Below are 72,089 nucleotides of genomic sequence, written 5' to 3'. Positions count from 1 at the left end.
GTTCTGATAGTGGTTGATAGTGAGGAATAAGGCTGTCAACTGCAAGAAGATATCAATAGACTAGTTAGGTGGACAGAAAAGTGGCAAATAGAATTCAGTCTGGAGATATTTGAGGTAATGCATTTGGGGAGGGAAAACAAGGTAAGGGATTACACATTACATGGTAGGTTTCTGAGAAGTGTAGAGAAACAGAGGGACCGTGGAGTGTATGCCCCCCGATCCTTGAAGGTAAACGGATAGGTAGATAAGGTGGTTAAGAAAGCATATGAGATACTTTCCTTTATTAGCCGAGGCATAGAATATAAGAGCAGGAAGGTTATGCTAGAAATGATAAAACACTAGTTAGGCCACAGCTAGAATATTGCATACTTTTTTTTATTTGTTCATGGAATGTGAGCGTCGCTGGCCAGGCCAACGTTTATTGCCCATCCTTAATTGCCCTTGAGAAAGTGGTGGTGAGCTGCCTTCTTGAACTGCTGCAGTCTTTGGGGTGTAGGTACACCTACAGTGCTGTTAGGAAGGGAGTTTCAGGATTTCAATCCAGCAACAGTGAAGGAGCGGCAATATAGTTTCAACTCAGGATGGTGTGAGGCTTGGTGGGAACTTGCAGGTGGTGGTGTTCCCCTGCATCTGCAGACCTTGTCCTTCTAAGTGGTAGAGGTCGCGGATTTGGAAGGTGCTGTCGATGGAAGTCTGGTGAGTTGCTGCAGTGCATCTTGTAGATGGTACACACTGCTGCCACTGTGGGTCAGTGCTGAAAGGACTGAATGGTGAAGGTGGTGGATGGGGTGCCAATCAAGTGGGCTGCTTTGTCCTGGATGGTGTCGAGCTTTTTGAGTGTTGTTGGAGATGCACCCATCCAGGCAAGTGGAGAGTATTCCATCACACTCCTGACTTGTGCCTTGTAGGCGGTGGACAGGCTTTGGGGAGACGGGAGGTGAGTTACTCGCCACAGAATTCCAAGCCTCTGACCTGCTCTTGTAGTCACAGCATTTATGTGGCTGGTGCTGTACAGTTTCTGGCCAATGGTAAACCCCAGGATGTTGATAGTGGGGGATTCAGCGATGGTGTTGCCAATGTACATCAAGGGGAAATGGTTAGATTCTCTCCTGTTTGAGATGGCCATTGCCTGGCATTTGTGTGACGCTACATTACAGGAAGGATATGATCACACTGGAGAGGGTACAGAGGAGATTTACAAGGATGTTGCTAGTAATGGAGAATTTTAATTGAGGAAAAGTTGCATGAGCTGGGTTGTTTTCTTTGGAACAGAGAAGGCTGAGGGGAGATTTAATTATGATGTATAAAATTATGCAGGTCCTACATAGAGTGGAAAGGAGGGACCTATTTCCCTTGATAGAGAGGTCAATAACCAGGGAGCATAGATTTAAAAGAATTGATAGAAGGATTAAAGAGGAGTTAAGGAGCAATGTTTGTCGGGGGTTTGGAACTCATTGTTTGAAAAGGTGTTAGAGGCAGAAATCCTCATCGTATTTAAAAAATACTAAGGTATGGACTTGAGGTGCCTTACTCTACAAGGCTATGGACTAAGGGCTAGGAAGTAGGATTAGGCTGGTTAGCTCTTTCTCGGCTGATACAACAAAATGAGCCAAATGACCGTCTTCTGTAAATTTCTGTGATTTTAAGGACCATTTCTGCTGTACAGTAATGGGTGAACACAGTGAAGTAGCCTTGTGTTGTGCCTGCCCAGGGGTCACATAATTGGTGCTTTAGCTGAAAGCACAAGAGTTCTTGATTCACAAGGGTTGAGGGTTATTGCTAGCTAGACAGTGGTCATAGTGGCAGAGGCCATAGACTCCAGAGTCTGGACAAAGCTTTCAAACACTGTTACCAGGCAAACTTGACACCGGCCAAAACAATGCTCATATCACATGCTGTATAGAACATGAGACAAGAAGAAGAATAAAGTGCAGGAGAAAAATATCTGTCTTGAAGGTTTCTGTGTGTCCTATGGATTGCTTCATCTGAAAAAAATTGTCAACATTGGTCCAGAGGATGAGCAAGAAGCTAGACAGGATCTTGCTGTTTCTAGGGTTGAGCAGTTCAAGTTTTAAAGAGAACCTTGAGGTTGTGTCTTTTGCACGAGAACTATCTGATGGGATTAAAGGGTGACCAGATAAAGATGTTCAAAATTATGAAGGGTCATGATTAATAGTGATAGGTTGTTTCCATGAGATGATAATGAGAGGATTCAAATTGAAGATAATCACAGCAAATGTTAAAGGTGAGGTAAGATAAAATCTCTCTTTGTAGAGGTTGGTTAGAATGTGGAATTTTCTGCTATAAACCATTACTAAAATAGAGTCTATATTTTTTAAAAAAGGCAATTAGTTGATTCAAAAAGAGAAAAAGGTGATGGGGAATGAATAAGTGAGTGGAAATTAAATGGTGAATTGTGGGGGAAAAAAGCATTGGCACAGACTTGATTCTCACTTTGTTGATCGCCATTGTCCCAAATGAACTATTGGGAAATTGTGCAAGGTTATTTCCAACCTAACATCCATTAGAAAATTAATTGGAAGCTACTGAAAAGAAGAAATACTTTGTATTGTCCCTTTGCCTGCTTTGAAACAGTTTACAAGCTGGGGATAATTAATTGAGTACATGCAGATGATGGGGAATCTTTTTCACTCTTTGGAATATGAACTTGATTGTGTATCTCGAGTTCAATATTACACTTTCAGTATCTTGCTGTATTTACTAAGTCATGTGCTATTCTACTTGTCAATAAATCTAAGTTTTTGTGTGATATTTATCACTTTTCAGACTGGACAGGAGAACATGGTGGGCATTTCATGTGATCTCTGGTGCAATATATCATGATTAGAGGGTAATTGTTGGTCCTACATCGTACTGTTAAAGCATGCAAATTGTCACAGATTTTCTCACAACAGACTTGGTCTACTGGTGGAAACAGTTAAAAATGGTGGGGGAAACATAAGTGTAATGCTACTATAAGGTTTTTATTTGGCAGTGTTGCAGAGTTATGATTTTTAAAAAACTGGACTGATTTCAATTTGGATTATCTTTGGTATGTATTAATGCAAGGAATCCTTGATCTTAGCATAAAATAGCTGACAGCTCTTGATTTTAAAAATGCTGCCATCAATGTTCCTGCATGGAAGCTTTCCATTAATGCTGTTTATCGTAGTAAATGGACTGTTTTGTCAATTGATGTTTCCCGTAGATTGCTGTATTATTCTGTTTAGCCCCTCTATCTCCATTTGATGTAGAAGGAGAAGTAACTCCACTCTTGTGGATATTGGAAAGAGCACTGAATTATCGTTTGTACAGTGCTCCAGACTCTGACCTTGGATTTAGTCATTTGTTTCTTTTTAGAGTAATCCTGTGGGTAAACATTACTAACTGTGGCTGTGATGTTGATAGGTGGCTTGCATTGATTTTGGTATGCGTTACCAGGGCTGACTTTGTAAAATCCATTGAGGGGACATTTATTGAGGGGGCGAATTCTTTTATGGGAATGTAAAATCTAGTTCAATTTCAGATATTTATCAAGCAACTGCATGAAATAATGCCTACATTAACATGATCTAATATTTCTCTTCTGTTCACTTCAGCCTTCCCATCAAGGCTTATAACCACCAGTCAGGCTCAATAACCATGCTTTGTTGTTGTTGTTGTATTTACCTCATAATTATGTACCAAACCATAGTTAGACTGAATATTTGGTGAAAGGTTTGAATCAGGAAAGAAAGCTTAGTAACTTTAAATTAGTTTTTCTAAGTAATGTTGTGAAATGACTTGCGTGAATTACAGTACATTCAAAACAGGATTACATATAGGCCGGAATTTTACGCCCCCCACAGGAGCAGGCTGGAGGTGTGCCTAAAATTGAGTGGGAGGCGGGCGGTGCCGTTCCTGTCGCCTTCCCGCCCCTGCAGCAATTTCACGGGCCCGCCCGCCCCAGGCCAATTAAGGCCCTGAAGTGGGCAATTCATTGCCACTTAAGGGCCTCCTCCCGCCGCCACTGCGGGCAGCTCAGGACCCCCTGGAGGCCACCCAGTAAAACCTGGCATCCTCCTTGTGAGCTGGGGAGGGGGCCCTTCTGATTGGGCACCCTGCGCCCCACTGAAAACTCCCCACAGCACAAGCTGCCCCTCTGCACTACATTTCCCCCAACCAACCCCCCTCGCTTTGCCAGAGCCCGGCTGATTGTCCCCGGTGAGGCCCCAGACACTTCGCTTCATTCTGGGGCTGGCATCCCTCTTGCTCTTCCAGCTGGGTGCAGTCCCAGTAGAGGCCACCGCTCTGGGTGGCACTGCTGGCACTGAGAGCTGCTGGCCTGTTGATTGGCTAGCAGCTCTTGGAGGTGGAAATTCCTGCCTCAGACCGGCGCAAGTCCTGCCCAAGGTCAATTAAGGGCCTGGGCCACGTAAAATCATAGTGTGGCTTCCAGGCCCAGCAGAGGCAGGCTTCCCCAAGACTGTTTGGCCAGTGGGCGGGGTCTCCAGCCCAATGTAAAATTCCGGACATAATCTTTAACTACTTTTAACTAAGATGCCAGTACCTTATGGCTGTTAGCATTAGAAGAACTTTGAATGGAAATTATTTTTTTCTCCTCCCTACCTTAAAGTGTGCAATGGAGGCAGTGTTCTGGTTAATGGGGTACAAGTAAAATATAAAAGTGTAAGTAACTAAAACACGAATCGCCATTTGATCTAAACCTGTGTGGCAAGACCTCTTTGGCATATGATTTAACACGGATCCCCTAAGCTATGTCCCATTTCTTCAAAGATGGATGGTTGCTATCAAACAAAGCAAATTCACTATTATGGTTGACACTACTCCAGACTGTAAATGGCCTTCCCTGACTGTACTGATAATAAATGATGATGCACTATTTTAAATATAATATATTTTTAAAAGTCTCTTAAAAATTAAATTAAAGAATACTCTTGCGAGTAAGTAAACTTAAAACTCCCACTTTAATATGTTGCACTATTATGCTGCAGATCTTGAGTCAGCCAGTGGGGGGCACTCATGGCTTTCTGATAACTCTAAATGAGAGGCCTGCCTGAATTTTTTTAAACTTCATCGTAGTTGACTGTGATCATGATTCAGTTTTAGTATAGTGTGGACAATAATATGTATGCATTATACTGAGAATAAAGGTTTACATTGTGAAAGTATTTCTTTTTCTAGTATTTGAAAATAGGTCTGTAAAATTAACTGTACAGCTGAATTTTAAGTCATGTTTTGTAGGCAGTAACATTTGATTTATAGCCCAGATGAACTTCGTAAATACTCCACGTTTCCTGTGGAGCTTTTTTTTTTAACATCTACCATCAGTCGTTCAAATTCAAGCCCTTTTCTAGCATGGGTAATTCTTCACTTTTCTTGTTTCTGCCACCCTTTTTGCCTGTATTGTATTTGCTTATGGGGTGTTTGTTTTAAATTTGGCCAAATGTTTGTCTTTTGGCTTGGTGCAGGACTGAACCCATACAGACTGAAGATGCCAAGTTCAATTCTGAGTTTTTTTTAAGGTAGCTGATCTCAGCTGAGGCAGCAGTTGCACTGCAATTGTCCTCAGGGCCCAGTTTATGGAGGAGGTGACTGAGCCTGAATTCGTCTTTCGAGTTGCTATGAAATGATTACTGATTGAAATTGCACTGGTGTAAATTCTGGATGATGACAGACGAAGGCTCATCTATGTTCCCCGCCATAATCAAATAGTCTGCTGACCATCACACCCCGTCTCGCATTTATGTACCACTTTTCATGACCACCGGACATCTCAAATGCTTTACGGCCAATGAAGTACTTTATAAGTATTGTCGCTGTTGTAGCGTAGGAAATGCAGCAGTTAATTTGCACACCCCAAACAACAATGTGATAATGACCAGATAATCTGTTTTTTTGTGATGTTGATTGAGGGATAAATATTGGCCAGGGCTCCAGGGATAACTCCCCTGCTCTTTTTCCAAATAGTGCCATGGGATCCTTCATATCCAGTGAAGCAGGCAGATGGGACTTTGGTTTATTTGAAAGATAGTGTACTATTCCCTCAGTACTGCATTGGAGCATCAACCTTGATTTTTGTGCTCAAGCCTTGGTGGGACTTGACCCCTGAACCTGGTAATTTAGAGACCGAAGTGCTACCAACTGAGCCACAACCGGCATAGCCAATGACACTTTGGATGAGGTATGGGAGAACTGCCAATTCCAATGGAACTCCAGGAAGAGTTAAGTGGGAGAAAATCTAACAAAAATAATGTGGAACTGATCTGAATTCAAATCAGATTTGAAGTGCATCCTGCCCTTCCAGATAACTTTTGCTATATTTTATTTATAATAGATTGACCATGCTGCAGAATATAATGCTGTCACTCATTTACTGACCGTTTGTGTTGACAATGTGAAGGATTAATCAAGTTTTGAAATGGAATAGAGAACCATGAAAATAGATTAAATAGTGAGCATTTCTATAATTTTCTTGGGTACAATCAGAATAAAGTATATAGTACTTGGAGATTAATTGTTGCCTTGTTAAATGCAGGTATTGCATTAGAGTGGCCTTTTTGTCATATAACTGCAAACTAGCAACAAAACAGTGCATCAAAGACTATTTGTCAAAGATGGTCATGTGCTTCAAGCAATGTGTCATTATGCATTCAGCTTTTGAAACCAATTAGAATAAGAAATTAGTGGAGCTCCATGCATTCTCATAGCAGCTGCCTGTTTGCGTAACTTGAAAGAAAAGCTCAATACTGCGACACCAAAGACGGTATAACTGAGGCGTTAAACAGCTGGAAATCTTTTTGGTTTTAGGACTTTCAAAACTTAAATTTACACAGTGTCTCTTAGCATCCACCAAACTATAGTCCAGCACAATTTTTAAAATGTGTTTGCTTAACCTATTGTTCATAAAAGAGAATAGAGTTCGTTTACATTTTTAAGCAACATACAAGACTTGAGTAGGTCACTTTTAAGGTAAATCACAACTATTCAGGTCTGTTGCAAGGATATAATTGTTCTTATTGGTTGCTTTGTGCACAATAAAGGGAATTATTTTTATATGAGGTTATGAGGTAAAAAGGAAGAACGTGCAGGATTATGGGGAGAAGGCGGGGGAATGGCACTAAGTGAGTTGCTCATTTGGAAACCCAGTGCGGAGACGATGGGCCAAAAGGCCTCCTTTTGTGCTGTAATAATTCTGTGATTCTGTAATCTATCAGATACAATTTATTTCCACAATTCAGCAAGAGGTGTTCTCTCAAAAAAAATTACTTTTTTACTCAAGCCTTCAGGAATATACATGCACATACTGCAACAGCTCTCTGAATGCATCTTAGCACCATCAGTAGGGAATCATTTGGAATTTTGAGTCCCACAGGATCCCTGATTGCTTTGGCTGATGCACTGTCAGGGAGGAGACAGGAAAGGAACAAGGGTAAAAAGAGGACCCAGAGGGTGTTACGACTGAGACGGGAGGAGTGCACTGTTTTTCTAGTTCCACTTCTCCACACGTCACAACATATATTTAAATTTTTTACCCAGTTACCGAAATGGTCAATCATAGACTCTATTTTTATCCCAGAATAAAATACACCAACCAGGTTTCTTTAATAAACAGCAAAATTATCAGTTTATTATAAAACAAGTCTTAACCAGTAATGAAGCAAAGCATTAACACACAGATTAAAATATAAAAGTTCCTTTTTACCTTAACCCCTCACATACACACCACATACCACAGACATTGGTTAACTGAAAAAAAGAGATTTATTCTTTAGAGCTCTTTCCAAAAAATAAACAGATGAAAAGAATACTTTGTCAAATACTTGCTAATTCTTGAAGAAAAAGAGAAGATATGGAAAGATGTCAGATGTCCTTTGTTTTGGTTTGGCGTCCCAGATGCGCATAGACGGCTGTCACCGGAATCTCCCTAGAACAGCTCTTTTCAGGTGATGTTGAAGATCAGTTTGGGCAGACTTTCCAGGAGAAATGCAGCAACAACGGTTTTAGGCAGGCCTTGCAGAAGGAATGCAGCATCAATTTCTCTATTGCTTACACTCGCATCTAAGACCTTCTCAAAGAGATGGGAAAACTGGCAGGCGTTCAAAGAGCTAGAAAAGGCTGACTTAGGATTTGCCCTTGGCAGGTTGATTCTTTAACTCCTTTTCAGAACACTGTCCATACCCCAACTGCCTGTCCAAAGCATAACCAAAAACATCTCAGGAGTCAAGCATTCTGACCCCTATAAATCTTGACCTGTCACTTCTCCGTAAACATCTTCCCCCAAGTCAAAAGAGCCCCCTCTGGGTACTTATCTGAAAACAGGTGTCATCCAGTAACTATTGTTTATAAGCCAAGTCCAAAAGACCTTATGATGACTTCTTTTTAATAAAACACAAAATCCAGCATCTATGGAATTTTTTTCAGTTTTAAAACACAAATCCTCGTAATTTAGCAAAAAACATGGAAGCACTCGTAACAAGGGGCAAAAGTTCAACTCACCATTGCCACCTTCCCTAATCCTGGTGACTGGCACACATGGATATTCAGGGTGGTATTTATACTCGTAGCAACACATTTGAGGCACTTGCTGCGCTGAGGAAAAGGAATCTGGAGCAGCACTGATAGTGGCTTGGGTAAGGGATGGAATCAGTGGCAAGGGTTAGATTTTTTTTTATTTGCTCATGGAATGTGAGCGACACAGGCAAGGGCAGCATTTCTTGCCCATCCTTAGTTTTCCTTGTAAAGGTGGTGGTGAACTGTCTTCTTGAACCGCTGCAGTCCATGGGGTGTAGGTACACCCACAGTGCTGTTAGGCAGGGAGTTTCAGGATTTAAATCCAGCAAGAGTGAAGAATGGTGATATGATTTCATTTTAGAATGCTGTGAGGCTTGGAGAGGAACTTGCAGGTGGTGGTGTTCCCTTGCATCTGCAGCCCTTGACCTTCCAGGTGATAGAGTTGCGGGTTTAGAAGGTGCTGTCGAAGGAGGCTTGATGAGTTGCTGCAGTGTATCTTGTATATGGTATACACTGCTGCCAAAGTGTGCCAGTGGTGGAGGCAGTGAATGTTTAAGGGTGCCAAATAGTGGGCGACTTTGTTCTCGATGGTATCGAGTTTCTTGAGTGTTGTTAGAGTCATCCAGGCAATTGGAGAGTATTCCATCACACTCCTGATCTGTACCTCATTCGTTGGCAGGCTTTGGGGAGTCAGGAGATGAGCTACTCGCCACAGAATTCCCAGCCTCTGACCAGCTTTTGTAGTCACAGTATTTATATGACAGGTCCATTTAAGTTTCTGGTCAATGGTGACCCCCAGAATGTTGATGGTAGGGAATTCAGCGATGGTAATGCCGTTGAATGCCTTGTTGGAGATGGTCATTGCTTGCCACTTGTGTGGCGCAAATGCTACTTGCCACTTTTCAGCCCAAGCCTTAACGTTGTCCAGGTCCTGCTACATGTGGGCATGGACTGCTTCAGTATCTGAGGAGTTGTGAATGGTACTGAACACTGCAACCATTAGCAAACATCCCCACTTCTGACCTTATAATTGAGGGAAGGTCATTCATGAAGCAGCTGAAGATGGTTGGGCCTAGGACACTACCCTGAGGAACTCCTGCAGCGGTGCCCTGGAACTTAGATTTCTGGCCTCCAACAACCACAACCATTTTCCTTTATACTGGGTATAACTCCAACCAGTGGAGAGTTTCCCCCCAATTCCCAATGACTTCAATTTTGCTAGGGCTCCTTGATGCCACACTCTATGAAATGCAGCCTTGATATCAAGGGGAGTCACTCTCACTTCACCTCTTGAATTCAGCTCTTTTGTCCCTGTTTCGACAATGAGATCTGGAGCCAAATGGCATAAGCGGAACCCAAACTGAGCACCGGTGGGCAGGTCATTGATATGTAATACTGCTTGATAGCACCGTCAGCGACATCTTCCATCACTTTGCTGATGATTGAGAGTGGACGAATGAGGCGGTAATTGATTGGATTGGATTTGTCCTGCTTTTGCGGACAGGACATACTTGGGCAATTTTCCACGTTGTTGGGTAGATGCCGGTGTTGTAGCTGTACTGGAACAGCTTGGTTAGGGGTGCAGTTAGTTCTGGAGCACAAGTTTTCAGTGCTATAGCCAGGATGTTATCAGAGCCCACAGCCTTTGCTGTACCCAGTGCATTCAGCTGTTTCTTCATAACACGTGGAATGAATTGAATTGGCTGAAGACTGGCATCTGTGATCCTGAGGACTTCAGGAGGAGGCTGAGATGAATCATCCACTTGGCACTTCTAGCTGAAGATCATTGCAGATGCTTCAGCACTGTCTTTTGCTTTGATGTGCTTGGGTCCCCCATCATTGACGAAGGGGATATTTGTGGAGCCTTCTGCTCTGGTTAGTTGTTTAATTATCCACCACCATTCATGACTGGATGTGACAGGACTGCAGAGCTTTGATCTGATCCGTCCTGTGTTGTAGCTTCACCAGGTTGGCACCTAATTTTTAGGTATGCCTGGTGTTAATCCTGGCATGCTGTCCTCCACTCCTTATTGATGGGTTTTCTCAATGTTTGACTGGAGGAAATTAGTAGCTCATCCAAGATTGGATGTTGGACAACAGGGGCAGTGAAGGGGTTGCAAGAAGCGGAAGAGAGATAGAGCAGATATCATCAGTATGCATATGGAAACTGACCCTAAGTCTATTTATGATATTACCGATGGGCAGCATGGAGTAAAAGAATAGGAAGGAGCCAAGAATAGATCCTTGGGGAACTCTGTGGGTAACAGTTTAGGGGCAGGAAAATAAACCATTTTTTGAGATATTCTTGCTACAATTGGATAGGTCTGTGTAGAACAATTAAATTTTGTGGCTTTAACAGAACAAAGCTTAGCTTAGCAGCTAAATAATATATTGTGTATTACATTTCTAATACTTCATGTTCTTTTAGCATTTGATTTACTTTAAGAAATAGAGTGCCTATAACAAAAAGGTCTTAAATTTAGCTTATACACACATTATGTTACACATTAGAAGTTATAATTGGTCAGAAATGCAAAATATTTTTTTTTAAGGCAAAAATGTTATTGTTGAGGAACTTGAAATTTAAGAGCAACTACAACTGCCTCTGATTGACTTTAGCAGTTGTAGTTGGATTACTTGTACAATTGCTTGGATTTATCTGTTTGGAGCAGTAATCTTTAAAGCACAGGTGAGGTTAGCTGTTAAAAATCAAAACCATGTTGTAGCCCGGAATATAGCCACAGAATCTGTTCATACATCACATGTTCGAATTCCCACCCACTGTCCTTTGACACTCAATTGTAAAGAGACAGAATCTGTAGATGGAACCTATCTTTATGGCAAGAGGAAGAAGTAATTTACTGCCAGTTCAATGCTTTTGCAGGATTTTCAGGAATGTAATATGGAAAGTGTGCTGATTGATTATCAATAAAATATAAGACAACGAGAAAATGATGGATTGTAATTATATTGAATGGTGATAATTATCATCTCAATCTTCAATGTAGGATTATTGTCTTATATATTTGAGAAATATTATAATTTTATAAACCAAAAGTCTGCAGTGATGGAACTGATCTGGTTTTGGGTCAGTACATGGCGTGGAGAGCCTGCAGACATGGGTCAATAAGAGAGCAAAATGGTCGAGGGTTGATAGGTAAGAGTCGTCATGAGTTCTGAACCTGACTCAGTATACTCAGCAGCAAAACAAAATTGGCAGAGGCAGTAAGTCTGGACATCATACCATAATGGCTGTGCTTTTTCATGCTTTTAGGTTTTGTTTGATTCCTGCCGAAACCATATGTGCTAAAATGGACCAATGAAAAAGACAGGATGAATTTCACATTCATTTGGACATCAAAAGGAGTAAAATTCAAAATGGGCAAAATAAATCAACTGCTCTTCAAATTTCACACCCTTCGCATTTTCTTGACCGGTACATTTTAGCCCAATGAGGAAGGAGACATTGCTGGATCTGGCTCTGGGGAAAGAGGTGGGCCAAGTGGATCAAGCATCAGTGGGGGAATGTTTAGGGAATAGTTATCTTTGTATCATAAGGTTTAGATGAGCTATGGAAAAGGATAAGGAGCAATCTAGAGTAAAAATACTAAATTGGAGGAGGGCCAATTTCAGTGGGTTGAGAACAGATTTGTCCCAGGTAAATTGAAATGGAAGATTGGCAGACAAAACTGTAATGGAGCAAGGGGCTGCCTTTTAAAGAGGAGATGGTTTGGGTACAGTCAAGATACATTCCCACGAGGGGGAAAGGTAGGGCATGGATGACGAAAGAGAAAGTAAGATGAAGCAGAAAAAGAGTATATATGACAGATGTTATGTTGATACTACAAGTGAGAACCAGGCTAAATATAGAAAGATCAGAGGGAAATTGATAAAGGAAGTAAAAGAGGCAAAGAGAGAGTATGAGAAGAAAATGACAGCTAACATAAAAGGGAATCCCAAAGTCTTCTATAAGGCATATAAATAGTAAAAGGGTAGTAAGAAGAAGGGTGGGGATGATTAGGGACCAAAAAGGGAATCTACACATGGAGGCAGAGGCCATGGTTGAGGTGCTAAATGAGTACTTTGCATCTGTCTTTACTAAGGAAGAAGATGCTGCCCAAGTCATATAAAATAGGAGGTAGTTGTTTAAAATACTGGATGGGCTAAAAATTGATAAGGATAAGGTATTATGAAAGTTGGCTGTACTTAAATTTGTTAAATCATTAGGAAAGCATGGGATGATCCAGAGGATGCCGAGGGAAGTTTGCATGGAAATTGTGGAGGCACTGGCCATAATCTTCCAATCCTCCTGACATACAGAGGTGGTGCCAGAGGACTGGAGAATTGCAAATGTACACTTTGTTCATAAAAGGGTGTAAGGATAAACCCAGCAACTACAGACCAGCCAGTTTAACCTCAGTGGTGGGAAAGCTTTTGGAAATGATAATCTGGGACAAAATTCGAATCATTTGACAAGTGTAGCTTAATTAAGGAAAGCCAGGACAGATGTTAAAGGCAAACTGTGTTAACTAACATGATTTTCTTTTGATGAGATAATAGAGAGGCTGAGGGTAATGTGGTTGATGTAGTGTACATGGACTTCCAAAAAGCATTTAATAAAGTGCCACATTATAGGTTTGCTGGCAAAGTTTAAGCCATGGAATAAAAGGGACAGTGGCTGCATAGATAGAAAGTTGGCTGAGTGACAGGAAACAGAGAGTAATGGTGAATAGTTGTTTTTCAGACTGAATGGTGTGCCCCAGGGGTCAGTATTAGGAGCGCTGCTTTTCTTGATCTATATTAATGACCTAGACCTGGGTGTGCAGGGCACAATTTCAAAATTTGCAGACGACACAAAACTTGGAAGTATTGTGAACTGTGAGAAGTATGGTGATAGACTTCAAGAGGACATAGACTGGTGGAATGGGCAGACACATGGCGGATGAAATTTAATGCTGAGAAGTGTGAAGTGACACATTTTGGTAGGAAGAACAAGGAGATGTAATATAAACAAAAGGGTACAATTGTAAAGGAGTGCAGGGACAGGGAGAACTGGCAGTATATTTGCACAAATTGTTGAAGGTGGCACAGCAGGTTAAGAAAGTGGCTAAAGGGCCATCCGGGATCCTGGGCTTCATAAATAGAGGCATAGAATACAAAAGCAAGGAAGTTATGGTGATCCTTCATAAAACACTGATTTGGCCTCAACTGAAGTATGGTGTTCAATTCAGGGCACTGCACTCTAGGAAGGATGTGAAGGCTTTGGAGAGGGTGCAGAAAAAATTTACAAGTTTGGTCCCAGGGATGAAGTACTTCTGTTATGTGGATAGGTTGGAGAAGCTGGGATTGCTCTCCTTTGAGAAGAGAAGGTTGAGAGGATATTTGATAGAGGTGTTCAAAATCATGAGGGGTCTAGACAGAGTAGTTAAAGAGAAATTGTTCCCACTGGGAGAAGGGTCGAGAACCAGAGGACACAGATTTAAGGTGATTGGCAAAAGAACCAATGGTGACATGACAAAAATCTTGTTTATGCAGCAAAAGTGGTTAGGATCTGGAATGCACTGCCTGAGAGGGTGGTGGAGGAAGATTCAATTGTGACTCTCAAAAGGAAATTGGCTAATCACCTAAAGAGAAAAAGGTTGCAGAGCTATGGGGTAAGGGTGGGGGAGTGGTACCAGATACATTGCTCTTGTAGAATGTCGACGCAAGCTCAACAGTTTGAATGGCCTCCTTCTGTGCCATAACCATTCTATGATTCTTCCTGTTTCCCTTCCAGTGTCCATTTTTCACTTGTACCAAATTATTTTGGTTAACTAGTGGCAGGAAAATTCACTGCCCAATATATAAAATTAATGTTTATTTTGTCAAAACCTTTTAATTTGGCTAAAGCAATGCTTGGGCTAATTACATAAATTAATGGAGTGTCTTGTTTGAAGGTGTAATCCTAGGAATTATGATGTTTTCAAGTAGTTTTGGGTACATGTGCATCACTTTTGGTAGATAGTTGAAATTCTAAGTGTCGACCTTCTATTTTTCATAGAATACTCTAAAAAGAGAATATCTTTCTGAATGTCAATGCTCAATGGAAAAATAATTCTGTTGGGTCAAGACAATTTGTTGAAAGTTTGTGGTTCAGTAGTTGTTCAATAGGTGTCACTGTAACCAAGACAAAAATCATAAGTATACAGTCTTATTCCTGACACTGTTTTGAAACAGTGATTTATGAAGATAATGAATTCCCTTTCCATGAGTCTTTGACAGATTTATATTGAACTTTGAGGAAATCAATATGTATTTTCCTATTTTTAAATCTGTGGAATTATTGAGGCTTGTCTTTACTATCAAAGTTATTTCCACTTGCAGGAATGTATTCACTAGTGAATTCTTTTGTAAATCAGCCTAAGGAAACCTAGCATGGTGCTCTATTAATTTTTATTTTATGAAATTGTTTGAAGGGGACAAATTGTGAAATTGGCCCTTCAGAACAGTGTTTAATATTTTAGACTGCTTGGAGTTTTACAACTATTTTTTTTTAAAAGGTAACTTACTTTGCATAGATTCTGTTGTGTTTGTCTTTACTTTTTAATTGACATATTACACTTAGTGAACATCATTCAGCCCCTTTTTGGTTACAAGAAATTGACGCTATTAAATTGATGGGTTTCCTACTAGCAAGCTACAAGTTGCTGCTAGTAACTACTGTACAGACCAAGAAGCCCAAGATTTGATCCCTAATCTGAATTATCTGAGTTGATGCATACTATATTTGGCTTTGATATCTCTGCGTTAGGGGGAAATTGTCATTGGATCCAGCTCCTGATCACTATTCAATGACTTCTGCAAGAAATACCTCTGTGTAAATGTCAGGTAAGTATAGAATCAAGCTCAGCTGTGATGCCCTTGTAGAAGGACAGCCTCTCAATACTCATTTTTAACACTCTCATGTGAATAGTGATCACTTAGTTGACATACCAAAGGACAACTAGGTGTTTGTGGAATCAAATCCCAGCAAGCATCAATACTTTCAGGAGGGGACAGTAAAAAGATGTTGAGAAAGAACGCAGCTTCGCATCTTTAACATAACAAAACATCCCAAAGTGTCTTACAGGATGCTGTGGAAACTGGGCAGGTGAGAAGTTAGGGACGACTGAAAGTAAAATTGATGACTTAAGCTTTGAAGAGGCTTTTAAAAGAGAATGGAGAGGTAGCAAGGTGAGAACATTTGGGGAGAGAGTTCTCTACTTGTGGAGTGTAGTGTGTAAAGACTCTTCCACTAGTTGTTGTATGGAGGGGCCAAAGTAAATGGGAGACAAAAGAGCAGAGGGTACATGCTGAAATGTAGGACTCGAGAAGACTGCAGTGGTGTGGTGGAATGAGGCCATACAAAGTTCAAAGATGAGAATGTCGAAGTTAATGTGGTGGGTACATGACTCATTCAAAACCAGTATTGCCAGAGCAGAAAAGCAAACCTTACTTTTGATATTGTTAACCATTTTTACTCGCTATGGACAGACTGAACTTTCAGGTGACTATACTAAGCCAGTGATGGGCTAACTACTGTTATTAATGAATGTTCAGATGTGATGTGTACCGTACATACTTACTTTAATTTAACAAATCAGGTGATCATCATCAGTCACACCTCGTGAGTCTGAGATGGCGCAGCCTGCTAAATTAGAGAGGGATGATGCAGGGGGAAATCAAAATGTTACAGATATTCATCTATACCAAATACCTGATCTCTGGAACAAGCACTTGTAACAAGCGCCTGTATCTGGTGCCGGGTGATCAGTTTCTTTAATCCAATTTACACCCTCTCTGTCTCTGCTTTTATCATGATAATTTATGTGTTTTTATGTTGGTTAACTGATTATGCATGAGACAGGACAGTTCAAGTTCACCATGGAGAAGACAGCTCTGAAGCAGCATAATTGAAGTTGTGTGTCTATGAAGTAAGATTACAGAATTTCAGTTTTATAGAATTGTTATAGTAGATTTTTGGTACCACACCTGAATCACCTGATAGCAATCCAGCAAAAAAACACATCAAAATTATACCTGTGCCCAAACTCATTCGTGTCAACAGAATCTGTTTACTGATGATATAGATTGGCCTTGTTGTTCATTAAAATGTTATGCTTTTATTAACTGTAAAACAGAGCCAGGAAAGAAACGAGCAAACAGGATCTCAGAGGTAGTAATCTCCAGATTACTCCCAGTGCCACGCTCCTAGAAATAGTAGGATAGCGCAGATGAATGCGTGGCTGAAGAGATGGCACAGGAAAAGGGGGCTTTAGATTCCTGTGACACTGGGACCAATTCTGGGGGAGATGAGACCTGTACAGGCAAGACAGGTTGCACCTGAACAAAGCAGGATCAATATTCTTGTGAGGTGGCTGCCACTGCTATTGGGAAGAGTTTAAACTAACTTGGCAGGGGGCATGGGAACCAGGAGATAACGTTACGGAGGAAAAACAAGGTGCACAAAGAATTGGGAGAGACAGGTAGAACTAGAGTAGGAAATAGCAAGGTATTAGGTGAGATCAGAGTAAGAGGGAATGCAATAACATCTAAATTAGGTTTACAGTGCATGTATGTGAATGTGCGAAATGTGTTAAATAAAGTTGGTGAGTTGCAGGCGCAGATAGTGTCATGGGAGTATGATGATGTGGTGATAATGGAAACCTGACACAAAAAAGGCAGAACTGGGTATTAAATATTCCTGTATACAAGGGGTTCAGGAAAGATAGGTAACAGCAAGGGTTGATGAGGGTAATATGGTTGATGTGATGTACATGGACTTGCAAAAAGCATTTGATAAGTGCCACATAAGAGATTTGCCAGCAAAGTTGAAGCCCATGGAATAAAAGGGACAGTGGCTGCATGAATACGAAGTTGGCTGAGTGACAGGAAACACTGAGTAGTGGTGAACAGTTGTTTTTCAGTCTGGAGCAGGCGAACCTGGGGATATATGTACACAAATTGTTGAAGCTGGCAGGGCAGGTTGAGAAAGCAGTTAATAAGGCAAATGGGACCCTGGGTTTTATAAATAGAGGCATAGAGTACAAAAGCAAGGAAGTTATGGTGAACCTTTATAAAACACTGGTTCAGCCTCAACTGGAGTATAGTGTCCAATTCTGGGTACCAAATTTTAAGAAGGATGTGAAGGCATTGGAGAGGGCACAGAAAAGGTCTATGAGAATGTTTCCGGGGATGAGAGACTGCAGTTATGTGGATAGATTGGCAAAGCTGGAGCTGTTCTCCTTAGAGAAGAGAAGATTGAGAGGAGATTTGATAGAGGTTTTCAAAATCATGAGGAGTGTGGACAGAGAAGATAGGGAGAAACCATTCCACTTGGTGGAAAGGTCAAGAAACAGAGGATACCGATTTAAGGTGATTGGCAAAAGGACCAGAGGCAACATGAGGAAAAACTTTCTTACGCAGTGTGGTTTGGTTCTGGAATGCACTGCAGAGTCAATCGTGGCTTTCAAAAGGAAATTGGATAATTATCTGACGTGAGAAAATGTGCAGGACTATGGGGAAAAGGCAGGGGAGTGGGACTCGCTGAGTAGCTCTTACAGAGAGCTGGCATGGACATGACGGGCCGAATGGCCCCCTTCTGTGCTGTTACCATTCCATGATTCTCGAGTTCTTTGCCGCAAATCTTTCCTCCTTCATCTCTTGCTCGGGTGGTTTCATGGGCATTAATAGCCAAAAGCACTCCAAGTACCTCTTCATATATTATTATTTATATATATATATATATATATATATATATATATATGAGCTAGCAGCAGATAGAACAACTGACCTGACATCATATATTTCTCAATTAGAAACAATGGCTGTGATTAGGAATTGGGTAGAATGCTGATTCCTTTTCTTCTGCTGAGGGCACTGATGACAATTGCAGATTTTGTCCCCTACCTCGGTGTAAGTGGGCTTTTGGGCATTGCACTGAAAGGAAAATCAGGTGGGACTAATCACACCCCATAATGGGTCCCTGCCTGACTTAACCTCCATTTAAACTAATGTAAGGAAAGCTGGGCAGGCTTCATTATCAGCGTGTAATGCTCCATGCTTGATTGTTTTCCTTTGTGCTCTGCCCTGGTGATAATTCATGAGCAGGCAATACAGACAAAAACCGAACCCACTGTCTTCTAGCTGAGATCAGTTGACTCTGATCAAATTGGAACCTTGGTATCAATAAGCTCAGTGCCATGCAACATTATGATTTTATTCACTAAACGATCAGGGGAACTTCTGGTGGAGTGTTTTAATGTCTTCAGCCAAAAATATTGGGCCACAACTTCCTGTCAAGTTTGGGGCACATTTCGTCACCTGATCTGACTTCTGTACCCGCCACGGAGTGTCTGATCGAGGTTAACTGGTCCTTGACAGCGTCCCTTCGCTTTGGGAGAGGAGTATGTCAGCAGCTTCCCATGTCTGGCCAGTTATATGCCACCTACGCGGAGCCTTTCCTGTGGCTCTTGCAGAGGACGCTAAAGGGACTGGCTCTGCATGGGCCGGGGGTGGAGGTATTGATCACAGATCCCCTCAACCTGCAGAGGATTCACTAGTGTCAGCAGATCTACTCTGTGGCGTCCTCCACCAGGATCAACTGGGAGAAATGTTCTGGATTCCTGGTGGGTCAGTGGCGGCTGAACTCCCTGATGAAGAAGCTTAGGCCTTTTGCCTGGAGCACTACCCACCTCCTCTACCTGGGAGTCTATCTTACCCCTGCTGAGGACACCTGGCTGGCGAAGTGGCAAGAGTTGGGGCTAATGTCACCACTCGCCTAGGGCACTGGACATACCTGCTCTGAGTGCTGTCCTACAGGGGTCGAGTGCTGATCATAAACCAACTGGTGGCTACTCTGCTCTGGTACCAGTTGGGCACTTTGATCCCTCCCCCTGAGTTTGTCATCAAGATACAGAAGAAACAAGTTGACTTCTTATAGTCATTTACGGTACAGAAAGAGGCCATTCAGCCTATCAAGTCCATGCTGATTCTCCAAGCCGCTATTCACTCAGTCCCACTCCCCTGCTCAATCCTCGTAGCTCTACAAATCCATTTCCTTCAAGTGACCATCCAATTTCCTTTTGAACTCATTGATTGTTTCCGCTTCCACCACCCTTGTGGGCAGCAAGTTCCAGGTCATTACCATCCACTGTGTAAAAATATTCTTCCTCATATTCCCCTTGCATCTGTTGCCCAAAACCTTCAATCTGTGTCCCCTATTCCTTGTACCATTAGTTAATGGGAACAGTTTCTCCTTGTCTAACTTATCTAAGCCTGTCATAAACTTATACATTTCTATGAAATCTCCCCTCAATTGCCTTTGTTCTAAGGAGAACAAACCTAGTTTTTCCAACCTAACCTTGTAACTAGAATCCCCCATCCCTGGAATCATTCCGGTAAATCTCCTCTGCACCCGCTCAAGGACTCTCACATCCTTCCTATAGTGTGGTGACCAGAACTGGATGCAATATGCAAGTTGGGGCCCAAGATCCCATATGCTTTAGGAACCACTCTCTCAATATGTCCTGCCACCTTCAAAAAATCGATGCACATGCACCCCTAGGTCCCTCTGTTCCTGCACACTCTTTAGAACTTCGCCATTAAGTAAATTTTGTCTCTCCCTATTCCTTAGGCCAAAATGCATCACCTCACACTTGTCAGTATTAAATTGCATCTGCCACATCTCCACCCATTCTATTAGCCTATCCATGTCATGTTGCAGGTGGTTCATTTCATCCTCACTATTTGCCACATCGCCAAGTTTGGTGTCATCCACAATTTTGAGATTCTACTCTGCATTCCAAGATCCAAGTCATTCGGGACAGAAGGGAAAAAGGGCACACTGGATCTCTACCGCGGTGCTGAGTCTCCTGCTTAGGGAGGGTGATCAGGCGCTGGTGTGCCTTCGCACCCAGGTGGTGACTCTCTGCTTTTACACCCTGCAGAGATGCCTGCACTTTGAGCCTCCCCGATGGTGTGCGCTGGCGACGTATTTCTTCTGCCAGCTGCACGGCCTCAATTATGACACGCAGCTCCTGTTTATAAAGCTGGGTGATCTCTGTGCCTCCTTGCAGGAGCTGCCTATCTTTTAACAGGAACTGATTAGGGTCTGGAACAGCTCCAGCCGAAGTTTGCACACGTCAGAAGTGGTGGCTATCCTTCACAATCCGCTGCACAGGAATCTGCACCTCCATCAATAGGAGTTCATGTAGCTGGTGGAGGAGAGGTCTCTGGCTGCCAAGGTGACCAGAGGTGGGGTGGTTTGTCTGGATGGTGGAGGAGCGGGCTGGATGTTGCTGGAAGAGCTGGCACAACGTGTGTACTTGGGTAGCGTCCAGCCAAAGCCATCGAGAATCGTAAAAAAAAAGTGCTCGGCCCCAGCTACACTCGAGGTGTTGAGCCGGCTGAGCTGACCCCATTCAGATGGAATTTCTCCCTCGGGAGCTTTGGCCCCACAACCTGAGCTGTCTCTTGGAGATCCCCTCTGTGCCATTCCACTCTGCACAGAGGGGTTTCCTGTACAGGCTGCTTTTGCACACCCTCCACTTCCTCGCTCTCATTGGCCATCCGGAATGCCCTGGCGTTCTACCCTGCTGCCTGGAGGAGGCGGAGTCCCCAGTGGAAGGCTGTCTACTCAGGATTCCTCCTTTGTCCATCGGGGACTTGTCATGGAGGGTGTTGCATGCATCAGGCCTGTGTAATAGAATGTTAAGTTGATTTTTTAAAATTCATTCATGGGATGTGGGCATCGCTGGCCAGGCCAGCATTTATTGCCCATCCCTAATTGCCCTTGAGAAGGTGGTGGTGAGCTGCCTTCCTGAACTGCTGCAGTCCATGTGGGGTAGGTACACCCACAGTGCTAGCGGTTAGATACAGCTGAGTGGCTTGCTAGGCCATTTCAGAGGGCATGTAAGAGTCAACCACATTGCTGTGGGTCTGGAGTCACATGTAGGCCAGACAGGTAAGGACAGCAGATTTCCTTCCCTAAAGGACATTAGTGAACCAGATGGGTTTTTAAAACAATTGACAATGGTTTCATGGCCATCATTAGACTAGCTTTTTAATTCCAGAGTAATTTCTGCGGCCTGGAGTAGTCCGTGTTTCACATCTATATAGAGTGCGAGAGGTTGCATCCCCTCTTCCATTATTTGAGGGGGCTGCTCCTCAATTTCTGCCTGCACTTCAGTCCCATGCTCCTGATCGCGGGCCACCCGGTGCAGAGGGGAACAAGCAGATGTGGGACTGCTCCTAGGCCTGGCCAAGATGGCCATCAACAGGTGCAGCCACCGGGCGGTCGAGGGGGTCATTCAGCCTGACTGCCTGCCTCTTACGAAGCTACATCCACGCTTGGGTGTCCCTCGAGAGGGAGAATGCGGTGTCTGTTGTTATTCTTGAGGCCTTCTGCGACCGCTGGGCACTGGGGGGACTGGAGTGCATTGTCACCCCTGTAATGCCACTTCAATCTGATTAGCTAGGTTTCCTTTAAAGATTTTGGGATTTATTGTCTGCTACAATGTATTAGTGGTGCCTCTTTCAGAAGGGGCACTTAGGTCCTATTTTTTGACAACCCTTCGGGTGGTCCAAAAGAGGTATTCTTGCACAGTTGATATGAACTAAATTTGCCAAAAAAACAAAGTCTTGTTCATTTCAGACTAAGTACCCTTTCACAATGTGATAAATTAATCACTGCCAAACAACCTGCCTGGCACTGAATATTGCCTATTACAAGTGTGGAGTCTCTTTCCTTCAGGTTTCATTTTTTTATTCGTTCGTTTGAGGAATCTGGGCGTCGATGGCTAGGCCAGCATTTATTGCCTATCCTTAATTGCCCTTGAGAAGGTGGTGGTGAGCTGCCTTCTTGAACCGGTGCAGTCCTTGGGATGTAGGTACACCAACAGTGCTGTTAGGAAGGGAGTTCCAGGATTTTGACCTAGTAACAGTGAAGGAACAGCGACATATTTCCAAGTCAGGATGGTGTATGGCTTGGAGGGGAACTTGCAGGTGGTGGTGTTCCCATGCATCTGCTGCCCTTGTCCTTCTAGGTGGTAGAAGTTACGGGTTTGGAAGGTGCTGTCAAAGGAGCCTTGGTGAGTTGCTGCAGTGCATCTTGTAGATGGTACACACTGCTGCCACTGTGCATCGGTGGTGAAGGGAGTGAATGATGAAGGTGGTGGATGGGGTACCAATCAAGCAGGCTGCTTTGTCCTGGATGGTGTCGAGCTTCTTGAGTGTTGTTGGAGCTGCACCCATCCAGGCAAGTGGAGTGTATTCCATCACACTCCTGACTTGTGCCTTGTAAATGGTGGACAGGCATTGCGGAGACAGGAGCAGAGTTACTCGCCCAACAGGAGGTGAGTTAATTGTTGGAGATTTAAAAAAAAACATTTTCTTTTTTCCTTTCAATTTAATTTTTCTTTCGCTCATTTTATTTCTCTTTCTGTATCAGATTTGAATTTATCCACTCTACATTTCCTTCGCAGTCCTTGCATTATTAATTTCACAATCTCTCAATCCGATTGGTTCCCTGCTCACTGAGGTCCCAAATGCCCGACTTCCCTCACTGCGAATTTTTAAAATCAGTTTGCACCTCTGGCAACATGCTGCACAAAATATCATGATTAAATGGGCATGAGTAACTAATGGAGGACACTGTTCATTGACCTACTACAGCACATTATGGCCTGTTATCTTTGTAGATTTTGCATAGAAGTTTGACTCAGTTCTTTTTTTTCTGATAGACAAGTACTAGTTTGGATCAGTGAAAAACTTTGCAATTTCTTTTAGATTTTACATCACTTTTTGCAAGTGTAAGAAAGGTCAGTCCTTAAGAAAAGGTCTTGTTCAGCTTTTAAAAGGACTACTACAAAGCAAAGTATTGGTTATTACTCTGAAACCATCAACATGTTTCTGCTCAGAAAATGTTCGTAAATTGGTGTTGCAAATGGTACTGTGGTGTACCCCCTGCCACTGGTACTCTTTGTACTCCTGGAAAATGATGGAAGATAATTTCTATCCTCTCAGGCTCTTACCATCTAGAACTGTCATGCTCAAAATAAGAATGAAATTGGCTTGTTGCTCAAAGTCAATTTCCAATACCATCAGTCTGTTTTAGATAAAATGTTTTATACTATTGTTACAAAATCGTTAAAGAGGAATCTCGGCATCAGCACCTTATTTAAAAGAATAAAGTTACAAATAATTCTGGCGAACATTGCCAGTGGGGATGCTCACTGTTTCTGCTTTACATTTTTTAAATATTTTCATTAGATCAGTGGTCACTGATGACATTAATAGGGGAAGCAACTGGAAGGCATTACTGAGGCTTGAGGGTGTGCGGAAGCTGAATTAATGTAACTAGACACATGGTGCTTCTGTCTACGTTGGTGTTGAGCTATGCCAGGCACAAAGCATACAAAAATTCTATATAAAACATTTTTTCTTAAATCTTGCATCTTCAAGACAAAACTCTCTTTTCCATGGCTTGTTGGTTATGAAATTTCCAATTAAAATGATAATCTTGTATCAAGCAGTTAAAAGCCTTTCTATCAAAACAATTTTTGTTTAAAACTAATGCTTTCATATACTGGTGTATTTGTAATATTAAGATAAGATTTCTACCAATCTTACAACTTAACTCTCCAAATTAAGTCATTGATTGTATTATTGTCAATAATAAATTATAAATGCATATAGAAGTAGTGAATTTCTGAAGTGACTATTGTAATTTATTTATGAGAAGAACAGGAAGGATGATTGCAACTGCAGAGATGAGTAATTATTGCATGTGTTAAATACACTTGGATCAGCACATTTATAAGGTAGTAATGGTTTGGGATTGCTCATCTAAGCAATACTTTATTTTTACCTTGTCAATTTCATAGAATCATAGATTCTTACAGCACAGAAGGGGATAATTCAGTCCATCGTGATATGCCAGCCCTTGGAAAGAACTATCCCATTCATCTCACTGCCCTGCTCTTGCTCCATGGCCCTGCAAATTTTGCCTTTTCTATAAAATTGATTCCAGATGCCTTTCAGGCAGCTCCTCCCAGATCATAACAACACGCTGCGTAAAAAAGAAAAGTCTCCTTACCTCCCACTCAGTTATTTTGGCAATACCTTAAATCTGTGTTCTCTGGGTACCGAGATTTTTACATCTTGTTTACTCGCACACCATTTGGCATAGAAGCCTGATCTGGAGTTTACAGAGTCAGAAATTCTGATCCAGAGCAGCAGCCCTGTAGATGATGCTTTTTCTCTCGGCTTGCTCCTTTTGTGCCCACATAAGTGAAAATGCAACCAAACAAGTGTAAGAATATTAAAATGATTGCATTTTGCTAAGTAGCAAAAAGCAGGATACTTACACCTAGCCAAGAGTGACATGCTTCTCATTAAAACAATAGTCCTTCCACGGTGGGCCATTTGGATTGAAAATTGTCAATTTTAAAACTAGGATGTTACTGGATGCCTGAAATCAATGGAAAAGAAAAGCAGGCAGGGTCTTTAATGGGCAGCTAGTCCAATAGGTTCTGATGAAAGGTCACAGACCTGAAACATTAACTGTTTCTCTCTCCACAGATGCTGCCAGACCTGCTGAGTATTTCCAGCACTTTCTGTTTTTATTACTGCCAATTTATGCCTCCTCTGAAGTTGAAAGTTATCTCCTGGTTTTATTCCTTCCCATTCATTTTGTGCATACTGTAATATCCTAGTTTTAAAATCTGTACATTTATTAATGTTCTAATATCATATAGGAATACTAGTAGATCATTTGAACCTGTTGTGCGATTCAAGTAGATTGTGGATGATTTGAACAATTCCATTTACCTGCCTCTGATCCATACCTGAACCTAATAAAAAAAAGATAATTCGTTCTCTGTCTTCAAACTTTCAATTGACCCAGCATCCACAGCCTTCTGGGGGTACAGTATTCCGCATTTCTACTACCGATTGTGTGAAGAAGTGCTTCTTGATTTCATTCCTGAATGGCCTAGCTCTAATTTTAAGATTGTATCCATTGTTCTACATTCCCCCAGCAAAGGAATAGCTTTCCTGTATCTACTCTGTCGAATCCCTTTATCATTTTAAACACCTCAATTAGGTCATCCTCAACCTTCTAAACTCAAGGAAATACAATCCAAGTTTATGCAGCTTTTTCTCATAATTTAAGCCTTTGTGTAATTCTGGTGAATCTGCTCTGAACCAACTCCAAGGTCAATGTATCCTTAATTCGGTGCAGTGTCCACAACTGAACCGAGTACTCTACATGCAGTTTCACCAAGGCTGTATACATCTGAACCATAACATGCTCCCCTTTGTATACCAACCCTCTTGCGATAAAGGCTAATATTTCATCTGCCTTTTTGATTAGTTTTTACACCCATGCACAAACTTTTAGTGGTTTGGGTACCGGGATACCCAACTCCCTTTTTCCCTTTATAATTCCTAGTCTCTCTCCATTAAGAAAATATACTGATTTGTATTTTTTGTATCCAAAGTGAATGACCTCACTTTCCCACATTGAACTCTGTTTGCCCCACTCTGCGATGGGCCGCCCACTGAGGGCCAAGCCCTGCAGGTGCGTGGAGGTGGCCTGCCGGGGACTGGCCTGGAAGGGCCGTGAGGCTACCTATTGTAAACCCCCTCCTCCCACCTGCTCACCAAGCTGCAGCCATCACCAGGCCACTCTTCCACAGGATGACTTGACAGGCCTGACCACGGTTTGTTTTATTAAAGGCCCCATCCTGCAGCGGCAGCTCCCATCTTTGGTGATGGGCTGCCATCTTTCCAAGGCTGTGGGCCCTCTGAGCCTGCAGCCATAGGACTCAGCCTGCAGTCCTTAATTGGATGGCAGATCTGGAGGCAGCCTCTTAATTGGCCATCTCTGGGAAGATCTCCCACGTGGGCGCCCTGACGGCCAGGACCTGGAAATAGTCTCACCCCGCAATTATTTTTAAAGATTCCCTCGCTATCTGGATGTCTTCAACATTGGTTTATCTGTAACTACACTAGCATATGAGCACCACAAAAGCAATTTGTGGCTCTTTATATTTGTAGAAAACATTCTGTGCCCTGTAAGATAACATCATAATAATTCATAACATCATTCTTTAGATATGAGAGGAAGCTGTGTTGTGATTCCATTTGATACTTAATTTGAGATATAATTGCAAATAAAGTCAAGTGTATCATGCTATGCCTAAGTAAATGGAGCTAATAGTGATTCCTTGTGTGATGGGCTCTGAAGTAATTCTCATTGAAGTTTATGTAGTGATGATAAAGGGTTTCAGATACTTTCTTAATGGAATGGAATGTGGCAGTGAATCCTGATATGTGCCCGGAAAATCCTTGTGCCTAACAATTGAGCACATTCGTAACCTTAATTGTCATTGGTAGTGCATTACAGTTAGTTGATAGTCCTGGTGGGTATTTCTAGTCTAGGTCCATATTTCAATTACATCTTCACTGGTGAGCCTGCTGTTCTGCTATACCCAGGTGGCTGATTCTATTGCAGTCAACCCGCTTCCTGAGCTAGTTCCTAATGTGATTCATAAGCTTCCCATGCAATTTGTGCTCCTGAACCTTCCTCCTCTTCGTTCATCACAATATGGCCAGCAGCAGCTGGCACACTAATTTCCAGAGGGCATTTGATAAGATGCCACATCAAAGGTTATTGCAGAAAATAAAAGCTCATGGTGTAGGGTGTAACATATTGGCAAGGATAGAAGATTGGCTAGCTAACAGGAAACAGAGAGTAGGCTTAAATGGGTCATTTTCTGGTTGGCAAAATGTAACGAGTGGTGTGCCACAGGGATCTGTGCTGGGACCTCAACTTTTTACAATTTATATAAGTGACTTAGCTGAAGGGACCGAAGGTATAGTTGCTAAATTTGCTGATGACACAAAGATAGGTAGGAAAGTAACATGAGAAGAGGACGTAAGGGGGCTACAAAGGGATATAGGTAGGTTAAGTGAGTGGGCAAAGACCTGGCAAATGGAGTATAATGTGGGAAAGTGTGAAATTGTCCTCTTTGGCAGGAAGAATAATAAAGCAGCATATTATCTAAATGGTGAGAGATTGGAGAGCTCTGAGATGCGGAGGGATCTGGGTGCCCTAGCGCATGAATCGCAAAAGGTTAGTATGCAGGTACAGCACGTAATTTGGAAAGCTAATAAGAATATATTTTTTAAATTCATTCATGGGATGTGGGCATTGCTGGCCAGGCCAGCATTTATTGCCCATCCCTAATTGCCCTTGAGAAGGTGGTGGTGAGCTGCCTTCTTGAACTGCTGCAGTCCATGTGGGGTAGGTACACCCACAGTGCTGTTAGGAAGGGAGTTCCAGGATTTTGACCCAGCGACAGTGAAGGAACAGCAATATAGTTCCAAGTCAGGATGGTGTGTGACTTGGAGGGGAACTTGCAGGTGGTGGTGTTCCCATACATTTGCTGCCCTTGCCCTTCTAGTTGATAGAGGTCGCGGGTTTGGAAGGTGCTGTCGAAGGAGCCTTGGTGCGTTGCTGCAGTGCATCTTGTGCCACTGTGCGTCGGTGGTGGAGGGAGTGTATGTTTGAGGATGGGGTGCCAATCAAGCGTGCTGCTTTGTCCTGGATGGTGTCAAGCTTCTTGAGTGTTGTTGGAGCTGCACCCATCCAGCCAAGTGCAGAGTATTCCACCACACTCCTGACTTGTGTAGATGGTGGACAGGCTTTGGGGAGTCAGGAGATGCGTTACTCGCCGCAGGATTCCGAGCTTCTGACCTGCTCTTGTATCCATGGTATTTACATGGCTACTCCAGTTCAGTTTCTGGTCAATGGTAGCCCCTAGGATGTTGATAGTGGGGGATTCAGCGATGGCAATGCCATTGAATGTCAAGGGAGATGGTTAGATTCTCTCTTGTTGGAGATGGTCATTACCTGGCACTTGTGTGGTGCGAATGTTACTTACGACTTATCAGCCCAAGCCTGCATATTGTCCAGGTCTTGTTGCATTTCTACACAGACTGCTTCAGTTTCTGAGGGGTCGCAAATGGTGCTGAACATTGTGCAATCATCAGCGAACATCCCCACTACTGACCTTATGACTGAAGGAAGGTCATTGATGAAGCAGCTGAAGATGGTTGGGCCTAGAACACTACCCAGAGGAATTCCTGCAGTGATGTCCTGAAGCTCAGATGATTGACCTCCAACAACCACAAACATCTTCCTTTGCGTTAGGTATGACTCCACCCATTTGAGGGTTTTCCCCCTGTTTCCCATTGACTCCACTTTTGCTAGGGTTCCTTGATGCCGTACTCAGTCAAATGCTGCCTTGATGTCAAGGGCAGTCACTCTCACCTCATCTCTCGAGTTCAGCTCTTTTGTCCATGTTTGAACCAAGGCTATGATGAGGTCAGGAGCTGAGTGGCCCTGGCGGAACCCACACTGAGCATCACTGCGCAGGTTATTGCTAAGCAAGTGCTGCTTGATGGCACTGTTGATGACATCTTCCATCACTTTACTGATGATTGAGAGTAGGCTGATGGGGCGGTAATTGGCCGGGTTGGACTTGTCCTGCTTTTTGTGTACAGGACATACCTGGGTAATTCTCCACATTGCAGAGTAGATGCCAGTGTTGTAGCTGTACTGGAACAGCTTGGCTAGGGGCGCGGCAAGTTCTGGAGCACAGGGGGGTCTTCAGTACCAATTCTGGAATATTGTCAGGGCTCATAGTTTTTGCAGTATCCCGTGTCTTCACTTGTTTCTTGATATCACGCAGAGTGAATCGAATTGGCTGATGTCTGGCATCTGTGATGCTGGGGACTGCAGGAGGAGGCCAAGATGGATCATCAACTCGGCACTTCTGGCTGAAGATTGTTGCAAATGCTTCAGCCTTATCTTTCGCACTGATGTGCTGGGCTCCCCCATCATTGAGGATGGGGATATTTGTGGCGCCACCTCCTCCAGTTAGTTGTTTAATTGTCCTCCACCATTCACGGTTGGATGTGGCAGGACTGCAGAGCTTAGATCCGATCCGTTGGTTATGGGATCGCTTAGCTCTGTCTATTGCATGCTGCTTATGCAGTTTGGCATGCAAGTAGTCCTCTGTTGTAGCTTCACCAGGTTGACACCTCATTTTTAGGTATGCCTGGTGCTGCTCCTGGCATGCCCTCCTGCATTCTTCCATGAACCAGGATTGGTCTCCTGGCTTGATGGTAATGGTAGAGTGGGGGATATGCTGGGCCATGAAGTTACAAATTTGGTTGAGTACAATTCTGCTGCTGCTGATGGCCCACAGCGCCTCATGGATGCCCAGTTTTGCATTGCTAGATCTGTTCGAAATCTATCCCATTTAGCACGGTGATAGTGCCACACAACACGATGGACGGTATAGAGTGATACAGCACTGAAACAGGCCCTTCGGCCCACTGAGTCTGTGCCAACCATCAACCACCCATTTATACTAATCCTACATTAATTCCATATTCCCTACCACATCCCCACAATTCTCCTACCACCTACCTATACTTGGGGTAATTTACAATGGCCAATTTACCTATCAACCTGCAAGTCTTTGGCTGTGGGAGGAATCCGAAGCACCCGACGGAAACCCACGCGGTCACAGGGAGAACTTGCAAACTCCACACAGGCTGTACCCAAAACCGAACCCAGGTCACTGGAGCTGTGAGGCTGCGGTGCTAACCACTGCACCACCCGAGGTATCCTCAATGTGAAGGTGGGACTTCATCTCCACAAGGACTGTGAGGTGGTCACTCCTAACAATACTGGCATGGACAGATGTATCTGTGGCAGGCAGATTGGTGAGGACGAGGTCAAGTATGTTTTTCCTCATCGCCTGCTGCAGACCCAGTCTAGCAGCTATGTCCTTTAAGACTTGGCCAGTAGTGGTGCTACCGAACCACTCTTGGTGATGGACATTGAAGTCCCCCGCCCAGAGTACATTCTGCACCTTTGCCACCCTCAATGCTTCCTCCAAGTGCTGTTTAACATAGAGGAGTACTGACTCACCAGCTGAGGGAGGGCAGTAGGTGCTTATCAGCAGGAGGTTTCCTTGTCCATGTTTAACCTGATGCCATGTGACTTCATGGGGTCCGGAGTCAATGTTGAGGACGCCCAGGGCAACTTGCTCCCGACTGTATACCACTGTGCTGGTCTGTCCTGCTAGTGGGATAGGACATACTCAGGGATGGCGATGGTGGTGTCTGGGACATTGTCTGTAAGGTATGATCCCATGAGTATGACTATGTCAGGCTGTTGCTTGTCTAGTCTGTGGGACAGCTCTCCCAACTTTGGCACAAGCCCCCAGATGTTAGTAAGGAGGACTCTGCAGGGTTGGGTTTGCCATTGTCATTTCCGGTGCCTAGGTCAATGCCAGGTGGTCCGTCCAGTTTCATTCCTTTTTATTGACTGCGTAGCAGTTAGATACAATTGAGTGGCTTGCTAGGCCATTTCCAAGGGCATGTAAGAGTCAACCACATGGCTGTGGTCTGGAGTTACCTGTAGGCCAGACCAGGTAAGAACAACAGATTTCCTTCCCTAAAGGCCATCAGTGAACCAAATGGGTTTTTACAACAAGCAACAATGGTTTCATGGCCATCATTAGATTAGCTTTTAATTCCAGATTTATTATTAATTGAATTCAAATTACACCTTTTGCTGTGGTGGGATTCGACACCATGTTTCCAGAGCCATACCCTGGGTCTCTGGGTTTTTAGTCCAGTGACAATACCACTATGCCACCGCCTCGCGAGGGGAATGGAATACAAAAGTAGGGAGGTTAAGCTTCTACTATACAGGGCATTAGTGAGACCACATCTAGAGTACTGTGTGCAGTATTGGTCTCCTTATTTAAGGAAGGATGTAAATGCATTGGAGGCAGTACAGCAAAGGTTTACAAGACTAATACCTGGAATGGGTGGGCTGTCTTATGAGGAAAGATTGGACAGGCTAGGCTTGTATCTGCTGGAATTTAGAAGAGTAAGAGGCGACTTAATTGAAAATATAAGATCCTGAGGGGTCTTGACAAGGTGGATGTGAAAAGGTTGTTTCCCCTTTTGGGAGAATCTAGAACTAGGGGTCACTATTTAAAAATAAGGGGTCGCCCATTTAAGACAGAGAGGAGGAGAATTTTTTTCTCTCAGAGTGTCGTGAGTATTTGGAATTCTCTTCCTCAAAAGGTGGTGGAAGCAGAGTCTTTGAATATTTTTAAGGCAGAGGTAGATAGATTCTTGATAAGCAAGGGTGTGAAAGGTAATCAGGGGTAGGTGGAAATGTGGAGTAATCAGTTCAGCCATGAACTTATTGAATGGCGGAGCAGGCACGAAGGGCCAAGTGGCCTACTCCTGCTCCTAATTCGTATGTTCGTATGCTCATAGTCAGAAAATTCCCATGCTATTCTCTGCTCTCTTGCTGCTTATAACTATTTGCATTCTATTACGGCATCTCTGAAAAAGAATTCCCACAATGTGCCTCTGTAGCTATGGAATGGTGTACTAATTGTTTATTCATCACCTTTAACAAATTCATTGACAATTTCGCCCAACTTTTTTATTTCAAACATGTTTTTTGAGGGCTCGCAGTGCTGAAAGAAACCAATGCCATTGTAAAGAGTGGTGGTGGGGGCAGGGTGAAGGTGGGGGCGGAGGGTGGGTCATTACCAGGAATATCAGAACAAATTAGCTGTGACAGTATGGTCCCAGGAATTATATGACTCATTGGCTTCCTCTAATACCACTCTTGACACTGAAGCTTTTCTTTTCATTTATTTTCACACCATCTGCTAATTGGCCATTAGGGCCTCTTCAGGAAAACCATTAGTTTCCATCTCTCACAGAGTATGAGCGTTTTGCAATTTTGACACTGTGAAATATTATCTTTCTTATTATCTTTCATATTACATGTTATAAAATCCATTATAAAAATACATTTGGTCTTTTTGTTTACCATTGACATCCGTGATGTTGATGTAAAATGAAATGTAAGCCAAGGGCATCACGGTTTTTGTTTCCTTAACAATGGGGGCATTGTGGATCTTTCCAAAGTGAGAAGGTGTTATATTGATAGAGTGCTGCTAATAGCAGACACACACTACTCCTGCGGTTGATGGCACTCTTTAATATAAACGTTTTTAAGAGTCTGGCTAGCTGCCACTGGATCTCCAGTTAATCCTAAAAACATGGAGGTGGATTCCCTCAATTTTAACAATAGGAATTCTAGGTCTCCAGTCTCGATTTGTTCCAGCAGCAGCAAGAATATTAAATGAGAGAGCCCTGCATGGAGATTATAGACCTGCATTTGAGAGCTACTCCCCTGAGCCCTCTTCTGTAAAATAAGAGAGCCATTAGGACCCTTGCGTGTCTTATGTGGCATTGAAGAGGTCATGTTCATAAACTAATTTTCTGTATTGAACACTCCAGTATGTCTGAACTGAAGAGCTGCTCAAAACGCAGCAACACTAGCAAAGGACTTCTAAGCTTTGAGCACTGCAAATGCAGGATTAAATTCCAAATCCTGTGCACCAAAACATCCCAATATCTTCCTTAACCATTGCCTGCTCTATAATGTTTACTTTCTCCCTAATTTGCTGTGTAAGCATCAGCTGATGAAAGCTGAAAAGATTGTTTTCTTTTTTGAAAAACTCTTTGCATATGTATAAGCACTGTAAGACAAATTGAGCAATTTCAGCTAAAAAGCTACAGGAGCCACTACTTAAAGCCCTGCAACTCAAAATTAAAGGGGTGTAGCCACTGAAAGTTGAGTAGCTGCAAGTACAGCTAAGAAAGAAAGAACTTGTATTAATATAGTACCTTTATCATGTCCTCCGGATATCCTAATGCTCTTCATATCCAGTGACTTTCGAAGTGCACACACTGTTGTTACATAGGCAAACACAGCAGCCCTGCCACATCCCATCATGAATGATGGTGGACAATTAAACACTTAATGCGAGCAGGAGGCTTCATGAGCATTCCCATCCTCAGTTATGGCGGAGCTCTGCACGTCAGTGCAAAAGCCAAGACTGAAGTGTTTGCAACCATATTGAGCTGAGTGGATAATCCATCTCTGCCTCCTCCTGAGATCCCCACCATCACAGACGCCAGTCTTCAGCCAATTAGATTCACTGCACCTGATATCAAGAAGTGGCTGAGTGCACTGGATACGACAATGACTGTGGGCTCTGACTACATCCAGGCTGTGGTACAGAAGACTTGTACTCCCAGGACTAGCCCTGCCTCCAAGTTAAGCTGTTCCAGTACAGCTACAGCACTGGCATCTGTCCCAATATGTGCAAGCATGCAAGACCTGGACAACATTCAGGCTTGGGTTGATAAGTGACAGGTAACAATCTTGCCACAGAAGTGCCAAGCAATGACCATCTCCAGCAAGAGAGATTCTTACCATCTCCCCAGGACAATCAATGGCATCACCGTCATTGAATTCCATACCATCAACATCCTGGGGGTCACCATTGATGAGAAAGTTAACTGGACTAGCCATATAAATACTATGGCTACAAGAGCAGGCCAGAGTTATGTATTCTGCGGCAAATAACTCAGCTCCTGACTCCCCAAAGACTTACAACCATCTACAAGGCACAAGTCAGGAGCGTGATCGAATACTCTCCACTTGCCTGGATGGCTGCAATTCCAACAGCACTCAAGAAGCTCAACACCATCCATACAATCAGCCTGATAGACTGGCACCCTAACCACCACATTGAACATTCACTGTCCACCGCCGCACACTGTGGCTGCTGCATGTACCATCTACAAGACGTACTGCAGCAACTCACCAAAGCTTCTTTGACAGCATCTTCCAAACCCATGACCTCTATTGCCTAGAACAAGGGCAGCAGGAACAAGGAAACACCACCACCTGCAAGTTCTCCTGCAGTCACACAGCATCACGACTTGGAAATATATCACTGCCTCTTCATCATTGCTGGATCGAAATCCTGGAACTTCCTACTGAACAACACTCTGGGTGTACCTATATTAGATGGACTGCAGCAGTTCGAGAAGGCAGCTCACTACCACCTTCTCAAGGGCAATTAGGGATGGGCAATTAATATTGCCCTTGCCAGTGACACCCACATACCATGAATCAATAAAAAAAGAGTGGTAAGAATGTGGAACTCGCTGCCGCAAGGAGTAGTTAAGGCGAATAGCATAGATGCTTTTAAGGGGAAGCTAGATAAACACATTAGGAAGAAAAGAATAGAAGGTTATGCTGACAGCGTTAGATAAAGAGGTGGGAGGAGTCTCATGTGGAGCATAAGGCTGTCAACGTTTCGGGTCCCGAAACGTTAACTCTGCTTCTCTTTCCACAGATGCTGCCAGACCTGCTGAGTGGTTCCAGCATTTCTTATTTTTATTTCAGATTTCCAGCATCCGCAGTATTTTGCTTTTATGAAGTGGTACTGTTGCCTCCTGCATTTTTGAAGAAACCCTGAATTTGCAGAAACTTTGCATCTTTTTAAAAAAGGACTGTTGCATTGAATGTGGAGAACTGACACTTGTTGCTATAATCCTGATGGAAGACCTATGTGAAGCCTTCTACAGTTGAAGTTCTTTGAAAGCCTACCCATCACAGACTGTTTATCAACCTCACATAGAAAGATTTCGAGTGGCATCCAACTATTTGAATTTGTTTCTTACAGATCATGGCAGTCTAAGTTTTTTTTATTCCTTTTATTCCTATGAAACAGCTATAAAGTAAAATCCCTTCTTTTCCCGGTTAACCGGTTTTTGCATGTATGTCCGTGTGCATGAGGGCTAGGGAAAAAATAAGGAGCTTTAATATCTCAATTTGTATATATATATATATATATATATATATGTAGTTACTTCATTATTCATTACTTCAAGACTTGGTTTTAGAATAAACGGTTAATTTTGTTGTTGATTAAAGAAACTTGGTTGGTGTGCTTTATTCTGGGGACTAATAGAGAATCTAATTGGCTGTTTCAGTAAGTGGGAAAACGTATTGATATGCTGTGACCTGTGCAGAAGTGGGACTGAATTAACAGTGTACTCCTCCTGCCTTGGTTGTAACAATATATTATATATATAATTGACCAACACCTTGGTGTATAAGGCACAATTTCAAAGTTTGCAAAATGACATGAAAATTGAAAGCATCATGAACTGTGAGGAAGATAGTGTAGAACTTCAAAGGGACATAGACAAGTTGGTGGAATGGTGGACAGGTGGCAGATGAAGTTCAATGCGGAGAAATGTGAAGTCATTCATTTTGGTATGAAGAACGTGGAGAGACAATATAAAATAAAGGGCGCAATTCTAAAGAGGGTGCAGGAGCAGAGGGACCTGGGTGTATATGTGCATAAGTCACTGAAGATGGAAGGACAGGTTGAGAGAGTAGATAATAAAGCATACAGTATCCTGGGATTTATTAATAGGGGCATAGAGTACAAGGGGGTTATGTTAAACTTGTTCAGCCTCAGCTGGAGTATTGGATCCAGTTCTAGGCGCCATGCTTTAGGAAGGATGTGACGGCATTAGAGAGGGTGCAAAAAAGATTCACAAGAATGGTTCCAGGATGAGGATCTTCAGTTATGAAGATAGATTGGAGAAGTTGCGGCTATTTTCCTTGGAGAAGAGAAGGCGCTGAGAGTAGATTTGATAGAGGTTTTCAAAATCATGAGGGGTCTGGACAGAGCGGGCAGGGAAAAACTGTTCCCACGTGTGAAAGAATCGAAACAGGAGGGCACAGATTTAAAGTGCTTGGCAAAAGAAATAAAAGTGACATGTGGAGAAACTTTTTCACACAGTGAATGGAATGCACTGCAAGAGAGTGTGGTGCAGGCAGGTTCAATCAAGGCATTCAAAAGGGAATTAGACTGTTACTGAAAAGGAAGAATGTGCAGCGTTATGGGGAAAAGGCAGGGGAATGGCATTAGGTGAATTGCTCTTTCGGAGAGCCACTGCAGACACAATGGGCCGAATGACCTCCTCTTGCACTGTAACAGTTCTGTGATTATGTGAGGACAAAAAGAGGCACGTATGGATCTCTGAGGTAAGGTATCATGGGAGAATGAGTACTGACCGTTTACCTTTTATACAAATTTATTTGCTCTACAGGAGTTTTCACAATTTATCAGATGAACCCACACTTCTCAGACTTTGTTTTACCAGGGAGGTGCATGAAATCTTTGATCTTTTGTAAGAGGATCTGTTTCACTTTCCAGAGTAAAGAGTGCTGCTGGTGGCAGGTCATGATATTTTTGTCTCAGTACACACTGTTAGCATGAATATCACTAATATTGATCAATCACAGTACGTCATTGCAAGTGATTGATAGTTTCTTCAGATTGGTTACATTCCCCAAATCAAAGATAGCACACATGTAGTCCTCTGCATGACCACGTGGGAATCTTCATTGTTCAGCTTCTGTGTGATGCCTGTACTTACTTTTTCTGCAATTGTGTTTTCTTTTAAACATTCAAGTTACTGCCAAATTCCCAGACAGTACTCGTGATATCTTCAGTTTATTACAATACCAGTATGCACAGATACACCGCCAATGAAGGGCTGACAACTTAGAATAATAGAATGGTTACAGCATAGAAGGAGGCCATTTGGCCCATTGTGTCTGAGCCAGCTCTCCTCAAGAGCAACTTAGCTAGTCCAACTCCCCTGCCCTTTCCCCTCAGTCCTGCAAATGTTTTCTCTTCAGGTGCTTATCCAATTCCCTCTTGAAAGCCATGATTGAATCTCCCTCCAATGCACTGTCAGGCAGTGCATTCCAGATCCTAATTACTCACTGTGTAAAAAGGTTTTTCCTCATGCTACCGTTGGTTCTTTTGCCAATCACCTTAAATCAGTGTCCTTTGATTCACGACTGTTCTGCCAATAGGAACCGTTTCTCCCTATCTACTATGTCTACACCTCTCATGATTTTGAACACTTCTAACAAATCTCCTCTCAGCCTTCTCTAAGGAGAAGATCCTTAGCTTCTCCAATCTATTGATGCAACTGAAGCCCCTCATCCCTTGAATCATTTTCGTAAATTTTTTCTACACCCTCTCTAATGCCTTCACATCCTTCCTAAAGTGCAGTGCCCAGAATTGGACACAATACTCCAGTCGAGGCTGAACTGGTGTTTTATAAAGGTACATCATAACTTCCTTGTTTTTGTACTCTACGCCTTTATTTATAAAGCGCAGATCCCATATGCCTTCTTAACAATTTTAGCAACCTGCCTTGCCACCTTCAATGATTTCTGCACATATAACCCCAAGTCTCTCTGTTCCTGCACCCCCTTTAGAATTGTACACTTTAGTTAAAGACAGCAGGTAAACCCCTGATGCTTCTGGCCCAATCAGAGGCCGGCAGCTCTGAAACCTTGGCAACTCCACCAGGAGAGGGCACTGGTGGAAGGACAAATGTCGTCATCCTGAGAGAGGACAGCAGATTCATGCTCCATGGTGCCACCGCCACTGCCTTGGGGTGGGCTTCTGCAATCCTAATAATCTGCTGGAGAACAGATTGCTGGACTAATGTGACACCCTGAAAGTCCCTTTGAACACTGGCATCTGCAACTATAATGGAAGCAGGCTGAGCTTACATAACAGAAAGCTGAGCTTGCATGAGAGCAGTCTGAGTTTGCAGTCAACAAGCTAAGCCTGTGTGACCTCAGTCTGAGCTTCCACTGCAGCACCCAGACGTTGTGTGGCTTCTGCAGTTTTTTTATTCTTTCATGGGACATGAGCTTTGCTAACAAGGCCATCATTTGTTGCCCATCCCTAATTGCCCTTGAGAAGGTGGTGGTGCACTGCCTTTTTGAAATTGTTGGCTAGGGCCGCTGTCATTGGTACTCCAGCGAAGGCGCACAGGGTCTCGCCCATGGGTGTAAGGACATGCACATATGCCTATCCCCTGCAGGTTACATGCTGCTTCGCCATTTTGTCCTGCAAGAGAGAGGAAAGTGTGTCAGTGAGTATGGTGTAATCTGTTTAGGTGATGTGACTGTTGTAGTTGAATAGCTGCCAGTGTGTGCAAGCTACTAGATGTGAGAGGGAGGCTTGTAGCAGCGTTAGTTGTGTGAGGGTGTGAAGGTATGAGTCGTGATTGATAGAGATTGTTGGTAGGTGATTGATGGGGATGTGGTGCATTAAGCAACGTGTGGGGCTAATGGTGCAGTTTGGGGGATATGGCATTTGAAGGGGTATTCACTGACCTTGTTTTCTTGTGTGAGGTCATTGAACATCTTGCGGCACTACATTCAGATCCTTGGGGCTACAAAGCTGGCATTGACTATGAGAGTTATCTGGTCCCACTGCCTTTGCAGTTTGGAGGGCCTCCTGTCCCGCTGTGGATAGCTGACATTCCTCTTCCTCTTCAACTCCTGCACCAAGGTCCCTAGTATAGCATTGAAAAATCTTGGAGCCCACTGTCTTCCATGTTGTGCCATTCTGGTGTCTTTCCCTTGTCAAAATCACTTTTAGAATGAATTCCAGCACCTGATGCAGCGATAATGCACCTCCCCTTTGAAAAGTTGCAGGATGGCTTTAAGTAGTGCAGACAATCTTTAACTCACACTATTCTCTCATGATTCTGTGCCCCTTGCTTGGGCATGCAGGCACTCAACAGCGTGCTTAGTGCTTGCTGCATGCTACAATCACTTAATTGAGTAGGCAGCACGAAGTTTGCATGCTGCCTGCATCGGAACCAATGGGCGCGGGTAATAAGAACATATGAAATAGGAGCTGGAGTAGGCCATACAATTCCTTGAACCTGCTCTGCCATTGAATAAGATCATGGCTGCTCTGATCTTGGGCTCGAATGTTCTCTCTAAGCTGCGTGGCCACGTGGCAACCCAAAAGTTCCCTCACAGGCCACGACAAGTCGGACCCTTTAAATTACTGTGCATGCATGGCCAGGCCACACTCTTAAACAAATCGCCCACGCATGATAAAAAAAATTAGATGGGACATTGGACAAGGATTAATTTCACATCACAATCCCTGTGCCCGTTTTTGGTGGGGTTATCAAATGTTGGGTGTAAAACAAGAGAATTGCGGAAAAATATTCAGATTTTGACATCTTTCTTTTTTCTCTAGCGAGGGAGATTGCATTGCTTGGCAGTCATACACTCCATTTCTTTTCCTGGTAGCTTGGAATTACCTTTTTTAAAAAAACTTTTCTTGTTTCTGTTGTCATTTTCTTCTTCGCTGACAACTTGTAGTTATTAATCTCTTTTGACAAAATTTGTGGAGTTTGTGGAAAATTTGACATTTTTTTGAGTTTGATATATTATGGTCCACACAAGTTTGCTGTCTTTTGGTTGAAAGCATTGATTTCACTTCAGTGAGCATATTTTTAAATTTATGATCATAAGAAAGCACAGCCTATCAGGCTGTCTCCTTTGAGGCAATGCTTAATTCACCCTGTCACAGACAACTTAATTTCCTGTGCACATGTTTTATGTGATTACTGCTTGATCCCTAAAGTTAATCAAATGAGACTTCAGAATATTATCTCCTCGATTCAAAAGTGGCTTGTTTCCCTCTATAGCAGCTGTGAAACCATTTTTCTTCATGGCTCAGCACTATACAGGCCCATTGGGAAAGTCGAAATAACATTTCCCAATCTCTCAGCTTTGTATATGTGCATGTGTGAGTTTAGGTGGGACAAGGTTTGGGTGGGGTTTCCTGTATTCCAAGTATCGATTTGTCATTGGTTGTGCTACCTTCATTTTCATCTGAAATGTTATTTAAATATATGTGCCTGTTTCTTGGACTTTCATTCTCATTACCCTGTGCGGTCATTCACTAATGCATGGCACAGAAGATTATTTGCTGTTTACTTTCCATTCAATTATGAAATCCTGAGTAAAAACCAGGAGTGTCAAATATTCATTCTGTCTGTTGAAAACCTGACATGCTGCATTGTCAAAACATGTATGAGTGTAAAAACAAAGAAACTTTACAAGCATATGTATCTGTCATCTTGAAACGGTTTTCTGAAACTGAGCGAAATCTAGCAACTTCACACCCTTAGGCATATGTCTTTCGTACCTACCTGGGTATAATAGATCATATGAACTGATGCAATCTAAGTACTCAACTGTAGAGGATAATTGAGTAATAGTTAATCTGCCAAGGTTTTCTTAAACAATCTAACTTTGAAAGGTAAAAAACTGTAGCAAGATAATGGATACATCTCCAGCACCTGCGTTGACAAAATATTTTAAAATCTTGTTCAGTCAGTATTCAGGCTTCATTAATCATTTTTAAAAGGTTGACAAGATTGAGGATGCATTTGGAACTTATTTCATCTCCACAGGCAAAACCATGATCTTGTGTGTAAATGCAGTCACTGTACTGTGTACGTTACGAGCCTAGGTTTTCCAATTGGATTTATGCAAAATATGTTTAAAAGTATTTTAAAACCCAGATAAAATGGCCAGGAAACTCAATAGTATTTAGTGATCACTGATCATGATCAGTGGCCTTTGATCCTGTCTCAGGTAGGCTTTGAGTAAAATGGCTGTAACCAATTCTAGAGCTGCAGACCAGGGAGTGCATAACACGTTTGGGTGGTGGTGAAGGAAAGGGAAGGAGGTGCACCTGTTGACTGTACCTTCTTCATCAAGAAAATCCTCATTGATTGCTGTGGATTCCAAGCTATGGACATCTTCTGCCTGCAGGACTTCCCCAGCAGTGGATATTTTGATGTGACGTTCAAGAACGTGGCGGATGCATCAAGTTCTTGAAGGTGTTCAAGGAGAAGGGAAACCAGGCGCTGCTGTCCATCCTCACAGTGAAGCCACTCTTCACGCTGCCGTCTCAACGTGATCGGGTGGTGACAATTCGCCTCTACAACCGCCATGTTCCTGTCGTGGATGTACTCACCTTTCTCGCCAGGTACGTCGAGGTGGTCGGCAGCAGCACTGATGTCAAGGACCCTTTTGGGATTTGGGCCAGCAAGTGGCGGGTCAAGGTGACCTTGAAGGTCGATGCCAACGGAGCCATCATCCACTATCCCTTCAGCTTCGCTATCAGGGGAAGTCGAGGCTTCTTGGTCTATGCAGGGCAGCCCAGAGCTGTCGCAAATCTGTGACAAATCTGGTCATGTGGCAGCTAACTGCAGCACAGTTGTCTGCAAGAGCTGCAAGAAGGAAGGCCATCAGACCAAGGACTATAAGCAGAGTAAGTGCTGCCACCTGTGCAGTGAGGCAGGCCACCTCTACAAAACCTGGCCCAAACGCTGCCTCAGTTATGCTCAGGCAGCAAGGTCCAAGAAAAGGCCAGGAGAAGGAACAGTGAATGCGTCTGGTGTTGGGAAGGAGACAAGCAACCCTCTCCGCAGCAAGGAAAGTCTACCTGAGAAGGAGAAGAAAGGGGAGGCAGCTGAAACCAGCGACCCAACACCTACCCTTTGCCTGGAAACCCCTTCTCTACAGGCAGAATCAATGGAGGAGGAGGCAGCAGATGCACAAGCAGGCCGGTGGCAAGTGGTACAAAGGAAAACCACAAAGAAAAAACCTCCAAAAACGGAACAGGCCACCACCCAAACTATTGGCAAGAGGAGGCTACCGTTTGAGACAGACTACAGCAGCTCCTCCTCACTGGATGAGGAAGTGCCGGAATGACGGCATCTGCAAAAGAAGTGGCAGAACTCAATGGAGCTGGAAGATAAAGCCCCCCAGCCCCGGGCACTGGAAGCTGTGATGGGCCCAGCGTGCCCCAAACCTAGTGACATGCCCAGCGCACCTCAGCTCCGGGACACTGAGAGCAACGACACATCTGGCGCACTCCAGCTCCAGGAAGCCGGGAGCAGTGATGTTTTCGAGGAGGAACAGAAGGAAAAGATACCAACAGCAGAGGACAGCCCCATCCTTGCTGCCTACAAGACCGCCTCCCCCCACCCCCCCGCGATGTCTCCCCAGCAGAACAAACCCTACGTGAGAAATCAGGAGGGGTTTCTGAGCCCAATGAACGTGAAACAGCTTGTGTACACCATAGGTATGCAGGAACATACTGAAGGATTGGGACTAGCAAGACAAATGGTGTGGGAAGTAACAACTAACTTAAAAATGGGTATAAGGATTGCTTCAATTAACGTGCGCAGCATTAAATCCACTACGCAATGTGTTTCATCCTTGGACTACCTCGCCAAGGTCAAAGCCGACCTACTGTTTCTGCAGGAGTGTGCAATACCACACCTCAGCACCTACAGGCAGTGGTCGCGATGGTGGTCCCATGGGCCATCGATCTGGTCAGGGGATAATGATTCCCGTTCCTCCGGCCTGGGTATTCTGCTGCGGGGAGGTAACTTCACCATCTCCGAAGTCAAGGAGGTGGTGGGCGGTCACCTACTCGTAGCAGATGTAATGTACAACAATGCTCCGCTCCAGTTGATCAACGTGTACGCCCCGGTTTAATGCAGCGAGTGGCTAACCGTCCTCCAGCAGCTCCCACTGCTGCTGGCGACGTCCAGGCCGGTCATTCTAGGCGGTGACTTCAACTGCATCATCAATGCAGCTGGACGATCCAGCTGTGACAACAGCAAACTGGATGCTACATCCAGATTCCTAATAGAAACAGTAAAAGATGCCAAGCTGTACGACGTCTTCAGCAAACCTGCAGATGGAGCGCAGCGCAGATATACATGGTCAAGATTGGACGGGTCTGCCTGTTCCAGGATTGACTTCCTGTTTGTGTCCCGTGCTGTCACGGTCAGATCCACCAACGTCAAGCCGGTGTTCTTCTCCGACCATTGCCTCTTACTTGCTGACTGTCACTTACAGGATGACCAGTGGGTTGGCAGGGGGACATGGAAGCTCAATGCTACACTGCTAACCCCAGAGAACGTTGAGGAACTCAAAAGGGATTACAAAGATTAGAGAACCGTGAAACCCCTCTTTGAGTCTCCAGTTCACTGGTGGGAGGCGATCAAGGAGAACATCAAGAGGTTCTTTATCTTCAAAGGTGTTCAGAGGGCGAGAGAGAGACAGAGGGAAATGTCCCGACTCCAGAAAAGAATGCAAAATCTGCTCCGGCTGCAGTCGATGGGGTCGAGGTCAAGGAGGACCTCCATGAGGTGAAGAGTCAGCAGGCCTCGCTCTTTGCCACGGAGGCCTCCAAGATCATCTTCCGGTCCAGAGTCCGCTCCATTGAGCAGGATGAGACATGCTCGCGTTACTTCTTCCAAAAGGTACACAGAGAGAGCTCTGTGTTCAGCAGCCTGAAGGAAGAGGATGGCTCGGTAATGTCTTCGCAGTCTGACAAACTAAGGATCAGAAAATCCTTTTATGCTGGGCTGTACAACGTGAAGCTCACAGACAGCAGAGCCTCCCAGTCCTTCCTGTCATCTATCACAGAGGTCTTAGATGACAGCATGAGACAGAGAGTGACAAGCCGCTAACTTTGGATGAGCTGACAAAGGCCGTCAAGACCTTCGAGATGAGTAAAACTCCCGGAAGCGACGGCTTACCGGTTGAGTTGTATTCGGCCCTGTGGGACTTGGTCGGCCCAGACCTGCTGGAAGTATACGAGAATATGCTTCTGGCCGGCAGCATGTCAGAATCCATGAGGAAAGGCATCATCACCCTCATCTACAAGTGGAAGGGGGAGAGGGCGGAAATCAGAAATTGGCGACTCATCTCACTGTTCAATGTTGACAACAAGATTCTGTCCAAAGTCATAGCCAGTCGAGTCAAGTCTGCTCTGGAGTTGGTGATTCACCCTGACCAGACTTGTACTGTACCCGGCAGGAAGATCTCTGATAGTCTCGCGCTACTCAGGGATACGATTGCCTATGTACGGGACAGGAGGGCGGACACCTGCCTCATCAGCCTGGACCAGGAGAAGGCTTTTGACAGGATATTGCACACCTACATGATGGACTTGCTTTCCAAAATGTGGTTTGGGGAGGGAATCTGCAATTGATCAAACTGCTCTACACAAACATCAGTAGCGCAGTCTCAATCAATGGGTGGGGATCAGAAAGATTCCCGATCCAATCTGGAGTCAGACAGGGCTGTCCTCTCTCCCCTGTCTTGTTTGTTCGCTGTATTGAACCCTTTGCTGAGACTATAAGGAAGGATGCGGGCATAAGAGGGGTGACAATCCCAGGCAGCGGAGGCACTCAGGTTAAAACCTCCCTGTACATGGACGACGTCGCCGTCTTCTGCTCGGATCCACTGTCCTTTCGCAGACTGATGAACATCTGCGACCAGTTCGAACTGGCCTCAGGAGCCAAAGTTAACCACAACAAGAGCGAGGCCATGTTCTTTGGGAACTGGGCTGATCAATCCTTTGTCCCCTTCACCGTCAGGTCAGACTACCTGAAGGTGCTGGGGATATGGTTTGGAAAGGCCGGGGCGTGCACCAAAACCAGGAGGGAGCGAGTAGCCAGGGTACACCATAAGCTGAGCATGTGGGAGCAGTGATCTCTCTCCATTGTGGGTAAGAACCTGGTCATCAGGTGCGGGGCGCTCACGTTGTTGTGTACGTGACACAGGTCTGGCCCATACCCCACTCCTGCGCCGTGGGGGTCACCCGGGTTATTTTCCGCTTCATCTGGGGATCCAAAATGGACGGGGTCCGGAGGGACACGATGTTCAAACCTCTGGATCAGGGCGGGCAAAATGTACCCAATGTTGCCCTCATCCTGATGACCACCTTCGTGTGCAGCTGCATCAAGCTGTGCGAAGATCCCCAGTAAGCAAACACCAAGTGTTACTACGTGCTGAGGTTCTATCTGTAGCCAGTGTTGCGAAGGATGGGTCTGGTCACATTGCTGCGTAACGCTCCATCCATTTGGACTGTGCCGTACCATCTGTCCTTCATGGAAAAGTTTCTGCGGAAAAACACCTTTGACCACCAATCCATCAGGCAGTGGTCTGCATGGAATGTCCTCAAGGCCCTACGGGAAAAGGAGATGGTGGATCCTGTCAGATGGTTCCCCGAGCAGACTGCCAAAGTCATTTGGCAGAATGCCTCATCACCAGAACTTTCAAAGAAGCACCAAGATGTAGCTTGGCTGGTGGTGTGAAGAGTCCTCCCTGTCAGATCCTTCCTGCACGCCCGGGGTCTCACCCCCTCCGCCCTCGTGGTGGCTGTGGTGGGGAAGAGACGGTTGCCCACCTCCTTCTGGAATGTGTCTTTGCAAAGCAGGTGTGGAAAGAGATGAAGTGGTTTTTGTCGAGGTTCATCCCAAGCAGCTCTGTAACACAGGAGTCTGTGCTCTACGGGCTCTTCCCAGGGACGCACACCGAGATAAACATTAACTGCTGTTGGAGGACTATCAATTCGGTGAAAGACGCTCTTTGGTCTGCCCGAAACTTGCTGGTCTTCCAGCACAAAGAGTTGTCCATGACCGAGTGTTGCAGACTGGCACATTCCAAGGTCCAGGACTACGTGCTGAGGGACGCAATAAAGCTTGGGGCAGCCGCGGCAAAGGCTCAATGGGGAAAGACCACTGTGTAAGGTCCCCCCACAAAGGTGAACTGAGGGGCTGGATCCATGGAAAACCCCTCGGGCTGTATCCAGAAAATATGGGCTTGCTGCAAAATGTACATGGTATGTAAAATGAAATGGAAAGGTTGTGAGGTAACGCACTCCTGTATTGAAGGAAACTGTTTTCCTTTGCACTCTTTGTATTGTTGACTTGGTGCTGTTTTGAACTGTTTTGTAATGTATTTTCTTACAGATTTTTATGAATAAAGTATATTTTGGAGAAAAAAAATGAAACTCGTTAGTATTGGAGTATTGCATAATATTTACAGGACAGAAAGGCCCATTCATCCCAATAGGCCCATGTTTATGCTCCACACGAGTCTCTTGCCACCCTCCTTCATCTAACCCTATCAACATATCCTTCAGTTCCTTTTTTCCTCATGTGTTTTTCTAGCTTCCCCTTAAATTCATCTATGCTAGTTACCTCAATTATTCCTTGTGGTCGCAAGTTTAACATTGTAACCTCCCTCTGGGTAAAGAAATTCCTCCTAAGTTCCATATTGGATTTATGAGTGACTATCTTATATTTATGGCCCCTAGTTCTGGTCTCCCCTGCAAGTGGAAACATCTTCTCTATGTCTACCCTATCAAACCTTTTCATAATCCTAAAGACCTCTATCAGTTCACCCCTCAGTATTCTCATTTCAGGAGAAAAGAGCCCCGTCCTGTTCAATCCAGTTCTAGTATAATTCTAGAAAATCTTTATTTCACCTTCTTCAGCGTCTCTATATCCTTTTTATAATATAGAGACCAGAAATGTTCACAGTACTTCAAATGTGGTCTACACATACATTGTAAATGTTCTTTACAAGTTTAACATAACTTCTCTGTTTTTCAATTCTATCCCTTTAAAGATAAACTGCAGTGCTTTGCTTGCCTTTTTTATGGAGTGTTAACCTGCATTGCTATTTGTGTATCTGTATCCCTAGATCCCTTTGTTTCTCTACTTCATTTAGAGTCCTATGTTCCAAGGAGGAGGTGGCCTCCTTATTCTCCTCCTTATACCAAAATGCGCCACCTCACACTTATCTATATTGACGTTCATTTGCCAATTACATGCCTATTTGCAAGTTTATTAATATCTTCCTATATTTTGTCACAGTCCTCCTTTATATTAACTACAAGCCTCTCCCGATTCTGTGTTGTTTGCAAATTTTGAAATTGTACCTCCGATTCCTGAGTCCAAGTTTTCATGTAGTGCATGTACTATACTCAAACCCTATTTATGGCCATGAATAATGGTGTCTACCTTCCTAGGGAAAGAATAGTATAAATTAATTTTAAGGTTTTGGATATAAAAGAACTAATCACACATAGTCAACCAGGAGCTGTGCTTGTATGGAGTGCAAAAATGTTGTGTGACGTGGAAGGGAATTTGGAGGTGTTATTGCTGCTGTTGTCCTTCTCAGTGGTAGAGGTCACAGGGAAAGAAGGTGCTGTCAAAGGAATCTTAATAAGTTGCTGCAGTGCATCCTGTACATCATGCATACTGCAAGCCACATTGTGCTCGTGGTGGAGGGGGTGGCTATTCAGTCCATTAGCAGTTGCCCTGCTTCCTTTTTTCTTATGGCACCATTAGTGTAATCGGTATGTTTACTAATAGGAATCCTCAAGTATCTAAGCCCTTTGCAGGAAGGGAACCAACAGAGGATAACTGGCAAGTCACACGTGTTATGTATCCATGTACTGACGCCCTCAAGATAGAGCTGCATGCACTTCACTTTGGCATTAGTGTGTCTGGAGACACCAATTTCCCAATACATCTTGACAGCAGACCCAGTGGCATAAATATGATAGGTAAATACCTCACTAAATGTTCTCCTGAAGCACCCTAATTACATTGTATCATGTTTTCAATGGTAATACTTGAATGAAGGCATGGCAAGTGATCAGCAGCCAGCAGAGTCAAAATGGCAGTACTTGCCAAGGTGCCACCGACCACATCTCCAGGCATTGATGCACCTACCTGCCAATGGGAGGAACTAACTTCACATATTCTAGGTCAGCAGAGCACTGCAGTGAGATCTTCTGCAAGGACATCTACAGCTAATGTACACCATAGTACTGGTACAGCCAGGCAATTGCAGCTTTGAATTTGTTTCCACCTCCTTCCAGCCACTGAAATTCTGAAATATAGGGATGGTGTCATGGCAGGACAACCACCTTCTCCAGTGTCACCTTTACCTTAGCAGCCATCAAACTGGAGTTGGGTGCTGGGCTACTCTATCATTTGCCTCCAGAACTGTGCTTTCACATTGGATTTAATGTTAATTTGTCATTTCTTCACCCCTTCAGCCTTGGTTAAAGAAACTACCTATGTTTTGAAATGCCCCATTTCTGACCCACAGTTCCTGGATCCCTGCTGGAAAAGTGGCATCACGGAATTATCCTAGAAAGAGTCTCAAACATAGAAATGTAATGTTAATAACTAATTTATATGCCAGTGACCTGCCATGGTCAACAAAAGCTGGTTGCAATTATACATGTGGGACTTTTTCCTACATGAAAGGCACCAAATAAATGCAAATTGTATTTGTTGTGGTTGTGACTTTGTTTGTGTTCTGTAAGATTTCAGTCAAGTTGTGTAAGCAGGGGTGGTTGTTCTTACTTTGCAAAAGATACTTGCATCCTGTCTTCTCTTCTTTTCCCACCCTTGGTTAGAGCACCTTCCAATTGTTGATCTGTGTAATGAGATGGGTGTGATGTTCAGCAGATGTACAACTGTTTAAAGGTTATCTTAACCTTCTCCTTTGTCTATATTCTAATAATTTTGAATATACATTTTTTGTGAATCCTTTCCTTTTGCTGTGAAAACATCTTTTGAAACAAAATAGAACACATTGACATCTGATGGTTATAGGGTAAGCAACTGAGCTATGGGTCCCATATTTGATCCCAACTAGTTCTGATCTCAGCTGGGTATTGATAGGGATGCTGTATTTGTCCTGGACATTCCTGAGTTAGGGGTAGGGAAGTAGAGTCTGCTCTGCTGGAAGTGAAAAAAAGTCAAAGCCAAAAACATAGAGGGAAAAATTAGCTCGTGTCGCCCCCTTTCTCATGGGTCTATGCAGCTTACGCCAATTCCCTTGGAGCAGGCAGCGCCGCCGGCTGCTGCTTGTGCAGCCCGTACGATGTTCTTCACAGATATCAATGGGCTGCAAGGGTAGTGTTCCATGTGCTGCCTGACCCCAGGGAATTAATGCAAGTCTGTGTAGCACGGCCTCATGAATCTTTCCCCCAAAACTTTCACAATCTCATGCTGTCCCAAAGCACTTTACAGTCAGTTCTTTGAAGTGCATTCAATTTTGAGAGGTAGGAAAACGCAGCAACCAATTTGTGTACAGCAAGGTCCCACAAGCAGCAATTAAATAAATAACTCCATTATCTGTTTTAGGTGTTAGTTAAAGGATAAATATTGGCCAGAACACTGGGAGAACTCCCCACCCCTTTTTCGAATAGATCTTTTAAGTCTACCTGAGAAGGCAGAAAGCACTGCTCAATATTGCACAGAGGTGAGAGTGACTGTCCTCGATATCGAGGCAGCATTTGACCAAGTATGGCATCAAGGAGCCCTAGCAAAACTGGAGTCAATGGGAATCAGGGGGAAAACTCTCCGCTAGTTCGAGTCGTATCTAGCGCAAAGGAAGATGGTTGTTGTAGGTCAATTACCTCAGCTCCAGGACATCACTGCAGGAGTTCCTTAGGATAGTGTCCAAGGCCCAACCATCTTCAGCTGCTTCATCAATGACATAATCTTCTTCAATCATAAGGTCAGAAGTGGGGATGTTCGCTGATGATTGCACAATGTTCAGCACCATTCGTAACTCCTCAGATACTGAAGCAGTCCCTGTAGGCTTGGGCTGATAAGTGGCAAGTAACATTTGCATTGCACAAGTGCTAGGCAATGACTGTCTCCAACAAGAGGGGATCTGACCATCTCCCTTTGACATTTAATGGCATTACGATCGCTGAAACCCCCACTATCAACATCCTGGGGGGTTACCATTGACCAGAAACTGAACTGGAGTAGCCATATAAATACCATGGCTACAAGAGCAGGTCAGAGGCTAGGAATCCTGTGGCGAGTAACTCATCTCCTGACTCCCCAAAGCCTGTCCACCATCGACAAGGCACAAGTCAAGAGTGTGATGGAATACACTCCACTTGCCTGAATGGGCGCAGCTCCAACAACACTCAAGAAGCTCAACACCATCCAGGACAAAGCAGCCCGCATGATTGGCACCCCATCCACAAACATTCTCTTCCTCCACCACTGACGTACAATGGCAGCAGTGTGTACCATCTACAAGATGCACCACAGCAATGCACCAAGGCTCCTTCGACAGCACCTTCCAAACCCACGACCTCTACCACCTAGAATGACAAGGGCAACAAATGCATGGGAACACCACCACCTGCAAGTTCCCCTCCAAGCCACACATCGTCCTGACTTGGAACTATTTTGCCATTCCTTCACTGTTGCTGGGTCAAAATCCTGAAACTCCCTTCCTGACAGCACTGTGGGTGTACGTACCCCACGTGGACTGCAGCGGTTCAAGAAGGCAGCTCACCACCACCTTCTCAAGGGCAATTAGGGATGGGCAATAAATGCTGGCCTAGCCAGCGATGCCCACATCGCATGAACCAAGAAAAAAAAGAACAGCCAGTCTAAATTATGTGCTCAGTCTGGAGTGGGGTTTGGACCCACAACCTTCTGATTCAGAGGCAAGAAAGCTACCTCTGAGCTATGGCTAACATAGGAACATAGGAGCAGGAGTAGGCCATTCAGCCGGTCGAGCCGACTCTACCATTCAATCAGATCATGACTAATCATCTACCTCAACGCCACTTTTCGATGCTATCCCCATATCCCTTGATGTCAGTAGTATCCAGATAGCTATCGATTTCTGTCTTGAACATGCTCAATGATTGAGTTTCCACAGCCATTTGGGGTAGAGAATTCCAAAGATTCACAAACGTTCATAGTTATGTGATATGCCTGTGTGGATATTAGAGAAAGACAGGATTGATGGTCACTAGTTTCACAAGGTTTCTAATTCAGTCTCCACCTGCAATTTAACAGACAAGATAATTTTTAAAAATCAAATTGTGTGTTCTGATGGTTGATCTGCATGTTCAAGTCTATCCTTCTAAAATATTCTTTCAGGGTTCAACTTGGCTATGATGCTTCTGCAGTTAAACAGTCTGTTGAAACTCAGTGCAAATGTTCACAGATCCAAGTCACTTGGATGAGATACTTATTGCTTGTGAAACTGTACCTCACTATGAGATAATGCCTTCAGAAAAAGGGATGGAAGAATATCAGTGGGGGAAAAAAAATGTGCAGGATGTGATCTAGTGATTGTGCACTGTGATGGATGCTAAGCACAATGAGGATCTGTTATTGTTCCCTAAAATGAATGCGAGTGTATCAAAATGGCTTGATTTTCACAAAGCTACAGTTGAAATAATTGCAAAAATGTTTATTTTTAGAAGTAACTTTAATTTCATAAGCATCTAGTATATAAATTTTTACCTTTTACACATGTATGATAAATGATTATAAACTGTTGTGAAACAATATTGTAGAAAGATAGACGAGAACATGCAGATCAACCATCAAAACACACAATTTGATTTTTTAAAATTAACTTGTCTGTTAAATTGCAAGTAGAGACTGAACGAGAAACCTTGTGAAACTAGTGACCAGCAATTAGCGCTTGCGATTGTCAGCCTATGATCATACTGTCTCACAGTTGAATGCTCTCTGATGTTCTGATTAATAGCTGAGACGACCAAACCTGTTAATAGGCTGTGACCCTGGACAGCTTGCATTCCACCTCCTTCGATTAGGCATGCCAGGAATATCACATTTGATGAGTCATATGCCCAAGCTGCTATTTAAGATTTTTGTTGCATTTTTCAGAAGTTACATGCCAAAGCAATGACTGAAATAAAACCCTTGACTTATATATAAGCTACTTACATTTTTGCTGAACATATACAATTTTTATTTTACACTGAATAACCAGATATCATAAATAGATGCTAAATTTGAATGGCAGAAAATTTGTAAAAATATAGCATGCATACCTGTTCTAGTGCCAGCATTAAGAAAAATAAATGACAGCGAGAAGCACGTGAATTCTTGAGACATCTAAGATAGCATTTGCGAGCAAAAAGAATTCTTCAACAGCTAAAATATTTCACTATGAAAAAGAATGAATGTGTCTCAATAAAGCTGCAGTACTCCATAAGTATAACAATTACATTTTCATGCATTTCAGAAGGGCACAAGTAATTTTATCTTAATAAGCATTTCAATCTTTCATCTGACACTTTAATCTTCCCTGCTAGAAGCAGAGGACATTTATTTGCAAATGTTTTGTCCATCTGTCAGTGCTTAACTTGTTGCCGCTGGATTTAATTAAACTTTCGATTTTCTCCCTTTTTTCTGCATACCGTGTCCTCTATAGAGCAACACTTCCAGAATTATCCATATATATCATTCCCATATCTGTAAGAAGTGACGAGCTACGCCTGCCTGGAACAAGGGTTAAAATGAAATTTAATAGCTCCAATTTTGTGAGGCCTCAGCAATACTGTGGAGCCACACTGGCAATTGCGCAGGTTAGAAAATTGGGCATCTGCTCTCTCCCAACTGATCCCCATTTGGCAATTTTGCATCAAAAACCAAGGCGGTGTTACTGGCCAAGACAGCCTCATTTTAATATTCAGATCTTATGATTAATAGTTGCTTTTTGAATTTCACAACTTTTGCTGAAGTTCCAGCCATAGGGGGGAATTTTATGCTCTCCCCCACTGCGGGTTTGGGGGCGAGGAAAGGATAAATTTGGATGGGATGGTGATGGTGTTGCGGGGTGGAGGGGGGGGGGGTGGGATTCCCACCAGCACCATTCCCCCTCTGCCAAAATTTAATCCGCGGCAGGAAGGCCTGTGAATGGCCTTCCCACTGCACCACCAATTGAGGCTCTTAACTGGGCAATTAACCCCCAATTAAGGGCCTCTTCTTGCCGCAGACGCAATTAGCCAACCATTATCAGCAGCTTCATCAATGACCTTTCCTCCATCATAAGGTCAGAAGTGGGGACGTTCGCTGATGTTTGTACGTTGTTCAATACCATTTGCCACTCCCCAGATACTGAAGCAGTCGTGTCCAGATGCACCAAGACCTGGACAACATCTAGGCTTAATGTGGCAAGTAACATTCGCGCCACATAAGTGCCAGGCAGTGACGATCTCCAACAAGAGAGAATCTAACCATCTCCCATTGACGTTCAATGGCATTACCATCACTGAATTACCCCACCATCAACACCCTGAGGGGTCACCATTGATCAGAAGCTTAAACGGACCAGCCATATAAATGCTATGGCTACAAGAGCAGGTCAGAGGCTGGGAATTCTGCGGTGAATAACTCATCTCCTGACTCACCAAAGCCTGTCTACCATCTGCAAGGCACAAGTCAGGAATGTGGTGGAATATTCTCCATGTGCCTGGATGAATGCAGCTCCAACAACACTCAAGAAGCTCAATGCCATCCAGGACAAAGCAGCCCTCTTGATCGGCTCCCCGTCCACTGCCTTAAGTGCTCACACCCCCCATGTGTGAACCAACAACAAGATGCATTGCAACAATTTGCCAAGCCTCCTTCGACAGCACCTTCTAAACCCACAACCTCTACCATCTAGAAGGACAAGGGCAGCAGACGTTACGGAACACCACCACCTGGAAGTTCCCCTCCAGGCCAGACATCATCCTGAGTAGGAAATATATTGCCGTTTCTTCACTGTTGCTGGATCAAAATCCTGGAACTCCCTTCCTAACAGCACTGTAGGTGTACCTACGCCGCATGCACTTCAGCAGTTCAAGATGGTGGCTTACCACCACCTTCTCAAGGGCAATTAGGGATGGGCAACAAATGCTGGTCTTGCCAGCAACACTCCCATCCCATGAACAAATTTAAAAAATAAATCGAGAATTGCTGAAAATAGAGACATATTGTTGAAGCTTTTCGTCTTGCACTCATCAGGGCAATATGCAAGAATAACCAATGTAAGGAAAAACAACAACTTATACTGCATGAGAAGAGAGTGCAAGTTGGTTGGCTAGTGAACTCTGATTGGTAGAGGCATTGCCATGGAGAAATGCACCAGTTTACGGTGACTGACAGCGAACTGCCAAGCTTTGTTTGATACTTACACCAGGCAGCTTGACTCTGACTGGTGAAGGCATTGTCCTGAGGAATGAACCAGCGAATGGCTGCCACTTATTTTGTTCAGCTGAAATAGGTGCAATGTATGTACATGTTCTTACTGTCTGCAAAGAACAGGGCCCTGTGTATTAATATATGTAGCTTCCAGTATGCATAAATGCCAGTGTAATTCTTAGCACACTGCTGATTATTTAGCAAATGTTGTCCAATCACGGAATCACATCTAATGTTGGACACTGTGTTTTGAATTTTGGAAGCACGGGCTGGTTGGGTACGGCCTGTACCTTGCCCATTGAGAACAGTGGAAGGGACATGTTGTTTGATACAATCCGCTAGTCTTTGGGAAATACGGCCTATGTATCTAGCCTCACACTGGCACTGAAATTTATATATCACATTACTCATTTGTGTGATAGGCAGGACATCTTTTTTGCTTGACAACAGCATCCTGCTATAGGTGAACACCACACATGTTGCTTTTGCATAGTAGCAGCATGAAACAGCTAGCTTTACCTGTTGCTCAAATTTTGCAGACAGAAAGAACATGCACACACATTGCACCTGTTTCAGCTGAACAAAATAAGTGACAGCCATTCGCTGGTTCATTCCTCAGGACAATACCTTGACCAATCAGAGTCAAGCTGCTTGGTATGTAAATTCCAAACAAAGCTTGGCAATTAACTGTCAGTCACCGTAAACTGGTGCAATCTCCATGGCAATGCCTCTACCAATCAGAGTTCACTTGCCAACCAATCAGCACTCTTTTCTCATGCAGTATAAGTTGTTGTTTTCCCTACATTGGTTATTCTTGCATATTGTCCTGATGAGTACAAGAAAAGCTTCGACAACATGTCTCTATTTTCAGCAATTCTCAAGTTCTGCACTACCAAACGACTAAAATAAAATCATGGAGTTGTGTCACAAACTGCACAATGACCTGCAGACAATGTACAGATCAGGAACAGCTCCCCCTGTAGAAGTATTCATGCAAACAGCTCCTTCCAGTAGGCATCTGTTACTTCAGGCAATCTGCAGTGCGCATATATCAAGGAAATGCCCAGTGGTATATTTACAAAGGACAACAGTTTTATCAATTTTCCTGTGGAAAGGAGGCAATAGTTGGACAGGAATGCACAACTTTTATCGAGTGGCAGGATTCCCTCAAGTGCAAAGCATTGTAAATGGAATTCACATAAGCATCAAACCTCCTCGTATCAATCCCATGGACTTTATGAACAAAGTGTTTAAATTCAGTGGCTGTTCAGGTGGTTTCTCACCACAGAAACATCATTATGCATTACGTTGGTTTTTATCCGGGATGTAGCCTTGGTGTAGTCCATGGTGCCTGCATAAGGAAAAGAAACACTTCTTTGGTGATTCTTCGGAAAACAGGGCTCTCCTCTGCATCCATGATTGTTGCTCCCACTGAGACAGTCCCTAATAGCACCTTGAAATGGACACTTGCACATCTGTTTGACGTTCCTCAGCTGCTACCTTCACCATCTAGAAAAGTGTGATATTCTGCTTCGGCACATTGAAAGAATGTATGAAAAGAGTAATGGCTGTGCTCAATGATTCAAATGATGCCTTCCTAAGGACGCTGCATTTCCCAACTTAGATTTGCACCATGGTTGATGAGACCCACAAGAAATGTGTGCAAAATTGAGTTGCAAACTCAACTTTGTTTTGTTACTAATATCAAAGGGGAGATTCAAGGGGTTCAAGGTAAACATGTTCCTACAAAGAATAAGGGTGAGGCAGTCAAATCTAGAGCCCCATGGATGTCAAGGAGCCTACAGGGTAAGATAAGGCAAAAAAGGCAAGCTTATGTCCGACACCGAGAACTCAATACTACAGAAAGCTGAGAAGAGTATAGAAAGTGGAGGGGTGAAATCAAAAAGGAAATTAGGAAAGCAAAGAGAGGGCATGAAAGAATATTGGCAAGCAAAATCAAGGTGAACCCAAAGCTGTTTTATCAATACTTTAAGAGTAAGAGGATAACTAAGGAGAGAGTAGGGCCCATAAAAGACCAAAAAGGTAACTGATGTGTAGGAACGGAAGGTATTGGTATGATTCTTAATGAACACTTCGCGTCTGTCTTCACAAAAGAGGGGGACGATGCAGATATTGTAGTTAAGGATGAAGAGCGTGAAGTATTGGATGTGATAAACATAGGGAGAGAGGAAGTATTAATGGGATTAACATCCTTGAAAGTTGATAAATCACCAGGGTCAGATGAAATGTATCCTAGGCTGTTAACAGAAGCAAGAGAGGAAATAGCAGAGGGTCTGACCATCATTTTCCAGTCCTTAGTGGATACAACTGTGGTGCCGGAGGATTGGAGAATTGCTAACGTTGTACCTCTGGTTAAAAAGGGTTTAAAAAGGGAGCAAAGGATAGACCGAATAATTATAGGCCCCTCATGCTAACCTCAGTAGTGGGCAAATTATTGGAATCTATTCTGAGAATCAGAATAAACTGCGACTTAGAAAGGCACAGATTAATCAAGGATAGTCAGCATGGATTTGTTAAGAGAAGATCTTGTTTGACCAACATGATTGAATTTTTTGAAGAAGTCACAAGGAAGATAGATGAGGGTAGTGCAGTTGATGTGGTCCACATGGATTTTAGCAAGGCTTTTGACAAGATCCCACGTGGCAGACTGGTTAAAAAAATAAAATCCCATGGGATCCAGGGAAATCCAGCAAGGTGGAGACAAAATTGGCTCAGTGGCAGAAACAAAGGGTAATTGTTGATGGCCGTTTTAGCAACTGGAGGGCTGTTTCCAGTGGTGTTCCGCAGGGCTCAGTACTAGGTCCCCTGCTTTTTGTGGTGTATATGAATGATTTGGATATAAATGTAGGGGGCATGATCAAGAAGTTTGCAGACGACACAAAGATTGGCCGTGTGGTAGATAGCGAAGAGGATAGCTGTAGGCTGCAGGAAGATATTGATGGCCTGGTCAGAAGGACTGAAAAGTGGCAAATGGAATTCAATTTGGAGAAGTGTGAGGTGGTGCACTTGGAGAGGTCAAACAAAGCAAAGGAATACACGATTAATGGGAAAATACTGGGAAGTGTAGAGAAAGTAAGGGACCTTGGAGTGAAAGTCCACAGATACCTGAAGATAGCAGGACAGGTCGATAAGGTGGTTAAGCAGGCATATGGAATTCCTTCATTTATTAGCCAAGGTATAGAATACAAGAGCAGGGAGGTTGTACTGGAGATGTATAATTCATTGGTTCGGCCACAACTTGAGTACTATGTACAGTTCTGGTCACCTCATTACAGAAAGGGTGTAATTGCACTAGAGAGGGTACAGAGGAGATTTATGAGGATGTTGCCAGGACTGGAACAATGCAGCTATGAGGAAAGATTGGATAGGCTGGAGTTGTTCTCCTTGGAACAGAGAAGGCTGAGGGGAGATCTGATTGAAATATACAAAATTTGGAGGGGCCTGGATAGAGTGGAGGTGAAGGGTCTATTTACCTTAGCAGAGAGGCCAATGATGAGGGGGTATAGATTTAAAGTGATTGGTAGAAAAATTAGAGGGGAGATGAGGAAAAGACTTTTCACCCAGAGGATGGTGATGGTCTGGTACTCACTGCCTGTAAGGGTAGTTGAGGAAGAGACCCTCGACTCATTCAAAAGGAGTCTGGATATGCACATCATGTGCCATAATCTGCAGGGCTATGGACCAAATGCTGGAAGGTGGGATTAGAATAGGTGGATCGTTTTTCAGCCGGCACAGACACGATGGGCCAAGTGGCTTCTTTCTGTGCCTTAAACATTCAATGATTCTATGAACAGCACACTTCCTCACTTGGAGCATGGTCCAAAGGACCTAGTCAGTGATCTCCCTCAAGTAACAGGTATCTCTGTTTTTACTGAACAGCGGTCTTGAGTACCAAATATCGCCATCCTCCTTTGGCACTGTTACGGCCATGTGGGCAATGGCATGGCTTGTACCCAGTGTTCACTTCCCAACTAACCACAGCAAGTGTTTTTATTACAAGGGTTTTAACCTCTTGTGCTTTATTTGTCAAATACACAGACAGTGACAGGTTTTCTTGTAGGCTTAAAACCAAAGATTAGCTATTTATTGAACAATGTTCATTCCTGAAATGGTCATAACTGCATCCACGCATGCACACACACATGAATAGATAGATAAAGAAGAAAAGGGTAAGTGGTTTGTAGTGAAGTGTTCGGAGTTCACGGTAAACCTGTCGAATCTTCTCGGAAAACAGTTACTCTTTTAAAGTAAAAACAAGAAATGTTGGAATCACTCAGCAGGTCTGGCAGCATCTGTGCTGTGCAGATGCTGCCAGACCTGCTGAATGATTCCAGCATTTCTTGATTTTATTTCAGATTTCCAGCATCCGCAGTATTTTGCTTTTACTCTTTTAAAATTGCAGGCTTGGGTTGTTTGTAGTTTTCTGGTGGTTAAGACTTCAGCCTGGGGGCAGTGGTCACTTTCAGTTCTCTGCTGCACCAAGTTAAAATGTAGAATTCACAGCAGGGCTCCTTTCTTGTTTTGGCTGGTCTTTCCACAGCCATTGGTTGGACTTCCTTTCTGTGATGCTCTTGTGATCTCTCTCTCTCTCTCTTTCTCTCCCCAGAGAGCTACCTTTTGAGGTAAAAATCTCGCACATTAGCCTCTGTTAGGAGATGCATGCGCCTTCCCTATTTTGACTACACAATGACCCAGGATGTGGATACTTCACAACTTTTTGTTTCAGAAGAATCCATTCAAATCAGGAATGTCTCTTGGTGGTTTCAGGATGGGTGTAATTGACACTTCTTAGCTTGGAATGTATCCTTTTTTCCTTAACAGGAGGTGAGACAGTTTGAATATACAGGCCATGTCAGCCCGACCTTCGGTGGCCATTTTTGAAGCACATTGTCCACTCTTAAAGGAAAAGTCAATTTATTAGAACTCTTCAGTTTGGTTCTGTATTTTCATCGCTGCGCTTCTCATGAGCGTGACAGTGTGCAATCTGCAATTGCATCTCCAACTTTACAGCAGCAAAGTGTTGTCAACAGCTCCCCTGGACCATTATGATCAATTAGTTCACTTTTTTATCACCTTCATGGTGAGCTTTCACTCCTTTAAGAATGGCTGCCTCACCAGTTTTTGAATTCTTCTACGAACAGTGCTACAGGTCAAGCTTTTGGGGTAAGGTATTCCTTTACCAAGACCTATTAAAGTTAGAAGGAGGAACTTACATCATAGATTTTGATGGGGCCTGCCTTGTACTGCTGAATCAGGGCTTATTAGGGTGCTATTTGCAGCCACTGGATTCTTCTGGAAAGTTAGCTTGCTGGTTATAGATTGCCAGTTTCCTACTGACGGGCAAACAGACAACAATGGTTTGCCAACTATGTTGATGCAATAAATTAAGAATGTTTTATTTTCTGAAAGGGACAAGAGTTGAGACAGCTAGGTGTCATAATTTTCAAATTCTTGACTGAGCAATTTTTAAAAAACTGCATTACACGTCAGCCCATCCAACCTAAACAAATGCATCAGTAGTTTATTTAAAATGGATATTTAAGTATTCAGATGTCAGCACTACACCTTGAGACATACTGCCAAATGGACTACAGTGTATGGACATTGGAGTACAAACCTACTAATATTGTGCTACTGTCAATGGTTCAAGTGATTCCAAGACATAGGGCTTTACATTTTAAACCTGAATAAATATCCAATTCAGATCACAGATCCCTTGATAATCCTCAGGTTTAGGGATAATAAACTCAAATAGAATCTGTGCTTTGCAGCCTTAATCCAAACATTAGGCTGGATTTTACCAAGCTCTCGACGTCAAGCTCTGTGGCTGGGGTGTTGCTGAAAGGTGAGGCCGGCAGCGGTCAGCCATGGAGGCTGATGCTGGGAGGGCCTGGCCTAATCCTCCTGGTGGCAGCGAGGCTCCGTGGTGGCCCCCCGGATGGTGGGCAACGGGACCTGGATTTCAATATTTAAATTAATGACATACATAAATTTAAATGAACTTACCTTCAGTCTTGCGAGCCCGCCACAATCTTCGGCGCAGTGGTCAGCACTCCTGCGCCTTCAATTCCACGTCCAGGGAAAGTCAGCGTGACACTGGTGGGAGGGGGGAGGAGTTAATATTTGCAGTATGGCCGGGGGTGGGGGAGGCACGGAAATGGTGTCAAATAAGTGTAATGGGTGTAGGGAATGGTGAAGAAGGGGTGAACTTTAAACTTTGTGCAGCTTGGGGGGAAGGTCAGATTTAAAAGGTAAATGTTTGGGGGTGAGGAGATGGGGGAAGGGCAAATAGTTAATGTACTTGTTATTGGGGGGTGGGTGGGAAATGGGCATTCGAAATTTATTTAATACATTTTGGAGGTGTATCTTTAAAAATTCAAATTGACCGGCAGGGCTGGCTTCCCTTTAAAAATGGCGCCAGCACCTGCGCACAGGCAGCTGGCGCCATTTTCGGGGATGGACAGCCCACGCTCTGGCTATTTAAATGAGCCGCCGCGCATGCGATCGCGGCGGCTCTTTGGCGGGCCGCCATTTTTTGTGCTCACCACTGTGATCGACGGCGGGCTCTTAAAATCCAGCCCAATATCTATGATAGAGATGCACAGGGATTTATATATCGGCCCTCTTTGAATTGTCATACCTCGTTTGTGAGTTGGCTCATTAGTTTATTTGTCAAAATAAGGGTGACAAGATTGGTAACTCTATCCCTGTTCATGAGGGAGTTGGCTGATGTAGTTTGATTTTTAGCTGTGCAGATGAACAGAATCCAAAGAGATAGAATTCCCAAAGTGTAAAATAAATGAGAGCATTGTATTCAACGAAGAATAAAAATGTTTTCATTTATAAGGTTTATCATCGTGAAATATTATTGCAATTGCAGCACTATGATAACTCTGTATGGTACACTGAACATCTGTTTCACCCTTTCCCAATGGAAATCTCATCAACGTTTCCTACTGTCTTTTCTCAATTACTAACTAAAGTAATAGCTTTTCTATTACAGGTCAAAGTGCAAGTTGCACACAAAAGAAGAACGAACGAACTTCGATTTATATAGCGCCTTTCATATCCTCAGGACACTCCACAGTACTTCACAGACGATAAATTACTTTTGAACTGTAGCAGTTGTTGTTTAAGCAGATATGGTAAGCAAATTGCATACAGCAAGGCTTCACAAACTGCAGAGAGGTAAATGTCCTGTCTTAGTGGCAATGTTTGAATGATAAATGTTGGTCAGAACATCAGGAAACCTTCTTCAATCTTCATTGAATAGTGTAACGGAATCAGTTACATCCACCTGAGCAGGCAGATGGGGTTTCAGCTTAATGTTTCTTCTGAAAGACAGAAGTTTTGTTTGAAAATATTTTTCTATTCTTTGATTAAATTTCACGTTCTTGTTATTTACTGATGTGGAGAAAGAATGTTAATTATGGGTTTAATGTAGGACAATTGAATCCATATCTTCAGAATTGTAATCGTACTTAGTTGTGAAAGTCAAAATATGGCAATATTGAAGCAAATTGCCAGATTACAACCTTTAAACCACTTGAGAAAGCCAAAGATGAATTTTACAGCATCAAGAATCAACAATCCCTAAAATGAGCTGAATCTGCTCTGAAGGATCAGTGTGCTTATAGTGGGTTCACAAGGGTTTAGGAAATAGGGTTTAGCAGATTTCTGCTGTGTTCTTGAAATACCTCAACTTCCTTGGTAATGATGCACCTAATCTTTGAAAATGTAACAAAATTTAGAAGGTTCATTTATAAAAGATTTGTGCCAATTCTTTTGGCATTTAGCTCTTTTTCATAATGAGTACTTTGTTTTTACTTAGATTAAAGATAATCAGAGTAAGAAGAGCAGCATTTGTAATTTAAAAAATATTTTATTTAAGCTGTTGGTACTTATACCATAATGGGGAAATTGATTGGAAGAACCTTAGTCCAACAGTGAGAGAATTGAAATCACATCACTAAAGATGAATATTAACACTGTTGCTTCAGTGACCTTTGTCATTGCAAAAGCACATTTTGATCCAGTCCCATGCCTTGTAACTCTTTCAAGATAGTTTCAGCATCCATGTCAGCCACAATCACTGATGTCAAAATAATTTTTTAGATAAATTAGAAGAAATAAGAGGATGTTAAACATTACTTTTGAAATTGCTTGATATTTTAAAGATAGCTTTGTGAGCAAGATCATTCTTTAAAAATGATCAGCCACTGTCCTTTTAAATTCAAAGATTTTGCTTATGGCAATTTCCAATATACTTTGTTGCAAAAAAAATTATGAGTAAATAATTTCATCTAGAAATTACATCTACAAGCCTTAGCCTAAACTCTTTCTATTTGCTCTATATACTTATTATAGCATTACAGAGTAAAACTACTATAAATTTTGCATTTGTGTTGAGGGTGTTGAGTTTCCAATGAATGGAAAGCACCTTCTTCCATTTTCTCCCAAGTGTTTTTGTAAGGTCTTGCATTACTGTGTTCCTTTGTTGTCAAGATGTTGAGCAGGAGCTCTGCTTCTAGATCACTGCCAGTACTCTTAGCTGGTTGCAGGGAGGCAGACAATGGTGATTTAGTTACACACTTCCATCTGCATTTTCTTTTCTTCCCTCACTCGGAAGGAGATGCCTCTCAGCTTGACAGCATTCAATTGGTTAACTGAGCAGTGTGCATTATTGAATTGTATCAATTGATGTAAATTCTTATATAATATATACTCCTTGTGCTCAAAAGATGAAATTATCTGAAATGTCACTCAGACTGGGGCAAATTAATTGGGGCCTCTGGTAAAACTCACCCTGATGCTGTAAACTGCATATGACCAGTGAATCAGTTTTGTTAGTGTATTGTGATGTGATTTTTTTAAAAAATTATTTTATTTTGAGATACAGCACTGAAACAGGCCCTTCGACCCACTGAGTCTGTGCCAACCAACAACCACCCATTTATACTAATCCTACATTAATCCCATATTCCCTACCACATCCCCACCATTCTCCTACCACCTACCTACACCAGGGGCAATTTACCTATCAACCTGCAAGTCTTTGGCTGTGGGAAGAAACCGGAGCACCCAGCGGAAACCCACGTGCTTACAGGGAGAACTTGCAAACTCCACACAAGCAGTACCCAGAACTGAACCTGGGTTGCTGGAGCTGTGAGGCTGCAGTGCTAACCACTGCGCCACTGTTAATATTACTATTATTGTTACTGCTAATGTTACTATTAATGCAATGTGTAAACATTCTACTGGTTTATTTCTTCATGCATTTCAGTACATGTGTTGTCATGGTCCTGTAGTTTTTTTTCGGGAATATGCAGTTTGCCTTTAAGGTTTGCAGAGGATCAGTATTGCTTCAAGAACTGGCAAGCCTCAGGGGTTATAGGAAGGTGCATTTTTGTTGCCTTAGAAACAGCCATTTAGAGACTGTGATTCAAAGGGTGCATTCTCGCTACCATAGATACAGTCACTGGGAGTGAGTTTCATGCGATACATTTGTTGCAATTCAGTTTTAGACTGGCTTTTAGTTGAAGACAGTTTGTTCTAACAGAACACACAGACACAGAGACATACAGACACAGCTGGTGTTGGCACCTGAAGAAAGAGCTCTCAACCATTTAAACTGAAGGAATAGGATGTTAGTCTGTTTAATTATTCTCTCTCAAAATTCTAAAACATCAAGCCAAAACAGAGATCTCTGGTAATTTAAACTGAAGGGATGGAAGTTAGACTGTGATAATCTTTTATCTCTCAAAAACTCTAAAGTCAGATTGATTCTGTTGAAAGTGTATGCAAGTTGTTAATTGTTGAAATTCGCTGGAGAAGGAAAGCAACATTCTTTGAGGACTTCAAGCAACATTCTGTGAGGACTTCAGGCAACATTGGACTGTAAATTTGCAAGGACTGTAATTTTTTCTATTTTAAATGTTGTTGATATCTTCATAGTGTTTAAGAATTTAGTTTTTCTAATTAAAGAGTTAATTCGTTGATTTAACGACACCTGGTTTGGTTAGCCTCATTCAGTGGGGGGGGGGGGGGGGTGGGGGGCGGGGTTAATAGGTGGTACAATTTGGCTGGGTCTTTCTTTAATATGGAAAGTTTTAAATGATATGTTGGCCGATCTGTGGAGCGACGGGATTGAATTAACAGTGCGTTGGTCCCACCACAATCAGAATCATATATTTTGATTGGGGGCTTTGACTGGAGTGGTCAGTCATAACAGTGTGTTTCTGAATATACAGGGATGGGACATTGTGCAGAGGGGCTCAAATGCTCTTAGTGCTCAGGGTCCCAAGAATTATTAATTCAGCTGTTTTCTCACAAACAATGTTTTTGTACAATGCCTGGACAGTTGTACAAATTTCCTCGCTCTGAGATGGAATGCTCTTCCATTATTAGGCAGTTAGGAGCATGACCAGGAATTTGCAAAACTCATTTTTAGGAGTTAGGATGACCTTGAGAGAGAACTGGAATTTGCAACTTGGTGCACTGATGGGGAACGTAATATTCTGCTGTTGCATTGAGTAGGGAGACACCAAATGGAGGATAGAGCATTTCACTAAGAAATAAGAATCAACTGGTAACTTCATAAAAGAAAACTGTGCTCCACCAATGGCTGCAGGAATCAGGCTAGGCAAATAAAGTGGATAAAAATACAAAAAAAACCAAAAACTCATCATTTATTGCCCATCCCTAATTTCCCTTGAGAAAGTGGTGGTGAGCTGCCTTCTTGAACCGCTGCAGTCCTTGGGGTGAAAGTATGCCAACAATGCTATTAGGAAGGGAGTTCCAGGATTTTGACCCAGGCAGCAGTGAAGGAACGGAGGTATATTCCCAAGTCAGGTTGATGTGTGGCTTGGAGGGGAACTTGCAGATGGTGATGTTCCCATGGATCTACTGCCCTTGTCCTTCCAGGTGGTAGAGGTCTCGAGTTTGGAAGGTGCTGTCGAAGGAGGTGTGGTGAGTTGCTGCGGCGCATCTTGTAGATGGTACACACTGCTGCCACTGTGCATCGGTGGTGAAAGGAGTGAATGTTGAATTTTGTGGATGGGGTGCCAATAAAGCAGGCTGCTTTTGTCCTGCATGGCGTTGAGCTTCTTGAGTGTTGTTGCAGCTGCACCAATCCAGGCAACTGGAGAGTATTCCATCACACTCCTAACTTGTGCCTTTGTACATATGAACATGAGAGTTAGAATCTGAAGTAGGCCATTCAGCCCCTCTAGCCTGCTCTGCCATTCAGTAAAATCATGGCTGATCTATTTGTGTCTCAAATTCCACATTCCCATCTACCCCTGATAACCTTTAATTCCCTTGCCAAAAAGAATTTATCTACCCCGCCTTAAAATTATTCAATGACCCCGCCTCCACCACCTTCTGAGGCAGAGAGTTCCAAAGTCGCACAACCCTCTGAGAGAAAAAATTTCTCCTCATTCTGTCCTAAAAGGGCGACCCCTAATTTTAAAACAGTGCCCCCTTGTTCTGGACTCTCCCAAGAGAGGAAACGTCCGTTCCACATCCACCTTGTCAGGACCGTTCAGGATCTTAAATACTTCAATCAAGTCTCCCCTGATTCTTCTAAACTCCAGTGAAAACAAGCCCAGTCTATTCAACCTTACTTCATAAGACAACCCACTCATTCCGGGAATCAAGCTAGTAAACCTCCTCTGAACCACCTTCAAGGCATTCACGTCCTTCCTTAAATAAGGAGACCAAAACTGCACACAGTATTCGAGGTGTGGTCTCACCAATGCTCTATATAACTGAAGCACAACATCCTTACTTTTATTTTCAATTCCTCTCGTAACAGAAACATAGAAAAATAGGAGCAGGAGCAGGCCATTCGGCCCTTCGAGCCTGCTTTGTGCCATTCAATACGATCATGGCTGAGCATCCAAACTCAGTAACCTGTTCCCGCTTTCTCCCCATATTCCTTGATTCCATTAGCCCTAAGAACTATATCTAACTCTTTCTCGAATATATTTAATGATTTGGCCTCAACTGCTTTCCGTGGTATAGAATTCCACAGGTTCACTACTCTCTGGGTGAAAAAATCTTTCCTCATCTCAGTCCTAAATGGCTTACCCCTTATTCTTAGACTGTGACCTCTGGTCCTGGACTCCCCCGTCATCGGGAACATCCTTCCTGCATCTAATCTGTCCAGTCCTGTTAGAGTTTTGTAGGTTTCTATGAAATCCTCTCTCATTCTTCTAAACTCTAGCGAATACAAGCCTAATCGACCCAATCTTTCTTCATACGCCAGTCGTGGCATCCCAGGAATCAGTCTGGTGAACCTTCGCTGCACTCCTTCCATAGCAAGAACATCCTCAGATACGGATACCAAAACTGCACACAATACTCAAGGTGTGGGCTCACCAAGGCCTTGTATAACTGCAGCAAGCCATCCCTGCTCCTGTACTCGAATCCTCTCACTATGAAGGCCAACATACCATTTGCCTTCTTAACTGCCTGCTGCACCTGCATGCTTACTTTCAGTGACTGGTGCACAAGGACACCCAGGTGTCGCTGCACCTCCACCTTTCCCAATCTATCGCCATTCAGATAATAATCTGCCTTTCTGTTTTTGCCACCAAAGTGGATAACCTCACATTTATCCACATTGTACTGCATCTGCCATGTATTTGCCCACTCACCCAACCTATCCAAATCACGCTGGATCTTCTCTGCATCCTCCTCACAGCTCCCACTCCCACCCAGCTTTGTGTCATCTGCAAACTTGGATATATTACATTTAATTCCCTCATCTATATTATTAATATATATTGTGAATAGCTGGGGTCCTAGCACTGATCCCTGCGGTACCCCACTAGTTACTGCCTGCCACTCGGAAAAAGACCCGTTTATTCCTACTCTTTGTTTCCTGTCTGCCAACCAGTTCTCTATCCATGTCAGTACCTTAACCCCAATCCCAAGTGCTTTAATTTTCTCTTATGTGGGACCTTATCAAAAGCCCTCTGAAAGTCCAAATACACCAAATCCACTGGTTCTCCCTTATCTATTCTACGAGTTACATCCTCAAAAAATTCCAGTAGATTTGTCAAGCATGATTTCCCTTTCGTAAATCCATGTTGACTTTGTCCGATCCTGTCATTGTTTTCCAAGCATTTCTTTAGCCTTCTTTATTACTTGCTGTATCTGCATACTAACTTTTTGTGACTCATGCACTAGAACACCTAGATCCCTCTGCACCTCGGAGTTCTGTAGTCATTCTCTGTTTAAGTAATACTCTGCTTTTTTATTCTTCCTGTCAAAGTGAACAACTTCACATTTTCCCACATTATACACCATCTGCCAGATTTTTTGCCCACTCACTCAACCTCTGCAAGCTCTTTATTTCCTCTTCACAACATACTTTCCTACTTATCTTTGTGCCGTCTGCAAATTTAGCTACCATGCCTTCGCTCCCCTCATCTAAGTCATTAACATAAATTATAAAAAGTTGAGGCCCCAGCACAGACTCCTGCGGGACTCCACTCATCACATCTTGCCAATCAGAAAAGGACCCATTCATGCATACTCTCTGTTTTCTGTCAGCCAGCCAATCTTCTATCCATGCTAATATGTTACCCCCTACACCATGAGCTCCTACTTTGTGCAATAACCTTTTATGTGGCACCTTTTCAAATGCCTTCTGGAAATCCAAGTACAGTACGTCAACGGACTCCCCTTTATCCATGGCACATGTTATTCCTTCAAAGAACTCCAACAAATTGGTTAAACACAATCTCCCTTTCACAAAGCCATGCTGACTATTTCCGATTACCTTGAGTTTTTCTAAGTGCCCAGCTATAGCCTCCTTAATGATCGATTCTAACACCTTCCCCACGACAGATGTCAAGCTAACTGTCCTATAGTTACCTCTTTCCTGCCTCTCCCCCCCACCGCCCCCCACCCCCACCCCCCGCTTCTTGAATAGTGGGGTTATATTTGCTATTTTCCAGTCTGATGGAACCTTTCCAGAATCTAGCGAATTTTGATAAATTGACACCAACGCATCTACTACCTCATTAGCCACCTCTTCTAAGACCCTAGGATGAAGCCCACCAGGACCCAAGGACTTGTCAGCCCGCAGCTCCATCAGTTTGGTCAGTGCCATTTCCCTGGTGATTTTAATTTCACCAATTTCCTCTCTTCCTTCCACCTCCTGATTTACAGCTATTACTGGAATGTTTTTTGTATCCTCTACAGTGAAGACAGAAGCAAAGTATTTGTTCATTTCATCCATCATTTCATTATTATATGCTATTAACTCCCCATTCACACTCTCTAGAGGACTAACACTCAATTACTTACTCTTTTCCTTTTAAATACCTGTAGAAGCTGTTGCTATCATTTTTAACATTGCTAGCTAGCTTCCTCTCGGACTCTAATTTCTTTCTCCTGATTAACCTTTTAGTCGTTCTCTGCTATTCTTTATATTCTGACCAATTATCTGACCTGCCAGTCATCTTTGCGCAATTATATGCTTTTTCCTTAAGTTTGATGCTTTCCTTAACTTCTTTTGTTAAGGATGGTGGGTCCTCCCCTTAGAATTTTTCTTCATTGTAGAAATATATTTATCCTGAGTATTCTGAAATATCCCCTTGAATGTCTGCCACTGATTCTCTGTTGATCTATCTCCTGGCCTAGTAACCCAGTTCACTTCAGCTAGTTCATCTTTCATGCCCGCATAGTTGCCTTTATTTAAGTTTAAAATACTAGTCTTAGACTCACTCTTCTCTCTTTCAAACTGGATGTAAAATTCATATTGTGGTCGCTGCTATCTAGAGGTGCCTTTACTCTGAGCTCATTAATTAAGTAATCCTGTCACATTACACAATACCAAGTCTAATATAGCCTGTTCCCTAGTTGGTTCCAGAACATGCTGCTCTAAGAAACTATCTCGAAAGCATTCTATGAACTCCTCATCCAGGCTATTATTGCCAATCTGATTTTTCCAGTTTATATGTAGATTAAAATCACCCATGATTACTGCCATCCCTTTATCACAAGCACCCAATGTTTCTTCTTGTATATTTCGTCCTACATTATGGTTACTATTAGGGGGCCTGTAGACCACTTCCACTAGTGACTTCTTTCCCCTACTTTTCCCCATCTCCACCCAAACCGAATCTACCTCCTGATCTCCTGAACCAAGGTCATCTCTAACTATTGCACCAATGCCATCCTTGATTAACAGTGCTACCCCTCTACCTTTACCTAGCTTCCTATTCTTCTTGAATGCCATATACCCCTCAATATTCAGGACCCAGTCCTTGTCATCCTGTAGCCACATCTCCATAATGGATATCACATCATATTTATTTACTTCAATGTGTGCTATCAGTTCATCTACTTTGTTCTGAATGCTACATGCAGAGCCTTTAGTTTTGTCTTTTTGTTATCTGAGTTACATATAGTCTTGACTGTTGGTGTGTTATTAGGTTTTTTCTCTCTGGCAGGAAGGGACAGTCTCTGACCTTCATTTCCCATATTGTCACGGATTTGCATTTTTTTTCTCATCGGATTAAAAACTGTGTATGTGCCTTTAAGACTGTTAAAAAATGCACCTTTAAGGGAGAGAAGATTCTAGAAATCTGGAGGCACAGTGTACTACAGCTGCATTTTTGGTTACCCTGAGCAACAGCAGTTCACATGGTATGATGTGTCCATTTTGACTGTGCGGGGAGCTGGCCGGACCAGTCTGAACCAGTTAGTTCTGAGAGACTTTTCCAGCGAGGCGATTTGAAGAAAGGAGCTGCTTTATTCTCTCTCAAGAAAAATTCTACAAAACTACAAGCCAAGTTAATTCCCTGAGTAAGGAAGAAACGCTTTTCTTTTTCAATACATTATTTGTATTGCTGTGCTTATCGTTGAAAGAACTGTTTAATGCTGCTGCAACCGAACTGTTTGAATACCTATCAAGAACAGAGTATTTTCATCAAATCCAGATGAAGACTTCAATTGAACTTTGATTATCTTCACATCAGAAGACCTCATTCACTGGCAACGTAAAATGCAAAAAACTTACTTATTTATTTTCTTAAGAGACAGCTTTTTAAAAAAAACTCTACCTTTAAAACCGGATCACAGTTATTTTTGAACATATGTGCGTGAATGTGGGAGTTAGATTAAATTAAGAAGTTATAAGGTCTTTAGACATAGGTTTATCTTAATAGTGTTTAAGATTTTGTTTTTTAAATAAATAGTTAATTTGTTGTTGTCTGACGATACCTGGATTTGGTCTGCTTAATTCTGGGGATACTAGAGTGTTTAATTTGGGTGATTTTTTCTATTGCTGAAAGCTTAATAATATGCTGCGGATACTGTGGAGTGACGGGACTGAATGAACAATGCTTTGCTCCTGCCGCAGTCGTAACAATATGTAGATGGTGGGCAGGCATTAGGGACACAGGAGATGAGTTACTCACCACAGAATTCCCAACCTCTGACCTGTTCTTGTAGCCACAGCATTTATGTGGCTGGTCCAGTTCAGTTTCTAGTCAATGGTAGTAACTCCCTGGATGTTGATAGTGGGGGATTCAATGATGGTAATGCCATTGAACATCAAGGGGAGATGGTTAGATTCTCTCTTGTTTGAGATGGTCATTGCCTGGCACATGTGTTGTGCGAAGGTTGCTTGCCACCTATCAGCCAAACCTGGATATAGTCCAGGTTTTGCTGCATCTGGGCATGGGCTGTGTCAGTATCTGTGGAGTCGCAAATGGTGCTGAACATTGTGCAATCATCAGTGAACATGGATGATGGAGGGGAGGTCATTGATGAAGCAGCTGAAGATGGTTGGGCCTAAGACACTATCCTGAGAAACTCCTGCAGTAATGTCCAGGGACTGAGATGATTGATCTCCAATAACCACAACCATCTTCCTTTGTGATAGGTTTGACTCCAACCAGCAGAGAGTTTTCCCTGGATTCCCATTGACGCAAGATTTTCTAGGGCTCCTTGATGCCATACTAGGTCAAATGCTGCCTTCATGTCAAGGGCAGTCACACTTAACATCATATTGTCTCCCATCACAGCTAATTTTGCCTCAAATCTCCTTTTCTATGCCATAGTTGAAGACTTATGTTGTGGCTCGTCCATGAACCAAGAGATTCCCTATAACTATTATTTCCACATGTTTCTTCATCTCAGTTACCTTCTCAACTCATCACACAACAATAAACACTCTTTTGCTGATGAATTTGGTCACTTTCATCAATTTACTTAAGGTTGCACTGCAGTGAGTGAATTTCCATGCACTTATAGCCCCTGGGCTATAAACATGCCATCTTATACACTGTTCCTTTTCTTTGAATACTTGTTATTATTGAAATCAAAATTTCAGAACACAATCTCTTCTGAAAATTTGCTTCTGAACTTTTTAGAGAAACAACTGTCATTGTACTGCACATCTCTTAGCACTGTGCGGTTCTGAACAAATTACCATCATATAACCTCCCACCAAAGCTATGCTCATTACCATCCATTTTTCTCTAAAATTCCCATATCTGTAGTGCAGTTGGCTATTCAGCATTTTCCATTAACTCAGGCGTTTTTGGGGCTCATTCTTGCCTTTGATGGCTCCAGCTTTGGCGAAATCAGTACTGAAGGATTATCAACTCCCATGTTTCCTTTATTATTAAAGTTGCCTCAATCAGTTCAGGTTAGTGATGATCTTTCAAAATTCTATAGATTCTTGAAAGGATCCTTCTGACAGGAAAGTGGCAAATGTAACCCCACTATTTAAGAAAGGAGGAAGAAAGAAAACAGGGACCTATAGACCTGTTAGTGTGACGTCAGTAGTAGGGAAA

This window comes from Heterodontus francisci, chromosome 11, assembly GCF_036365525.1.
Source record: "Heterodontus francisci isolate sHetFra1 chromosome 11, sHetFra1.hap1, whole genome shotgun sequence".
NCBI lineage: Eukaryota > Metazoa > Chordata > Chondrichthyes > Heterodontiformes > Heterodontidae > Heterodontus > Heterodontus francisci.
The sequence above is the reverse complement of the archived record's forward strand: the minus strand, read 5'-3'. Positions refer to the sequence as shown.